At 37.8% G+C, this 71,043-nt stretch overlaps 2 protein-coding genes across 4 annotated transcripts in view; both read left to right on the forward strand.

The window, feature by feature from the left end:
• snx27b (sorting nexin 27b) overlaps window positions 1–10,243 on the forward strand; it is a 20,058-nt gene extending 9,815 nt beyond the window's left edge. Inside the window, exons 3-13 of one of the 2 annotated variants that reach the window (XM_022674224.2) lie at window positions 1,001–1,193; window positions 2,788–2,852; window positions 4,304–4,408; window positions 4,649–4,727; window positions 5,300–5,463; window positions 5,974–6,063; window positions 6,414–6,563; window positions 6,702–6,830; window positions 6,929–6,988; window positions 7,644–7,706; window positions 8,095–10,243. In XM_022674224.2, the coding sequence (XP_022529945.1) occupies window positions 1,001–1,193; window positions 2,788–2,852; window positions 4,304–4,408; window positions 4,649–4,727; window positions 5,300–5,463; window positions 5,974–6,063; window positions 6,414–6,563; window positions 6,702–6,830; window positions 6,929–6,988; window positions 7,644–7,706; window positions 8,095–8,139 (1,143 nt within the window). In that variant the 3' untranslated portion in view covers window positions 8,140–10,243. The remainder of the gene's footprint in view (window positions 1–1,000; window positions 1,194–2,787; window positions 2,853–4,303; window positions 4,409–4,648; window positions 4,728–5,299; window positions 5,464–5,973; window positions 6,064–6,413; window positions 6,564–6,701; window positions 6,831–6,928; window positions 6,989–7,643; window positions 7,707–8,094) is intronic. The other variant, XM_049480137.1, reaches the window with a different exon arrangement.
• An 8,258-nt stretch (window positions 10,244–18,501) lies between these two features.
• Window positions 18,502–52,176, forward strand: adar (adenosine deaminase RNA specific). Of its 2 annotated transcripts, none has more exons than XM_049480132.1 (15): window positions 18,502–18,641; window positions 30,807–32,979; window positions 33,259–33,454; window positions 34,273–34,421; window positions 35,911–36,046; window positions 37,355–37,593; window positions 38,116–38,269; window positions 39,756–39,927; window positions 43,230–43,323; window positions 43,507–43,626; window positions 45,094–45,224; window positions 46,556–46,738; window positions 47,789–47,901; window positions 48,016–48,143; window positions 49,441–52,176. In XM_049480132.1, the coding sequence occupies exons 2-15, from the start codon at window positions 30,956–30,958 to the stop codon at window positions 49,706–49,708; spliced, it is 4,107 nt and encodes a 1,368-aa protein (XP_049336089.1). In that variant the 5' UTR covers window positions 18,502–18,641; window positions 30,807–30,955; the 3' UTR covers window positions 49,709–52,176. The 2 variants fall into 2 exon arrangements, with proteins under 2 accessions (XP_049336089.1, XP_007255997.3); XM_007255935.4 differs by lacking the exon at window positions 18,502–18,641 and adding an exon at window positions 26,506–26,990.
• Window positions 52,177–71,043: the final 18,867 nt, after the last annotated feature.

Genomic DNA, 71,043 nt, shown 5'->3' on the forward strand with positions numbered 1-71,043 from the left:
AAATCATTGTTGAACATTTGTAAGCAAAAATGCCCACATACTTCTAAATGCTCTTTTATATTGGCATAAATGTTTAGCAGTACATCCACTAGATTTTAGTTCAAAACTTCCTATAGGACTTTTTTTTTCCTACAGGGATCAAGCAATTATAGACTATATATATCCCTCTCATGCATAAATTATAATAAACTCAGTCAGGATTTTTTTACTAAGTGTTTTATACATCCTTAGGGATGTAAAACAAGGTTTGAAAAAAATATATATTCTATCTTTATTCGATAAATAAATATTTAATGCTGACCTTAACCTTAACGTTTCTCCCAAATTCAAAAAAAAAAAAAAGTAATTTAAAGTATTTATTTGCAGAAAATGAGAAATGGCGGTAATAACAAATGAAGAGTTCAGAAATCAATATTTGGTTAAAAATCCCGAGTTTTAATCACAGTTTTCATGCATCTTGGCATGTTTTCCCTCCACCAGTCTTACACACTGCTTTTGGATAACTTTATTCCTTTACTCCTGGTGCAAAAATTCAAGCAGTTCAAAATAAAAAAAATGAAAATCTTTACATAACATGTCACCTTAGATGTTATTTGATGTAATTATATATATTTTTTTAATTAAAAGAGAAACAGAAATAGCCAAGGTGTTTGGTGTTTCTCCCTGTCTGTCGGCACAATGACCAACCAATAGAATTTTTTGGTAAAGGATGATGCATATATAGAGAAAAAAACACTTTAAACAGCTGTACACTGTAGTGACCTCTTTGCATGAAAGGGTTAAAAAAAAAATTTTTCGGTAGGAAATCTTCATGCAAAAAGCTGTTGATTCTAAGATTAAGGTTTATTTCTGTCTGGGAAACCCCTAATATTTAATTTAAAAAAAATCTGACAGTATGTATATAATAAATAAATGTAGAAGTTATTATAATTGTCTGTATGTTATCTTTGCATTTTTCTTGTCCTTCTCGCTCAGTTCTGTATATCTGTGTTTGGTTTAGGTGTATAATGTATACATGGCCGGCAGGCAGCTGTGCTCTAAGCGCTATCGGGAGTTCGCCATCCTTCATCAAAACCTGAAGAGAGAGTTCGCCACCTTCACGTTCCCCAAGCTGCCAGGAAAATGGCCCTTCTCTCTGTCTGAGCAGCAGCTGGACGCTCGCCGGAGAGGCCTGGAGGAATATCTGGAAAGAGGTGAGACGCGTACAGAGGATCCTGTACACATACAGTGTGCCTCACCTGGTTTTATTATTGTGCTAGTCGAGCTACCAGAGCACAAAGTACCATGTATTGGTTTATAGACCAGGTTAAAGACTAACTAAATAAAAGTACTTTTATTGCTACTTTCACTGACAACTGGAAACTTACTCAATCACACCTATCAAAGCTTTTGCATAACTATGATTGGAGGGTGAGGGACAATCACAGGAGTTCATCACTTTTTTGATATCTTTGGGTGCATAAAACATATTTTTAAAGCTCTTTCGTCAGAGTTCAGTGTTAAATTAAGTCTAAAGTCAGTGCAGTTTTGTTTTCCCAGAAAATCTTACAGCACTTCATACTTCCCTCTGATGACAACTTTTATGGAGGTGCAGATTTCATTTTCCAGCAGGGATTGCACATTATATGAGTTGGTCTTATATAATATTAAAAAATTTTGAGACACTGATTTTTTGGGGTAGTGTTATTGGCTGTAAGCAATAATAATCAACAACTAAAGAAATAAAATGCTTAAAATGGATCGTTTTGTGTGTAATACATCTATATAATATATAAGTTTCACATTTTGAACTGAATTACTGAAATAAATCAGTATTTTATGAGATGCACTAGTAAATCTAAATGAAAATATTTCAGTAAAAAAAAAAATCAAATAATCGTACTTGTGCTGGGCGGTATGACCAAAAATGTATATCACAGAATTTTATTATTATTATTATTGATTCATAATTTTTTGCATGACTGGACTTTTATATAGGTTTGTGTCTTACTATACTTTTAGGAGTACATATAATATAAAGCACTAAGGCTTTAATTTAATTTAAGGCTTTTATTACTATTAGGTTTATTTTGTCCCATATTGTGTGAATTACACAATATATAAAATAAATCAAACTTTATTATCAGAAAATCAGCTGAAGGATGTAAACAATAGACCGTAAAAAAGATGCACTTAATTTTAACACTTTAACTTTGCTTCCTTTACAAAACGACATATTTTAAATTTAAGTACAATCAGAGGCATTGCAGTATTAAAATCAGCCATAATTCCCTTTTTTCTTCAATTAACAAATACATCCAGTTCAGTGTGTATTAAAATTATCCTTTGAGCTGCAGTATTAATATATTTAAACAGGGCTATAGTTACTTCTCAGCTTGTTTTAGGGAGTTTTATCACTTCCTGGTTAAAGAATTCTCTGTACTCAGGACCGTTTCTGGGCTCGTCTGTGGGATAAAGTGCTGTTCTACGTGTAGCTGAGCTTCCAGTGTGTTAGCTTGTTATGCTAACTGGCTAGCGTTACCTTGCGAGCTGTCTCAGCGTGCTTTTTTGGTGGCGCTGTTCTACAGTGCTCCGTGGCGGTAAGGCGGTATGAAGAAAAAACATGCATACCAGTTCTAAATTCCCCTACGATATACCATATGAACCGGTATACCTCCCAGCACTATCAGGTGCCCAATTATGTTTTAATACAGTATAAAATGGAAAAAGATGATTAAGAAGGATTTTAATGCTTGAGAGAGAAATAATAATCTGCTGTTTTTATTTTTTGTCATTTTTTGTTGGCAGTGTGTTCTGTGCGAGTGATTGGGGAGAGTGACATCATGCAGGAGTTTTTATCTGAATCAGATGAGGTAAGTCACTTTAAATCACAGCAGTATACAGTGCCCTTAATCAAAGTAAGCCTGAAAAGATGGTGGCATGCTGTGCTTCTATTATGTCGGGTGCTGATTGTTTTTGAGGCATAGCCAGCGTGCCGTCCATTTAGCTCCGTATCACGTCAGCCGGTGGTGCTTTATCTGTGGTGGTGTTTTATTCTGGGTGTTAATGTTCTGGAAGCGCCCACATGTAATGGCATGTGGACACTAATAGATTTAAAGTACACTAATCTGATCTGTTCTGCTTAGAATACACTTAATGTAATCGTCTACTATCATATTAATCATCAACTTTTGCTTTTGAATGCTATCAACTCTATCAGAAATGTTTATTTTTTGTTTTATGGTTTTATGTTTTATGGCTAAAGACTAACAAATTTATTTATTTAACCCCTTAACAGGCTGGCATTTTTGTCAATTTCAGCCTAATATTAATCGCCTATATCTTTGCAAGAATTACATATAAATGTTTCATGTTTGATAAGAAATGATACTGAAAATCCTAATTGAAATTGTTATAGAAATGATTTTAAACACTGGAAGTAAACCTGCAACTGTCAAAATATAAGGAATAAAAAAATAAAAATGTAAAGTTCTTGCCTGAACTTCTTTTTTAAATCAATATTTTAGTAAATACATATCAAACAGTATATGTTTTCTAAACCTTTCGTTTCATTAAGGTTGTCGAGCTATTATGTCTATTTTCAAACTTGCAGAATTTGGCTTGATTCCTGTTACAGATCTGATTAAAACTATTAAAACTGGAGTAGGGAGAGAACAGGCAGCTTCCACAAGTGTCCTCTAGGAGTCGCCAAAGCCCTCACATTTTTCAGAATGGGAAAAACGTATTTTACTGCAGAGAAAAGGGATTTTGTATCATCTACATCTGTGCCCCACAATACTTTTATATTATAAACTGTGAGAAACTGTGTGTTTTGTCTGCTAGGATATTCCATTCCATTCCATTCCATTTTGTGGACGCTTTTGTATAAAGCGACTTACAAATAACAATGTACATTTAGCAATAGAGGACATAGAAGTCCAACACACAAACATTTTAGGCAGGCTCTAAAGTAGGCCAAAGGGGAAATAGTGAGAAGAGTGAAATAGTGAGGATGAAGGAGAGTAAGCTCTTTGAAAAGCTCTCTGTTGAGTGTTCAATAAATAAAAAAATAAATTATATATTATAATTATTATTATTATTATTTTTTTTTTTTAATGCACAGTGTTTTTGGTATTAAGCCTACAACAAACTTTCATTTTTTGGCCAAAACATTTCATTTTATGCTCATTTAATGCTCTCCCCACTCATCTCTCCCTCTCTTTCTCTCTCTCTTTCCCTCTCCCTTTCCCCCTCTCTCTCTCCCTCCCTCCATCTCTCTCCCTCCCTCCCTCTCTCTCTCTCTCTCTCTCTCTCTCTCTCTCAGAACTATAATGGAGTCTCTGATGTGGAATTGAGGATAGCCATGCCAGACAAAACCACAGTAACCGTCCGGGTGCGAAAGAACTGCACTACAGACCAGGTCTATCAGGTACTGTAAAAACTACATACACTACTGACATTGAACTGTTTGTGCCAACAAGTGTACATACAGATAGTTGTCCGATATAGGTTGCATTAAAATGATTTGGTGGTCAAATTGGTTTTGGACTGAATGAACCTGTTGAGTGACCATAGATTTGTCTGTAAAATAGAACAGTATTTTTGTCTGTATGTTCTGTAGATTGACCACCTCTATATATATATATATTTTTTTTTTTTTACCTCTCAGGCTGTGGTGATGAAGGTCGGGATGGACAGTATTACTGCAAGTTACTTTGCTCTGTTTGAGGTCATTAACCACTCCTTTGGTAAGTGCATTTCTTTCCTATTCTACACACAGATACACACATATATAATAAATGATTGATAATTTACAATAATAATAATAATAATAATAATAATAATAATTAACTAACTAATATTTGTAGATTACTATGTTGACTGTTTATTATACAATTACAACATTTAATTCAATAATCAATCAAAACCTGTAGTTGTAATTGAAATAACATTCCTAAATGAATCAGTATTGAATTAAATTGGAAATTGGATATTTCCGACACACATCTCCAGCTATATTGTGCATGTGTGCTTACTTACTTACAATTACACTTATATAACGCCTTTCTGCCACTCAAGGCACTCTCTAAGGACGCTTACGATTACATTCCACTACACACTCAACACACACCATTGAGAAGCGACAGCTGAGTACTCTCAATCAGAAACCACTGTCCACCTGGAGGACTGCGTTGTGCACTGAGGAGTTAACCCTCAGATTGAATGAAGCAGATAGTATGATGAGATGCTATGATGAAATTATATATGAAAGTCACTTTTTTTTTTTTTTTTTTGTATTTCTCTTTCATTTCTTCATCAGTGCGAAAACTGGCTCCTAACGAGTTCCCGCACAAGCTGTACGTGCAGAATTACACGTCGGCCGTCCCAGGAACCTGCCTAACACTCCGCAAATGGCTCTTCACCACCGAGGAGGAGATTCTGCTCAACGACAACGAGCTGGCGATCAACTACTGCTTCCACCAGGTTAGTCTATTTGTATGTGTGTTTGTGTGTGTGTGTGGTGATGGGTCTGTGCCTTTGAGGGATTTTAGTTTTTTTTTTTTTATGTCATGTCTGTACATGCTTGCAAACTCTTTATTATACCTATTTTTTTTTAGAGTTAACCACATTAACTGTAGCTGACTACTGTAGCTATAGTACTGCACTGTGGAGCAGCTTTTCGCGAGCTGAAACTTATTCTGAGCGTAATTCCTTTAGCTTTCTAACTTCAGCTGCTGTTGTTTTTGTGGTGGTGAAATGTGCTCTGAAACAGTTTGCTGTTCATGTGGTTCGAGCTGTTAGTTCAGCTGTGTTGCTGTGCTAATAGCTACTCACTGTATGGGCCAAAAGAAGCTCAAAGAGTATCCAGGTTGAGGGGTGAAATGTCTTTACTTTGCTTTCTCCGCAGGATGTGTTAGTTTTATACATTCTACAAATATGTAAAATACATTTCTCTATTTGTATTTCTTTCTCTCTGTCTCTCTTCTGTCTCAGGCTTTGGATGATGTGAAAAGGGGATTTATTAAAGCTGAAGAGAAATCATACCAGCTCCAGAAACTGTCTGAACAAAGGAAAATTTCTATGGTGGGTTTCAGTGTTCAGTCCTATATACACTTACATTTATATGTGAAGTTAAAGTGTTCTTTAAGCTCCACACTTAAGTATTTAACATGTTTTGTACTAAGTATTGTTAGTAGTTTACCGTAAATTGTAGTATAGTAAAATTTTACTACTCCAGTAGATACAGATACAGCATTTTAGTACTTAAGTACATGGATGTGAGGTAAAAATAATTTTCCAGTGGATAAAGATACAGCATTTTAGTATCTAAATACAGTAGTGTAGTAAAAATAATACTTCAGTAGATACAGATACAGCATTTTATTACTTCAGCAGAATTCTCATGAACTCAGTGTGACCTTTCCCCCCTGTAGTATTTGAGTATGGTGAGGTCGTGCGAGGGCTACAATGAGATCATCTTTCCGCACTGCGCCTGTGATTCTCGCCGCAAAGGTCATGTTGTCACGGCGATAAGCATCCACCACTTCAAGCTGCACGCCTGCACAGAAGAGGGCACTCTAGAGGTGAGGAGGAGAGAGAGTGTGTAGTTCTGTACTGGGTCTGTGTGTAGCGGTTGACTAATAAATTTAAGATATTAGTAAAGACTTAAACAGCAGGATTACTGTTCAGTTAATCCCTTTGTTCATGTTCATCACACACAGAATCAGGTGATCGCGTTTGAGTGGGCGGAGATGCAGAGGTGGGACACGGATGAGGAAGGCATGGCTTTCTGTTTTGAGTACACACGAGGCGAGAAGAAACCACGCTGGGTCAAAATCTTCACTCCATACGTGAGTTTTACACGCCAGACTCTAGCTCTCACACACACACACACACACACACACACAGCCCTAACAATTTTATTGTTCTGATCTTCTCTTATCCCCAGTTTAACTACATGCACGAGTGCTTCGAGCGGGTCTTCTGCGAGCTCAAGTGGAGAAAAGAGGTAAAGAGCCACTAAACACTAAACCATATTGTTTCCAATAATAGCTGAAATGTGTTCCTTTTGAAGTAATGAAACATACCAGTCCTGCCTAAAATGTTATAAACATTTCCTAACCTTTAAAAACATTAGCATGGTAATTTCTGCCTCTGCAGGGCCTTTTAGGTTAATCTGTGCTACAGATGAGGAGGATGTTTCCGTGTACTTTGGTACGCAGACACATCACAATATACGGACCAGTCAGTCAATAATACCGCCCCCCCTGCTGACATCCAACCATCTGCGTCTCACCTCTATCAGAGGCAACTTGACCCCCATCACCCTGTGCCCCTTTTTGGTCTTTTTTAAATTGATGAATTAAACTGTCACTCTCAATAAATGCATGACAGATTGTTGAGGAAAAATAAATAATACATAAAGCATACTGTTATTCACTGCATTTAAAAAAACTATTGTATTATCTTGCTTGATTGACTGCATCAGGGGTCAGTGATCTCTTATTAGACTTTTGACCAACCTGTTTCAATGACTTCTAGAATCAGGAAGTCTATTTTTCCCTGTTTTGAACCATATTAAATTACGCTAGCTGATATTACTAATGTGTGTCAGTATGTGTTTGTAATTATGTGTGCATTAATACAGTGCTTTGGGTTTTCAGGTTGAAGAAGAGGCAACAGATAAAGACAATAAGAACTGTAGTAAAGATGGAATGTGTAGTAAGGTAAGGTCTATTCTTCCTTTTTCATACTTTTTGTCATACTGATCTCTCAAAGATTTTGTGGGAAAACAAAACTGCACTGACTTTTGACTTGATAATAAAACACAGTGGATCAACACCAGCAGATGACAGACATGACTCTCCAAACCATCACTGATCATCAGTAAATTTTACATTTCATTTAAAGTAAATCAAGGGAGCAGAGTCTGGAGGAAGAGTGGAGAGACACACAGTCCAAACTGCTCGAGGTCTAGTGATGTGAATATTCCACCAATCAGTGATGGTTTGGAGAGACATGTCTGCTATCTGCTGGTGTTGATCCACTGTGTTTTATTATCAAGTCTAAAGTCAGTCTACTTTATTTTAATAGCTGTCGTCTTCTGTTCTGCAGAATATCTTCCAACTGCTGAGACACAGAAGGGACGGAGGCACCTGAGACACAAACTCATCGCCCAGTGAACACACAACAACACACCTACACACACACACACACACATATATATATATAAATACACACATATATAAACACACACACAGCTGAATGAACTCACAGGAGGACCAGCTCACACAAGTCATGTTTGGGTTGGCACTCAGCAACACAGTCCTCCCAATAACAAAGAACACACACACATATACACATACACACACACACACATTCATATTCATAAAACAACCAAAAAAAAAATCAAAAAGGAAACAAAAACTTAAGCGAACATCTTCTTCAGAACCACGAGACAATAATGGAAACTACAATTAACAGATTTTTTTTTCCAGACTTCATCCATCCATCCATCCATCCTTCAGCTCCTTAGTCAAGACTGGACTCACTTGAATCGTCTTTTCTTTCTGAGGCGAAAAGCTTCCAGAAGCGACAGAAGAGAACAAAAATTAACTGACAAGATTAATGCAAACTTAAGAGAATTGAGACTTAAGCTTTTTTCCTTTAAGGATTTGTGCTGTGAGATTGGATTGGTCGGTGAAACGGATGCTCCAAACGTGACTGGCTCTTCAGATCAGATGTTTTTTTTTTTTTTTTTTTTGGTTTGATTGGCTGTTAAGCTCCGTCCCTGCACTCTGATTGGTCCTGGTGACCAATGCATGCAGCCAGAATTGCAAAGAGAGACGATCACATTGGTCACTTTTGCCTGTTTTGACGTTTTTTGCCTATAATTGCGGAGCAGGACGGAAACTTAAAGCTTGAATGGAGACGAAGACGAGAAACGAGAGGAAGAGGAGGAGATGTGAGCCTGGATAAAGGCAGGACAACTCGTTAGTAGAACTAACTACTTCATTCTGACACTAACATGCATAGAAAACACGTACATAGACCCATGCAGGGGGAAAATGAGACGCTCCCGTGGAATGTATTCGCACAAAGTAACAGGAGAGTGTCCAAAAAGAGGAGGGACATTCATTCATAAATGTAGATATAATAAAATAAAAAAAACTCCACCGTCGACCAGGACAAGCAGAGCGGACGAGTGTTGACCGCTGACAGAAGATTATGTTGAGCAATGGACAGAGATGCCATTTTCCAATAACAAATTTCTACTCGTTTAACACTTGAGGAGGTATTTTGTTTATTTGTTTGTTTGTTTGTTTGTTTTGTTCTCTTTGCTTCTCCTGTTCTATTATTTAAGCTTCCAAGCAAACTTTTTTTTTTTTTTTTCTGGAATCATCTGATTGTCTAAATGCATTTTATTTAAATCAAAGCCATTTTTTGTTGTTTTTCTTTCCCTAAAACTGGACAAATGGCCTATTAGCAGTATTATGAATGTTGTGTGAATCAGAAATAACTATATATAAGTTTGTGTGTGTGTGCTGTATGTATTTTTTTGTTATTTTAAAGAACTAATACACAATCGTTTTCTTTTTATCTAAAATTAAGGTAAGACTCCAGAGGGACAGAAGAGGTTGAACCTGTATTGTTTCGTATTGTGAGCTTTTTTTGTTTGTTTTTTTTATATATATATAATTTGTTCATAAAGGGCAGTTCCACCAACTTTCAATATTTCTATATAAACTAAATGGTTGAGATGTAAAAAAAAAAAAAGCGTCTTATTGTAAATTTGTGTTTATAATAATTTCTTCACAGTTGAGGTGAAATATTAATTTTTTTTCACAGCTCAAGGATTTAAAGCAGAAAGGGAAATTATGAGTTTAATATGCAGTGTAAATAAAGCTAAAATCTGTATCTGCTCACTATAAATACAAGATATATTTAAGACAAATTTATGATTTTATTTTTACATTATATTTTGACCGTTGCAGATTTATTAGACCATTTTTCTATACTTTCTATTAGAATTACAATTATGATTTTCAGTAACGTTCTTTATCAGACATGAAACCATTCAAAATGTAATGCTTTTCAAGTTTTTAGGGGTGTAATTGCAGGCAGAAAATTGACAAAAATTCTGGCTGGTTGAAGGGTTAAAGTATTTGTATTATTTGCAATGATTTCAAATTCTAAAACTGAAAATATAGGTCCAGTTGTGTCAGTTACGTGAGCTTTTAGAGTCTTTTCATTTTTTTCCCCCTCAATATTTCTATTAATACCTGTTTCCATTATTAAAAAATCATTTTTTGTGAATTAGAATTACATATTATATATAATTTAATTGTCTTTTTCTGTTCCCCACAACTGAAAAAGTAGATCTCTTTATTTTTAATAAAGAGTAATGCATTTTTCTGATTCAGCTTCTAGTTTTGCTTCATTCATCACTACTGTGAAGATGCTTGACTCCTTACAGATCAAAACCTTTCACTTCAAACTAATGATTGACTCTTTTTTACATCTTAACCATTTAATCATGCAGAAACTTCAGGGGAAACCAGTGGCGCCCCCTTTCGGGCTCCGTAGTCGCTGTAAATCTGTAAGTCTGTAAAAGTCTCACACTGAATATGTCCACAGCATTCACAGAACATTAGCTCCTGTTTATTTTTTAAAGCATCTGCAAGTCAGTTTGTTTGTTTGTTTGTTTGTTTGTTTGTTTGTTTATCCAGTGCAAGTCAGTTTACACTTCTGTGGATGACACACAAGTCAGATGACATTTTTAAAAATTTCCAGTAAAAACAGTCGCAGCGTTATGGCGTCACATCAATGTCAAAAGTCGGGGAGGGAAAAGAACAGGTGAAAAAAATTAACCAGCGTGTTTTAACATTTTGCATGTGTAAATTAACTTCTCGTGAGCACAAATGTGAAACTTGAGAGCAAAAAAAGAGAATCATGTGCACGCTGAACAGAATATCTCTCTCGAGCTTCATTTTTCTCCTCTTGGGTGTTTTTTTTTTTTTTTCTTTCTTTTTCTCTGGAACTTTTATTTCATTTTTTTGCGCTCGAGTTTTGAAAGGGGTGGTTTTTGACCGTTTGGGGGCGGAGTCAGGGTCGCCTCCCTCAGCGAATGCTATTGGCTGATATCTCCAGGGTTTGCACCGTAGGCACGTTTGGATGTTAGCATAGCCAGTCCGCTAACTTTCCTGCTGTCCTTCTTTCTCTGCCCTCCTCCGGCTCTTGGAGGTAGGCGGTCCATCATAAACCCTGGAGATATCAGCCAATAGTGTTTGCTGAGGGAGCCAACCCTGACCCCGCCTCCAAACTGTCAAACACCCCTTTCAAAACTCAAGCGAAATAACTTATTCAAGCGAAAACTGCAGTCGCAGGTAATTTGCACAGAGAACTGTGAATTTGAGAGGGGAAAAAAACACCCGAGAGGAGAAAAATGAGACTCGAGAGCAATATTCTATTCAGTGCACACACAATTCCTTTTTTTTTTTTTTTTTTTTTTTTTTTGCTCGAAAATTTCACATTTGTGCTCACGAGAAGTTCATTTACACACTCAAAATGTTAAAACCCCCCCGAATTTTGACTTTTAATGTGACTTCAACATCAAGGGAAAAAAGCTTCTATTAAAGCATCTATTAATCAGATACTATGATGTTCAATGATGTTGAGGTCTGAGCACTGGGCTTATTGTTCTGAAAACAGCAGCTTTAGGTTGACTTTGGGTTCTCAGTAAGATCTTCTTCTTGATACCTCCACATTCTTTAGACCCACAGGGTTAAGTTATCTTCTCAGAGGGGACAGTTGACATGCCAATTATGTCCCAAGACTTAATGGACACCACTGATTATAATAGTTACCAACCACTTTTTCCTGTCCAGTGGTCTATCGGCCCCTAACATCATGCCTCGCTCCAAATCTCGACATGATGGTTGCCATTCAGCTTCACTCACAAGATAACTCCCCTGTCCCCTGATGTAACACTCCATCTTATTCCTTATTGGCTGTTTTGACTGGATGTGTAGGTTGTGTAGGCACTGACACTGGCACCATCATAAAGCTTCCTTCCATTAGTAATGCACATTTATTTTAAACACATTCACAGTTGCGTTTAAAGAAGTATTAATGTTTGCAGTGCATGGTTTGCTTATTGTTTTGTTTAAAGTGTGTCGTTTTGTGGTTGATACTCTATTTACGGGTGGTAGCTGACAACTCAAATAGTGCTTTTTCACTGATGTGGAACCGGTGTTGTGCCGAATTCAGCACCACCGCCAGGAACGGCACCCCGAAAATGGATATACCCAAGATACTGTTCTAAGCTACGCTGGCTCCTAAGAAAAAAATGAAAAATAGCCTAGTTTCCATCACCTGCAGCCTCCTCCGAGAGGGGGTGCTTTTCCTGGCGGGGGTGCTGAATTCGGCACACCACCAGCGCACCGTTCTGGTTCACGAACCGAATTTTCAACCGTTCGCTGCGTTTCCTCCAACAAAATTAGGTTCTAGAATCAGGAAATGTTTGTTTGCAGTGGGAATCGAAGAATACTTGGTTCTTCAGTGCAAACCATGACCACTTCTGTTCACCACCGCTGTTCAGCGCCCTCTGTTGGTGATGTATGATGTGAAATTTTGACGGTTCCACTAAAACTGGTGGAAATGTGGTCTAATTTGCTGAAACTCTGAGTTCTTTTGGTGGAAAAGCGCTAACAGGATATATTGCCTTCACCCATTACTGCCATTTGTCTACATATATGTATATCTTTTTTTTTTTCTTTTTTTTTTTCTGTCTCAAGTTTTGTTTGGCGCAGGCGCATAAGAACTGACTGTCAAAGCTCAGTGAGGTTTTGTTTTGCACTTAATAGTATTATGTGTGTTTTTATGTGAAACGAAGTGAGAGTGCTCCCTCTGTTCCCCATCTGCAGCTTCTTTTCCTCCTTTTTTTTTTTTTCAGGCTCATAGCCTGATCTATCTGTATTGAATGCAAGCTCTACTTTCTTTCTGCCTTCAGGCACCTTAAAGAAACACTCCAGCATTTTCAAACTAACTCCTATCAGTCACGTCTGCAGCATATTGTTAATAACCACGGTCAGTAATTTCAAAATATTTCCCTGTGTGTTTTCCCCTATAAAATGTCATTTGTGATTTGTAAATCTCACACTACTTTAGTTTGCTTTTACTTTGATTTACATCTGGTCATTGGTTTACACTCATTGACAAAAACAAAAAAAATAGCGCAGAGAAGATGAGGAGAATGAGGAGAAGATGTTGGGAATTTTATCTGTGTGAATATTATGGTGATATACGCAAGTGATTACAATATTGTGAAAGAAGACATTTATTAGAGAAAACTATCCAATCAAACTGAGGCTCTAGGTCTCTGCTAATCTTTATTGCAGTAATTCAGTTCTAAAACTCATAGATGTATTACTTACACACACTCAAACCATCACTGATTGGTGGAAACTTCACACTAGACCTCGAGCAGCTTGAACTGTGTGTCTCTCCACTCTTCCTCCAGACTCTGATCCCTTAATTTACTTTAAATGAAATGTATAATTTACTGATGATCAGTGATGGTTTGGAGAGTCATGTCTGTCATCTGCTGGTGTTGATCCACTGTGTTTTATTATCAAGTCTAAAGTCAGTGCAGTTTTGTTTTCCCACAAAATCTTACAGCACTTCCTTTCCTCTGCTGCTGACAACTTTTATGGAGATGCAGATTTCATTTTCCAGCAGGACTTGGCACACTGCCCACACTAACAAAAGTACCAATTGTTCTTTTATATAATATTCAAATTCTCTGAGACACTGATTTTAAACCATCAACAGTAAAAGAAATAAACACTTAAAATAGATCACTCTGTGTGTTTAATACATCTATATAACATATAAGTTTTACATTTTGAACTCAATTACTGAAATAAAGTAACTTCTTAGTAATACTCTATTTTTTAAAAAAAAATGCACTAGTACACTTAAATGAATACAGCCATTGTCAAATTCCCCCTCTGCTTCTTACAGTCCAATAATTCACTCCGCCTCAAAATCTGTCAACTGGGGAAAAATGCTTTCACATGCATTGTTGAGGCATATATTTGCGCTATATATGTTTTTTTGTTTTTTTTTTGTCTGAGTGTAATTCATGCCCTAACTTTTTGGTTAAAGCATCTAATTGTCATTTTAAAGGCCTTTATTTATTTGAGGCATTTTTAGTGCTGTCCTTTCAGTTCCAGAATGATTCAAATGTAACTGCTTCTAAATCTTCTAAAGGCTCTTGTGTCCATTTAGACAATCATGAGGGCTATAAAAAACTTTTCTTTATCTGGCACTCTTCCTCCTCTTCTTTTCTTTTCCGTCTCTCTCTCTCTCTCTCTCTCTCTCATTTGCGCTGTTTGCCCTGGCCGTGAACGCTTCTCTCCGACTGAAATCGGCTCTATAATTTATTTGACTGAGATATCAGGCAGGATCTTTCAGTGTACAGTATTTTCAGTAGCAGACCTTTTATGCTAATCTTTTTCCAGTACAGAGAATAGAGCCTTAGCAGAGGTGCTCTAACTGACGGAATGAGAGAGAGAGCTTCAGCAGAAGACAGCAGGAAGTTTCACAGTAATGTTTGAAGAAGTGAAAATGGATATACCTTCAAAATGTTTGGTAATGTTTGGTCACATAGCATTATAATAAATTGTAACATATTCTTTTAAATAAATCGATTTAATGAGGAAACTTGTGTGTTCATTGTTTTTGCGACTTGAATCTTTCTTTAATATTTTTTTTTGTTTGTTTGTTCTTAGGAAATAATGGTTGTCATTCCTTAATTTAATATTTATTTTTTATTTATTTAGATTCAGATTACACCTGGACAATTCATGCATCTTAAATATCAGGTTTATATCTAATACAGTGAGGCCAAGCAGCATTAAACAGTGCAACAAGTCCAATTGTGAAATTTCACTACTCACTAATAAATATTCCACAGCCAACTGTCAGTGATATTATAACACAGTGGAAGAGAAGAGTGGGTGAGAAGCATAGTGCACAGAGCTCACCAACTTTCAGTACGTCACTACACACCTCTAAACTTCATGTAGCTATAGTGAACGATAATGAAAGAGATTAAATGCTTCTCTGGTGAGCTTTTGTTTATGTTCCTCCCCTGTGTCTTTCTGTCGCGCTTTGTGTGACTAGTTTCCACCCGTTCTCGTTTTTGGGCTCAATTGGGTTCATAAACCCTCTGGGCTTGAGAGCTACTAATCTTAATTGCAGACCCCTGGTGTAGAGAGACTCATGGAATGGAGAGTTTACAAGGCCTATCAGATCACCAAACGCAGTAATGCAGGCGAGTGGATATTTTTAGCAATATATTATGTGAGAAGGTTCTGAATCCTATACTGCAGTCAAATTAGGACTTTTCATTCACTAAGTCATTTATTCATTTTTAATCCCTCTAAATCTATTCTGAGTTGTAGGGAAGCCAGACAGGAAGGCAGGATACATCCGTGGACGTGCCACCAATCAATCCGGCACAGGGCAGACAGACAGACAGACACACTCACGCCTAGGTGCAATTTCAAACACTTCCAATTCACCTGAACTGAACTGAACACAGTCTTTGCACTGTTGGAGGAAACCGGAGCACCCAGAGGAAACCCACACGGACGTGGGGAGCACACGCCCGGCTGGGAATTGAACTCAGGCCTTCTTGCTGTGAGGTAACAGCACTACCCACCATGCTTTCTCAGATGCCTACTAGTCAAATACATAAATGGAACCATCTGATAAATTATGTGCTTTTTCATTTTATCACACAAATATATTTTAATCATCCGAAAACTTTGCTCCATACCTGCTTCTTCTTCCTAATGTGTGCAGCATGTGCTTTTGCATTGTCTTGTTAAAATCCCGTAATGCTCTGCCACTATGATTGGCCCGCAAACAATATGCTGGTTCGAATCCCAGCCATGCAGCTTGCCATCAGCTGCCCAAAAGAGAGCACAATTGGCCTTGCTCTCTCTCTCTGGGTGGGTGCAGTAGATGGCGCTAATTCCCCTCATCACTCCTAGGGTGATGTTGATCAGCACAAGGCTGCACCTGTGAGCTGATGTATCAGAACCAAGTCGCTGCGCTTTCCTCCGAGTGTTAGCGCTGCTCGCAAAGTTCAAAAGAGTCAGAGACTGAATTCACATGTATTGGAGGAGGCATGTGCTAGCCTTTACCCTCCTTGTGTAATGGGCATTACTAGTGTCTTAGCAGCTGAATTAGTGAGCTTACCTAATTGCAGATTACCTATAATCACATAAGCCCCTTACCATTATGTTGTTTGCAAAGTGTTAATAGCCTAAAATGCAGGAATGACTGTATATTAATTATACATTAATAACTTACATTAAGTTGACCAGACAAAACATGACCTATCTTGGGTTTATACTGACCGCCGTGAAATAAAATGCAGACAGTTAATGCAATACACCGTGCACTTTTTATTTGCATACTGCTTTACATACCATTTCCCCTGATTGGACAGACTGTGTTTGTGTCTGGGAGTGAAAGAGAGAAGGAGTAGTGATATCGTGCACTACAGCCGGGAGACGAGGAGTCGGGGGGGGAGGCGTCAACTCAGAAAAAGAGAACAATGTTCTATCAAGCAGCCTTATAAATAGTGAAGGGGATTAGTTACACCAGTATTGCTTTCTTTAGGTCACTGTGTCACTGACATTAACCCCCATGATTGTATCAGGCTGTTAACAATTAAAGGACAAATAGGACCTGAAACTGGAGAGGAGCTCTGCTCTGCTCTGTCCAGCTCTGTGCTCATTTTTATATATACTGTATGTTCACTCTCGTGCAAAATGATAAGCACTCTTATCCAAATGTGTCACATTACACATTTTATTCACTTGACTTTAATTGTTAAGCAGTAAGTACAGACTGTGTAGCTGTGAAAAGACTAAAATAAAACAGTATCTTTGTAAAGGTTTAATGCAATTACTCCATTCCATATTTAATAACATGAAATATATAGTGAACAAACCTATATATACAAATATAAATATATATATATATGTATATAGAAAAAGAAATGATCAGTGCAGCCTGTGCAAAGACTTGGACGAAGGCTCGGATCTTGATTAGCAAATCAGGCCTGAGACATGTTACCTACTGTAATTAAGACCCGTCAGCCGAATCAAATTTCCAAGCTTTACAAATTATCTGACGCTTCGAACCGTGTGCTAAGCGCAGCATTTAGTTCAAACTTGGATCTCATAATTTTCAAGTCATAAGTTAGAAAGTAGCCTATATATTTCCACCTGTATTTTCAACTCTCACATCCAGCAAAGTGTCTAAAGATCTGAAAACTAAAGTAATCCGCAAGTAAAGTCCACAAAGTAAAGCCAGATGTCATGAAGATTTTTCAGCTTCACATTCCTCCTAATCTAGGCTGTTTTTATGAAACAGCAGCTCAGGGGAACTGTGGAAGTCGGGATGAAGATTCTGAAAGATCAATAATACTGCTTGTGTGCTTCTGCCAACACTTCAAAAAACTTAGCAAGTAAAATTATTTAACTGGACAATAATTGTTTTTTTCTATGATAAGGGTCTGCTAGTGTTAGATTATTTATTATTTTTGGAACAACAACCTTAATCGGTCTCATTTTAAAAAATCTCACTACATTGTTTCAATATAGGTACTTGACAATGTTTTTTGCTTGCTGACTTAAAATCTCAAAATAATGACTTAGAATAGCAAGATAATGATTTAAAATCTCAAAATGATGAGTTAGTATCTTGGAATAACAACTTAAGGTCTCAAAATAATGACTTATCTCAAAGTAACAAGATAGCATCTCAAAATAACAGCTTAATATCTCATAAAATAAAATAAAATGAAATAAGAATATGTGCAGTATTTCTTTTGATTTGGGTAATTGGGTTACAGATTTCTGTAGTGATGATTGTAATTATGTGATGATTGTATGATAAACGCGAAAAATGTGATGATTGTGATGAATGTGATGATTTTGATGAATGTAATGGCACGATGAATGTGATGGTATGATAAATGTGATAGTGATGAATGTGATGATAGGGATGAATGTGATTGTGATTATTGTAATGATTGTGATAACTGAGATGAATGTGATGATTGTTATAATTGCGATGAATATAATGGTATGATGAATGTAATGGTATGATGAATGGGATGATTGTGATGAATGTGCCGAATGTGATGATTGTGATTATTGTAATTGATTGTTATGAATGTGATTGTATGATAAATGTGATGGCATGATAAATGTGATGGTATGATAAATGTGATGGTTATGATGAATGTTATAGTATGATTAATGTGATGAATAGGGACTCTGAGGAGGATCTCTGAACACGGCGCTGCGGGGCGGGGTGAGGTGGTGAGGGGGGTGAGAGATGCGGCGGGGTCGGGGTAAGCGGAGGTGGTTGGGGGGGGCGCAGGAGTTCAGGTCGCCATTCGGGACCGGACCCAAGAGCCGCGCACGTCATCTAAAAAGGCGGCGGAGAGCGTGTCGCTCATATATGACGCGCCGCGCCGCGCAGCAGTAGCGTGTTTCTGGCGGAGAGTCGGACGGGCGATCGGTCGGTCGTTCGGTCGGGATTCAGCGGCTGTTCGGGCGGTTTCGGAGCCGGTAAGTGGAGCGGGTGGGCTGTGCGCGGAGCTCGGCAGTAGCCGGCGGTGTATTGTTGTGTGTGGAGGCGGGAGATCGGCAGGGGGAGGCGGGTAGCGGGGGAGAGAGAGCCAGGAAGCACAAAGACGCTGCGGCGCTAACAAATAAACAACCAGCCGCCGCAGCAGAGACACACCGGCCCGCAACCAGCGAGCCTGTAACCGGTGAGCCCGCGGTGCTTAACCCGGAGACTCTCCGGGAGAAATCTCCTCCAGCTGCCCGCGCTCTCTTTTAAACCAGGTTATAACTCGAGCGGACGGATAGATAGAGAACCTAAAGCTACATGAATGAATGGAGGAATAGAGGGATTGGTGGATGGAAGGATGGATGTAGTAGTGGCTAACGCTGCTGCTGCTGTTTTAGCATAACTAGATCATAACTAGGTATTCAGATGAATGCTCGTGTCATTGTGTCCCATACTCATTCACCCCAACTAATATAAATAATATAATAAGCTAAAATCACACCAGTGAAAATGAGCTGCAAGTTATAACTTTAAGGGGTTAACAGTTTGGACTTTACAATACAGTAATATATGCTACGAAATGTTTGCTATAGTAGTAATAATAATAATATCAGATATATGGTCATATTAGCTAGCTATCAATAGTATGTTACAATTGACTAGCACTTGACATCTCCCTCTCTTTTCTAGTAAAATGTGCACATTTTTACTAGTAAATAATAGCAGTATTTAATTCCTATAAATACATAATACATATATGTCTAAATGTCATATGTTTACTAGTTAGGGATACACCGATAGATGTGGGAATTCTGAGCCAATGCTGATATTCAATATGCTGATATACACTGTTTATATCTTACATAGACTGAAATATTACACCAGTAATGGTAGCTGTAGCAGTAATATGCTAATTATGATACAGTAATATATGCTAATTAAATGCTAAATAATATTAATAATAATATTGGATCTATGGTCATATTAGCTATCTATCTGGGCCAATGCTAATATCCAATATGCTGATATACACTGTTTATAACTTAGAGACTGAACACGCTGGTATAACTTTAGAAACTACTGTAACATATATATTTTTATTTGTTTTTAAACAGACAGACATCGACTGATGCTGATGGAAAAAAAAATACATATACAATACATAGTAAACAGTGATTTTCAAAAGTTGGAGAAAGAAGTCTGGAGTTTTAATGTTGTTGCTGTTAGTCAAAGGCTGAATTTTATATGTCAGAAATATATTAGAGCTGTATAACTGAATGTAAATATGACCATCATGCATTTGAACTCTGTATTCATTTTATGAATGTGTAGATTCACTTTTTACTAGTTAGAATAAACTAGTTGGAAATAACTAGAATTATTTTTGTTATATGTAATAGTACTAGTGAGAATAAATTTATAAATCTGTTATTACTAATATACCTTTTATAGCTGAAATGGTACTGTCTGCTTGTAAGAACTGCAAGATCTCTAGGTAGAACTAGCTGTAGCTCAGTGTGTTTAGGAAAGGCTTGGAAACACATGGACACATTATTTTAGCCAGCACTGGCTAACCTCATTGTTTTTTTAGGTAACTCCTCTATAATTGCTTTTATTTGGTCAGTATACTCACAACACTGTCCATTTTTAACCACATATGAAGCTAAATGTACAGTAAAATGAAGTGCACGTGTTATTTACCTTCCACTTGCTCCACGTTTTTATTCCACCTTAAATGGTGCAGCCCTTTACTGTGTAATGACAACATAGCCACAGCTGTAAACTGCAGCAGCGTGTTGGATTTAAGGTGGAACGGGTCATTCAAACTAGACACCAATTTTAGGTGTTTTTTTAGGGATGTGTTGAAACAAAATTGCAAAGACACAACTTAAGGTGGACTTAAATTGTTTTATTGTTCATAAATAAGACTGGTTCTAGCTTAAACCCAAGCTTCAGGAGATGCATAATAAACCATAGTTCCTTCAGGAGATGTTTTAGTGAGCTGTGGTTCCTTAAGAAGATGTTTCGGTGAACTCTGACGCCTTCAGGAGATGTTTTAGTGAGCTGTGTTTCCTTCAGGAGATGTTTTAGTAGCTGTGGTCCCTTCAGGAGATGTTTTAGGAGCTGTGGTCCCTTCAGGAGATGTTTTAGGAGCTGTGGTCCCTTCAGGAGATGTTTTAGTAGCTGTGGTCCCTTCAGGAGATGTTTTAGTGAACTCTGGTTCCTACAGGAGATGTTTATTGAGCTGTGGTTCCTACAGAAGATTGTTTTGGTAAACTCTGGTTCCTTCAGGAGACGTTTTAGTGAGCTGTGGTTCCTTCAGGAGATGTTTTAGTAAGCTGTGGTTCCTTAAGAAGATGTTTCAGTGAACTTTGACTCCTTCAGGAGATGTTTTAATAAGCTGTGGTTCCTTCAGAAGATGTTTTAATAAGCTGTGGTTCCTTCAGGAGATGTTTTACTGAGCTGTGGTTCCTTCAGGAGATGTTTTACTGAGCTGTGGTTCCTTCAGGAGAGGTTTTAATGAGCTGTGGTTCCTTCAGAAGATGTTTTACTGAGCTGTGGTTCATTCAGGAGATGTTTTACTGAGCTGTGGTTCCTTCTGAAGATGTTTTACTGAGCTGTGGTTCCTTCAGGAAATGTTTTAGGAGCTGTGGTTCCTTCAGGAGATGTTTTAGGAGCTGTGGTTCCTTCAGAAGATGTTTTACTGAGCTGTGGTTCCTTAAGAAGTTGTTTCAGTGAACTTTGACTCCTTCAGGAGATGTTTTAGTGAGCTGTGGTTCCTTCAGGAGATGTTTTAATAAGCTGTGGTTCCTTCAGGAGATGTTTTAATAAGCTGTGGTTCCTTCAGGAGATGTTTTAATAAGCTGTGGTTCCTTCAGAAGATGTTTTACTGAGCTGTGGTTCCTTCAGGAGATGTTTTAATAAGCGGTGGTTCCTTCAGGAGATGTTTTAATAAGCTGTGGTTCCTTCAGGAGATGTTTTAATAAGCTGTGGTTCCTTCAGGAGATGTTTTACTGAGCTGTGGTTCCTTCAGGAGATGTTTTAATAAGCGGTGGTTCCTTCAGGAGAAGTTTTGGTGAGCTGTGGTTCATTCAGAAGATGTTTTACTGAGCTGTGGTTCCTTCAGGAGATGTTTTACTGAGCTGTGGTTCCTTCAGGAGATGTTTTAATAAGCTGTGGTTCCTTCAGGAGATGTTTTAGTGAGCTGTGGTTCATTCAGAAGATGTTTTAGTAGCTGTGGTTCCTTCAGTAGATGATTTAGTGAGCTCTGGTTCCTTCAGATGATATTTTAGCAACAGTCAGCGATTACAAGCATGTAATGTTGCACTCACAAGCCAACACGTTTATTACAATATAACACTACAACGAAAGCTCATGCATCGATTTAACAAAATATATATTTTATACCATAATTTCTTTCTCTTTTTTTTTGCGTCTGATAAATATCTAGGAATCAATATTGGCCATTTTGAGTTCTCAAGTGACAGTGATGTTTCACAACCCCACCCCCAGAGTTGGTTGAAGAGATGCTCAAGTACTATATTTCTTTATTTTATTTTTTTAAATGCCAATATTTACTTCTACTGTAGAATATGTGTAAGTAATATGATGCGAGTATAGAGTCTCTATAAATGGCCTTTCACGTGTTGAGGAATTGATGCTGGAACTACTAAGTTTCTCTGCAGACCTAAAATTCTGTAATTTAAAGGAATAGTTTGACAAGTCTGAGCTGATTGACTTTCTGTGAGGAATCTTTTTTTTATATATATATAAATATACTTTTTTGTGCAGTTTATCTGTTCAATATTTCAGCCCAAAATGTAATTAATACATCACTGAAAAAGCAGATTTTTTCAGTGATGTCTTTTTCTCAGAATTTCTGCAGAGTTAAATGTTAATGCACTAAATTGTATTAAATCCTTCCATTAAAGGTTGTAAGAAAAATATACAAAATATAGATCTCATATCTCAATGTTATGTGTTTGCAAAATATTGGTGATTTTTAAAGGCACAGTAAAGGTTTTAAACATTGGATCCCACTGTTTCTGATTGGACACACAGTCAACTTTTCTTATATCGTATATAATTAACAATTTGATTAAAATGTGCAATATACCATGCTGCTTATACATTGAGGAAAAAATTAAGTATTTGGACACCCTATGACTTTGCAAGTTCTCCCACTTAGAAATCATGGAAGGTTCTGAAATTTCCGGATTAAATTTTTTGATTACATCTCTTACAGTGGAAATCACGTATTTTTTTATTTTATTTATTATAGATATAATTTATTTGTGTGTTACTGCTGCAATCAACCAATCAGCAAACATTCTGCCCTCAAATACCTGTTGATCCGTCTCTAAGAAGTCCACCTCCAGTCTACTTAATATTCTACATTAGAAGCACCTGTTTGAGGTCGTTAGCTGCATAAAGACACCTGTCTACCCCACGCAGTCAGTAAGACATCAACTACTAACATGGATAAGACCAAAGAGCTGTTCATGAAGATATACTATTTACTATATGCTATACAATTTTATTAAAATGTGCTATGGGCAATAAATCATCTTGCCTATATATTGCGATATATTGAATTGTAACCCCAGTATCGGGATACAGATCATAGTGCCAAGTTCTTGTCAATACATAGCCTTGAATTATGTGTAAAACTTAAAACATGGTGGTGGTAGGATCACTTGTGGTTTTGGAGGGTAAATAAGTAAAAAATATATTTGTTCAATAAGTAGGGCTGCAACGATTAGTCGATATAATCGAGAATGTTGATTATTTAAATTTGTTGACTACAAATTTCATTGTCGACTAATCTTTAATTTGTAACAGTACCACATTACACAAAGTGCTGGGGACAGAAGCGCAATGGGTGATGGGTAAATGTCTCACTCGCACAGTTTATACTCAACTTAGTCTGTGTCTCCAAAAGTGCCCAAACACAACAGATTACATATTTAATCACTAAATAATATTTATTTCCATGTTTAAACAACATCCAGACATTTAAATGTCTTTTAAATCTCATGTTTATCTGTTTTTCTGTCGTTTTAGAGATGGAGGACGTGGCAGAAATAATTGTTGACTAATCGACTAATCGAAAAAAAATAATCATCAGATTAGTCGACCACCAAAATAATCAAAACGAACCAAAATAAGGCCTAACTAACTGCTGATGGCACTGAGGAAGCTATGGGTCACTGTTTGTTTTAACTATTCTTAATAACCTGTGCTGTGTGCTGTGTTGCACAGCTGTGGGCAGAACGAATGCAGCAAAATCCAGGCCGTCATAGCTCCTGTGTCTTCATGTATTATGCATCTCTGAGGCAGTTTGGTTTCAGCCAGGCGGCTAGTGACACTCCCAGGAAATATGACACGAAACCGATGGCACAAGGAAACGTCCACTGGATGAAATGAGCGGCGTTCTGGAGTCTGTGATGGTTATTACTGTTCATCAGGAGCCATAATAATGGATCTTATACTTGTATATATAGTGTATTGACTAGCCCCCCCATTTAGCTTTCACTTTTTGGTGATGTCTTGTGACCTCTTTGGGCCAGATTTAGCCAAATAGCTGCCTTTCGTCTGCAGCCTCTGGGTAGGTGGATGTTCTTATCATAAATATGAACAATACTGCTCACACAGGCTGAACTGAATCTGAAATCACAAGACTCTGTTAAAGGGTGATAAAAGCTATTAATACAAAAACCTGTGCTGTGTAGTGTACTGTTTAACTCAGTTTGTGTCATGTTAACAATTTGGGTTATCATATAGCCATGTAAACCCAAACTGTAATAGGTAGCAGTTCTGAGAAATCTAATATAACTGCATTGAACTGCTTTTAAGTGTTTAATAATAATTCAGTGACCATTTAAGGTGTAAATAGCAAGGTGTTTTTTTTTATTTAATATATATATAGAGAGAATGTGGCAAAAAAAAAAACCTGACAACATTATTAAAAAACATTTGAAACCTTGTTCAGACATATGTTTCAACCAAACATTTGATTTTAGAGCATCCTTACTTACTTTATATAAAGAAATGTCTCTAGTAGGGGTGGGCGATGTGGCCCTAAAGTAATAATATCACGATTTTTCATGGAATTTTCACAATAACGTTATTCTTGGCGATATGAAACACACTGAATTTAATACAATATATTTCAAAAATACACTACTGCAACAAAATGAAATTTAAATGTTATTATTGCATACGATTATTATATTATATGGCACACCCCTGACAGAGCTATTTAAACAAAATACAAGAATTTTATTTGATTTGTAACAGAAGTTAATGATCCAGAATGATCAGTCATGATACTAATAATGCACTCCATACATCTCCATATATCTAGGATTAAAGGAAAATAAATGATAATGGACAGATATAATCTGTCTCTAGTAGATATATAATGGGAAAATGAGAACAGTGTGAATTATTTTTTTGCTAAAAACAGTAAAAAAAATAATAATAATAAATTGGTACCAGGGTATAATATCGTTCACCATATTCAAAAATGTTGGCCAGATAGAACCAATAGAAATGCATTGATTTACAACGGGATCAATTGAGAATGCTTTGCCTTGTACAAGTTTAAGTTTGTCATATATATATAATCATATCCACCATGAATAAAAAGTCTTTGTTATAGGCTAAAACCCTTTTGCAGTATATTGTAAAAACAGAATTTCCTACAATATGTTTGTAACCATTCCTTTAGTAACTCGAGTTGGGTAATCTGACACTTGCATCATTTAATACATTTTTGCTAAGTATAACGCAAAGTATGCTTTTCTGAGCACATCATGGGTATAATGAGTTTTATGGTTTTATTTAATTACACTAAGTGCCATTAGCCATGGTTTTTTTTTTGTCAGCATGGCAAAATATTGCAGTTAATATTGTGTTTGTTATATTTATACCATATTGCTTTGCAAATCTTGCTCCATTTCTTGCACTCTTGTTTTTTGTTTTCAAATTTCAGTCTAAGAAAAAAGGATATATATGTGGATAAAACAGGTTTTAATTTAATTTTGAAAATTAATGAAAGGTATATCATTATAGACTAAGGTCTTGGCAGTTCAGTAATGTACAGGTGTAACCTATTTATTTTGTATTTTTCTTCATAATAGTTATTAGTATTTTATTTCTCATATTCTTTTTTATTTATTAAGTCTAATATATATTTAGTTTTTTTTATTGGGTGTTTTCCATGCAGTTTCCCTGCTATAACAAACACACTTTAAATGTGGGTTTAGGCATCAAAAATATAAAAATATGATATGATTTCTGAACTAAATTATCTGAGATTATCTGGTTATTGGAATTGTCTATTCCACCTTAAATGGAACAGCAGTTGAATTCTGCATTTCTGATAAGAAGCTAGTTTTAGAATTCTAGCCGGGTTTTTGGATGAAATGTATCAGCTCAGATGTTATTGTGATGCTTATTATTATTATTATTAATATTATTATTATTTTTTTTTAATTCTAATGTAAGAATACAACTAATACAGCAACAAGCTTTTATGCCAGTTATTAATTTATTATTTATTTGCTCCCCAGCTAAAATGCAGCTGAAATGTACAGTTTAAAATACTGAAATACTTAAAAAACTGAATTTGCTTAAAATATTTCTGTTCATAAAAAAAAAAAAACTCTTTTTACATATATAAAAAAATAAACTTTTATTTTATGAGTGCTAGATGAGTATTGGACTCATCTAGACAGGGACTCTTTCCATTGAACACGGTGTTAAATCTGTGCGTGTTTTTGGCGGCCCCTGCCGGCTGCGGTGAGTTATTACAGTGTTGATTTTCTGGTTTAGTTGGAAAGGCTCTGAAGAGAATGAAAAGCGAAACTTAAGAGCTGCTCTGCCTGCTTTCACCCTTCATCAGTTTTACACTATAGACTCAGCTTAGTCGCGTTTAGAGACACTTTCCAAACGTCATTAGGTTTCCTCAGCCTGAGAGAGAGTGTGTGTATATATAAGGCTGGGCTGTAGTCGTGCTTTAGTTTGTGAAAAGTGGGAATTTAAAGGTTTACTCAGATTTATCAGGTTTATAGTTCTTCGTTTTTGTTTTATTTGGGAGTTAGCCTATTTAATGTTTCCTCTTTTGCTTTGTTTAGCTTTTGGGGAGAGTGTTTAAGCTTGTATTTTGCTAGTTTTAAGTTGTTTTAGTCGTTTTTGCTCTTGTGTTCATAGTTAAACTAGCTAGTTAGCTATTTAGCTAACTGTTAAATTAACTAGGCACACCTGACGGCGTTAGTTAGCTAAGCTAAGCTAGCTAACTTACCAAGGATCTGTTTTACCTTCACAAGACGTCTTATTCGGTATGTATGGTCGATACAGGGCTTTAAAAGTGGGTATTTGACATTTTAAAATATTTAAATATAGTTAAAAATTTGTATGTTAAGTATACTAAGCGAACCTACCTGATTTTCACTGGAATTGTCCGTTCCACCTTAAATGGTGTGGCATTTGCAATCTCGCGCCATGTGTTTATATAATGCAGCTGCTGCAACATTTAAGGTGGAACGGACAATTTCAAAAAATCGTTTTTAAACGATATATTGGCCCAGAAATGATTGAGATACACATTATTATTATTGTCACTATTCTAATGATAAAATAACGAGTGTTTGTATTTTTTAGAAACTATTAACTACTTTTTTTATTAAGAATAATTTGACTTTTTTATTTATTAAGTTAATATATAACATTAATCTTTTGATTCATTGTTCTTTTTAACAGGTTTGACTAAAACTTAACCTATGTAATAGTTCCAGTTATTTATATTTGCTCTAGTTTTAGTCAAATACATTTTAATTCAATTAAAAATGTTTTTACTATTTTAGATTTGTGTTCTTATTAAAAAAAATTAAAACAAATAGCTTTTAAGTTTTGTTGCACTTAAATTATGCTAACAATAATTTCAAAAACTTGGCTTTGTGTCTCACTACCTCAGCTCAGTTGCTGAGCTCAGTAAAACCATTTTAAACACTTCTACTGCAGTACAGATTTATTCTAACATTACTGGCTTTCAGTAGCCTAGAATTGTTTCATTACTGAACAGCAGTATTTTTGAAACTCCTCCAGTAGAGTAACAGTGGTTTAGCTGGTGTCTGAATCACTGGTTAACTGGTTAGCTGTCGATGTACTGTTCAAAAATGTCTGTTCTAACTAACAAACCTTAAATGTGGGTTAAGCCAACAAAAATATAAAAATGTATGATCTGATGATGGAACTAAAATTTTCTGAGGTATTAGTTGTTGGAATTGTCTGTTCCACCTTAAATCAAGCAGCAGTTGCATTCTTCATTTCTGATAAGAAGCCAATTTTAAGAAGACTTTTAAGTTGTTTTTAGGTGATATATTGTCCCAGAAATGATTGTTGTGCACAGTATTTTTTTACTAGTATAATGCTAAAACAATAACGAGCATTATAAAGAGTGCTATGAAGAGCAAGATGCTTTTAATTACAAGGAATATTTTGAGCTTTGGTATTGAAATTCTAATGTTAATCTGTAAACCTTTTTTGCAAATATTCTGAAATGCAGTTAGATAGTTTACCATTATATTAGCTGCTTATAACCAACAAACTACAGATGTGGGTTCAGCTAGCTAATATGAAAAATAAACGATAAGATATAAATGATCTAAGATTGGCTTATTTCCATTTGTTGGATTTGCCTGTTCCACCTTAAATGGCACAATGATAATGACAATATGCTTTTCTAATAAGAAACCATGAAAACCTTTTGTTTTTGGATGAAATATTGTCCCAAAAATTGTGTTTGTTAATATTATTGTCATTTTAAGCCACAGTAATACAAAAACGAGCAAAGTAATGCATTTAGGTTTATGTTGATAACCTTTTATTTGTTGTACAAACAAAGGTCTGTGAACCCCACTAATTTTATATGTGTATATATACTTTTATATAGTCTGTGTGGCTCAACATCAGGTCATGTAAATGGCAGTGGTCAGGTCGGCACACTGTTCTTACAGCCGTAACTCCGCTGTGCTTTGTGTGTGATGAGCTGCAGGCAGTGAAAAGCAAAGTGACAGAAATAGCCTTCTTATGTCACTTTAGTATTCGCCACTGAAGCACCTGTAGGCTAAGGATGAAAGCTGATTCACTCTCAGGTTTAATCCAGAGGTGTTAAGATTTTTTTAAAATTGTCTTTGAGGTTTAGTTGTTGTTTTAGCAGTCAAGTGTTCCTCTGTGTTCGGGTCCACGTGAGTCACGATTGGCCAGCCACGTCTCAGAGCACAGCGTTTCTGTAGCTTCCTGTGAAGTCACCAGGAGTGAAATTAGGTGTATTTGTAAGGATAATCGATGAGGTCACAGCTACATTTAGGCAATTTCACCATACATCACACTGTAATAAATCCTAATAAATCCTATGTTTGTTATTATTCTCTTTGTCTATTACAACATATACTACTGTGATCACATTATGGCTTTATCAATAAGTTCCAATATATATTTAATTTGCAATAAACCGTGTAATTGATCAATTATAGCCTTGTATAGGTTTGCAGTAAAACATTACGTTTACAAACCTTGTTACTTGAAGAAAACCCTCATTTGTATTTACAGTATTGCCATTTGTATAGACCATTTTTTTTCAGATGGATCAGTCTTTTTATCAATAGTTCACACAATGTCAAAGTTTCATTTTTACATTTTACAAACTAAAATGATTAGAAATCAACACAAATAGCTGCAGGTTTAATGAGCTGCACATTGTAATGTTTTGCATGGCTCGTTTTTTGTTGTGTTATATTTTTTATTATATTTTACATTATATAAGTGTGGTTTTTGTGGTGATTGGCCAAAAAACCATTGTCTTTGCTTCTAATACAGAAGGCCAATTCACATGATGTTGATTTTGATATACATGTTTATAGTTTACAGGGAGACTATGTGCCCTGAGATGACCTTTAGAAATATATAATATATAAATATATCATTTATATGCCGTGTATTTTAGCTTTCAGGCAACTTTATGCAATAAAACTTTCTTTTCTTGGTTTATTTTGATATTTAACTGATTCTTACATAAACTGGTCACAGCCTTAAACTTTCTTTTTGAAATTAGCATGTTAAATAAAACAATAGATCTATTGAAAGTAATAAATTAACTGAATTTAAATCAATGGGTTTTAAAGCAGCGTAGCCAGAGTCACTTGATTCTTTTTTTTTTTTTTTTTTTTTTTAAATATCTGCCAAATCTAGCCTGATGTTGTTTGATTCTAAAAAATAAATAAATAAATAATAATAATAAAAAGGGCTCATTTGGTGTAAATAGGCCCTAATTCCCCCGTCTATTTCTTTCAGTGACCTGTAGAACCTCATGTAAAACTTGCTGTATTGGGTCAATGTTGAACTACTTTAGAATTTCCAATTTGACAGACATATATTTGCAATTATGATAAAAATAAAAAAAAAATGTATTGCCGTTGACCAACCATTACTTTTTTATAGTAAATTTTCAGTAGCCAAACAATTTTCTTGATCCATTCATCATCTTACCCGCTTCTTCTTGGTCAGGGGTGCGATTGGTTCAGAGCTTACCCAATATCATTGGGCACCAGGCAATAGGATTAGTGTTTAAGCTCGGTAGGGTCACTGATTTACTGTTAAAAAAATAAATAAATAAACATTACCGTTATGTGCTTTCTGTTATTTCTGGCCTAAAGCGTTGTGAAAGTCTCCCAGCAAATCAGTGTTCTATTGTGACTTGTATTCAGTGTTCTCATGGCCGCACCTACAGCGTGTGGTTTCAGTGGGACGGAATGTCCTTGAGTGTGCCCTCGTTCCTCCCGTTCCCGGTTTCTTTCTGATAGACTGTCTCGCTTTTCCCTGCCCGTGAGGATGTGCATATAACCTGCTAAGCCAGGAATAAATCGCCTGTGTCACAACAGACATGAATAATTAATCAAGAAGCCTTTTACAGAGTTATTCAGTTACAGTAGTCTAGTCTGAGGCCTAGAAATGTGCACCAGGTTGTAGTCGTGTACGTGTGCAATGAGACTGTATATTATTTTATATGTATTATTTATGATCTCTCTTATTTCTCTTCTCCCGCTTGCCATACTCTCTCACTTATATATCATATGTACTTGTTCTTATTTTGACAGGTGAACCCGAGCTTCAGATTTGAGCCTCCACCATTGGTCATTGATTTACTGTATCAGTCCTTTTTTTTTTTTTTTTATACTTTGTCGCTACAAGCCAGTGGGCAGTGAAGCTGTGCCCTGATCCAATCCTTGCCCTCCACCCCTGCGATATGAGCAGAGGTAGAGGAGGGCCTTTCAAAGAGCACCAGCAATTCTCCCTCCCACCCCATCAAGGAAAGTCTAGATTTGGATCCTTTCCCCAATCATTCCAGACTCACCCCAGAGCCCCCCGTGTCCCAAGTCCAAACTCCGGCATTGCAAGATTTCCTCCTCCGCCCCTTTACACATACCCAACCTCTCCTGGAGTCTCTCCCCGTGGCCCTACATTTCCTCCAGCTTCTTCCACGCCCCCTTCATATGGAACTTCCCAAACAGATTTTCAGACCTCCGCAGCAAATGGAGTAGGTCGTAAAGACGAAGCAGCAGACTTTCGCCAGCAGCAGGCTCTCTTTCTAAGAGGCCAGAGCAGCCAGGCACCCAAGTTTCAGGCAGAGCCCCCTTACTTTAGTGGAAATCGCCAGCAGCAAACAACATATACCCCTAGCTACGTGCAAAGAGGGGGTTATAGGCAGAACAGGCCAAATTGGCAAAGGGGGCCACCATCTGGGAGCCCTCTTGGTGGCAGGAAACCACCTGGATGTGACTACTTGCCATCATCTGGGCCGTATCATCAGTATAAGAGAGGCCACTGGGACCGTCCATCAGACCGTGACGTCTCCTCGCTGTCTACGGGCTTTCGAGATCTGTCACTAGAGGCGGGGCGCTTTGCCTCCTCCAGTAGTAGTTTTGGAAGTAGGAGTTCCAGCTCACTGCCCCCAGTTAGATGTTCCCTTCATTTGACTACTGATATTCAGAAGCAGGTCCTCAGTTCATTGGCCTCACTTGGGCCAGGAGAGACTATCCAGGCCAAGGTCTTGGCCAAAAAGCTTCGCTTGCCTAAAAAGATTGTGAACCAAGCCTTGTATGCATTATCCAGCTTGCACCAAGCCGTAAAGCAAGGGGACACTCCTCCTCTTTGGAGGCTTCGTAGGGAAGGTGAAGGTGTACCCGCCAAAGAAACCAGACCGAACAGACCAAACACAGGATACAGGGTCGGCTCTGCAACCTCTCACAAGGTTCCTGAGAGTACATCTGTAAATGAAGAGCAAGACGTTGTTGAGGAAGTAAAACCATATGAGCAAGACTCACACAGTGAGTCTTCAGCTGCAATAGAAGCGAGTGGTGATTCCAGTGAAGAATCTGAAGACTTTCAACAAGAAAATTCTTTCGAAACATTCGCCTCTGACCGGGATCAAGGGACATTTCCAGCCGCTACACAAGCAGGAAGTTTTGGCATTACAATGGAGGCAAAAGATAACAAAGAACGGATCATGCAGTACCTCTATTTGGCAGGTAAGGCCAGTGCATTGTTGATCGCCAAAAACCTTGGGTTTCGAAATGCCAAGCAAGTCAATCCTATGCTCTATGCCATGGAGAAACAGGGGGACCTCAGCAGGATGTCTGGTGTTACGCCTCCCTCTTGGGAGCTGTCTGCCCACAGGCGCGAGAAGATGGACCGGCAACGGAAAGCCGCCAGTGCAGTAAAACAAGAGTTTGAGTCTCTGGTTGAATCGGAAAAGCTTATGTTGGAGGCTGTAGGAGCTTCTGGCTTATCGGGAAGGCCGTCTGAAGCCCTCGAGCTCATGGATTCGGAATCAACAGAGAGAACCCCTATGAGCAAAGAAGCCGTTCTGGGAAATGGCACCTTTGGGCAGCAGTCGCATGTTGACATCATACCTGGCCTTGAGGCGATTTCCCCAGAATCCAGTGACCCCTCATCACACAGTTTTACATCCCTCCCACGCACTGGCCAGAGCGCATCGTACAAACCTGCAGACGATAGGAATGGTGGAGGGCAGTCACAGTGGGCGTCCGATGAAATCCCAGAGTACCTGAACACGATCCGGTCGGAGGTGGCCGTGTCGTTGGCCGCACCTCTATCTCTAGCTCAGAGTTCTGAGGCGAGCAAACTGCAGAAGCTGAGGGAGGCCCGCAGCAAGAATGCCGTCAGTGGCCTGATGGAGTACGCCCAGTACCTTGGCCACAATTGTGAATTCCTCCTGCTGGACCAGTCAGGACCCTCGCATGACCCCAGGTAAGCCAAATATGTGTTTGTGGGTGAAATGTACACTGATCACTTGTGCTAATGGTAAGAGTTAATCTGATACAGCAGAGCTGCTGGAGTTTTTAAACACTGTTCTTTCGCAGTCCTTCACTATATTAGACATCCGTACCTTGTAGATAAAGTAAAGTCAGAGACAGAAGATCTGAATCTGTTGCTGCACAGTTTGTGTTAGTGCTACCCACAGCTAATGACTAGGACAAAACTTGATCTGTACTAATCTGCACATGTGGTAATCCTGTATTTCTCTAGATTCCGGATGCAGGTGATGCTCGACGGCCGCAGGTTCCCGATAGCAGAAGCTTCAAACAAGAAAGTGGCAAAGAAAGATGCTGCTGCTTTGACCCTTCGCATTCTCTCCAGAGAGCTTGAGGGAACGAGTGGTGAGGAAGAGGAGGAGAATCAGCCTGCCACAGCAGAGACGAGTGATTTTGCTGACGATAACTTTGTGAGTTTAATTTTGCACCAAAAAACAATGTTTTTGTTGAATTAAATTTACTGGATAAAATGTCACTTTGTCCCTACATTAGCAAAACAAGTTGCTAATCACCACTGTTTTTTTCTAAAAGCAGTGGTTTTCCTAAGTTGGGAGGGGGAAAAATATTCTTATTAATGGTATATGTGTCCTAAAATGACTGGAAAGAGTGCTCTAGTGAGTGCAGTACATTTTCCCTACAATATCTGCGCAGTCGAAGCAAGTTAGCATATCATTGAAAAGTTACTTTGTTTCAGTAATTCAGCTGAAAATGTGAAACTCATGTATTATATAGATGTATTAAACACAGGGTAATCTATTTTAAGTGTTTTATTTCTTTTATTGTTGATGATTATGGCTTAAAGCCAATAAAAACCCCAAATCAGTGTCAGAAAATTATTATAAAGTATTATAAAAAGAAGACAAATTGGTACTTTTGGCAGTGTGTGCAGTGTGCCAACTCCTGCTGGAAAATGAAAGATTGCTGTAAGATTTTGTGGGGTACCAACACCAACAGATATTGAGATATGTCTCTCTAAACCATCACTGATTGGTGGAAACTTCACACTAGACCTCCAGCAGTTTGGACTGTGTGTCTTTCCCCTTTTCCTCCAGACTCTGCTCCCTTAATTTACAAATGAAATGTAAAATTTACTGATGATCAGTGAGAGCCAAAGGGGAATTGTCTACATTGTATTTGACTGTAATATTGTTGCACTATTTAAAGTTGACTTTTTTTGTCTCTCTTCCATTTTTTTTTTATCTTTGCCACTTGTCCTGTGCCATTACAGGAGTGTTTGGATGAGCCACCAAAAGCCCTGTCTCGCTCGCTTCCAGGAGGAAAGAATCCAGTATCGGTTTTAATGGAGCACAGTCAGCGCACTGGCAACGCCATCGAGTTTCTCAATACGGGACAGGAGGGACCGCCGCATGACCCGCGGTAACGTGCCTGTCCACAGTATTGTATTTCTACACTAGCTACACTAGGTTCATACAAGTGCTACTGTACACCAGTCATACTGTAACACAATCCACCCAAACCCATTGCTGACCATAACCTTAACCACTCAGGTGGAACTCTACTCTGGCTCATCCTCCCGTCTCTCCTTTCTCCGGCGTGTTCTAAACTTGTTATCCAACATGTTTTTTGGTAGAGCTATTCTGGTCCCCTCCCTGTCCCTCCCGATCCATCTCCTTTCTTTTGTTTGTTCTGTCCTGTCACCCTCTCCCTGCCTCATATCCTAATGCCCGTCTTGCCGGGCACTCGCTCCCTTCAGGATGATGATCTAGAGTGAGGTGAATCCTCACCGCGGCTAACGGGTGCCGTGTGTGTGTGCGCACAAGTTACAAAAAATTATGCTTAATGATGTGGAAAAGCATTTTTCTAAGTTTCTGCAAAGTTCAGTATTACAGAACTTTGACACAATTTTATAATACTATACTATAATGAATTAATTGTAAGTAATTTTAATTGTAGTTTTAGTTGAGTTTTGCCTTTATTGTCCATGTCAAAACTGATGTTTTAAAAGTCGTTTGGTCATGAAAATTTGCATTGAAGGTATGAAAAATCCTAAAAAAAAATCATGGATAGTTATTGGTTAAAAGGAATATGAACCGTGATACATTAAAATAAAAAAAACAGACCATGGCCTTTTTATAGTTGTACAGTAAATCGCTTTTCTTACCCTTATCACTATATTGGCTTTTATTAGTACTTATGTCCCACAACACAAACTTTACTGTACATTCTAAGCAAAAAGACATTCTGTATAGAACTGAAAATGAATTATTTGACTCGTAACTGGTATTTTTTCTGCTATGTAGAACCGTCATTATCTACCGAGTGTTTAGAACCGATTCAAAAAACCACTAGTGTTAATATCTTAAAATAAACATATTTGAACATTATTATTATTATTATTTCAACATTATTGCAATATAGGACTAGTAATGATAAAACTAAAGTTCATGCGTTTAAACTACAAGCACTAACAATTATACCAAAATAAGTCTTTTATTTTGTATTTATATTGCTATTATCTATTTAAATATAACCGGGAATGATGCAATATGGCACACCATTTAGAACCATTGCCTTTTCTCTGAAAAAAACTTGCTCAGATTGTTTCTCTGGATTTGGAAAACAAAATTCACAAACTTTAGACCTTCAAACACTTTGAATGTGTTTTATGTGAGTCTGCTTTTGATTGGTCCATGTTGAAGAGGAAGTATTTTACATCATTCAGTAATCATGAAAATTTTAATGAAATCATATGGTGCCATCTGCAGTTCTGGAGCACTGTAGGGTGAAATGAATTCTTTGAAATGTTAATGTACTCAATGTAAAATAAAATTTTTTTGCTCAATATTATAACTCTCTCTCGTGTTGTGGAGTAGTTTTGACTTTTCTCTCTGTCTCCTGGCGTTAGGTTCATGTTCCGAGTAAAGATCGGGGACAACTTGTTCCCAGAAGCCTCGGCACCGAGCAAGAAGGCAGCGAGGCAACTGGCAGCGGAGGAAGCTGTGAAGGCGCTGATGGCCGATGGACAGCTGCATCTCAACAAGGTAGAGAAGAAAAGTGGAATGGAAGGACGAGAGAGGGCAGTGAAGGAAGTGTGACTCAAGGAAGTGGAAATCATGCTCTGATTTAAAGGGAAAAGTGATTGAGAAGAGGCTTAGTTGGCTTAGTTAGTAAAGCACAAAGTTAGGAACCTGGACTGTGATGTGTCTTAAAATGCATTATTCAGTGTGCAGTAAAGTGGTGTTTACTTAATGTTTGCTTTTACTGGTGTAAACATTACCTGAATTTACTCTAAATTTCCTGTAGAAGTTCCTGTGGTATTACCATAGATCTTAGTTATGTGAATAATGTTGCTCTTAAACAAGCTCTGAATGTTAATCTTTCGTTTATTATATTTATTACAGTGAGCTTAGATTTCCAGTATTTTGTCCAATATAAGAGTGAGTTTTCAGTAAAGTTTCTCCAGCACTAAGGCTAGGTGCAGCAGCATTAGCATTAGCCGCTAACCGCAGTGCTAGCGGTATGTAAATGTTGCCCAATAGCGCTATACTGTAAATGCACAGACTACAGTCAAGTATACTCTCCTCTGAACACCGAAAGAGCTAGTGTGGCAGTTAGCGGCTAATGCTAATGCTAGTGGATTTACTGCTCCTTAATGCCTGATTGGTAGAATTCATACATAATTTTCTAAGTATCTAGATTTCACAATGATTATATTTTCTGCTGCTAATATGATGTTAAACAAAAACTTTATTTTCTTTAATGTGCCAGAAATTTACTGAGGTGGTTTAATTGCATATACTATATCGTCGCTGTCCAATGAAAAACAATCTCCATTTTTGTCCATTTTTAGTTTATTACGTAATTTGAACAGCCAAACTGTCCCTTACTCTGTGCCACAATTTCCTGATGAACGGACCAATAGAAACTCTTCAAAATGACCTAAAATAAACTCTCTTTACGTTGACTTCTATTGAAAGTTTACATGTTTTTTTTTCTCTCTCCTGAAAAGTTGCTGTTTTGGAGATGATTTTTTTTTTCATTGGACAGCGACAATATGCAATATATATTAATGTTTTTGTCTCCATTCTATGCTTATTAGAGCATAGCATATTTTTTTTATAGAGGTTCTTATATTTTAATATACAACTACAACATCAGAGACTGTAGATCGCCATTAAAATCCACTTCTCAGAACATTTGTTGTTACTATGAGCAGAATGATGGTCCTCGGGGGCTTTAATTCATGATGTTTCATTCAGCTAATTGAAGTAATCCTGCAGCTAGACCAGACCAGACAGTACCTTTCTCACCTCTTCCAGTTCCTGACAACGAAATTCTATCTCTGGCAGCCCCAGCACACCTTCTGCCCTCTGGGTGATGGAGAGTCTCCCCCGGCATTGCCCCCGTGCCCCTCGCTGCCCCCGCTGACGGCGGCAGAGCTGCAGGCAGCCCATGAGGCTGGAGTCGGCGACCTCATTAACCACCTGAACAACAACGCTGTGTCTGGCCTGCTGGAGTATGCACGCTCACGAGGCTTCGCCGCGGAGATCCGTCTGGTGGGCCAGACTGGACCCCCACATGAACCCCGGTATGTGTGCGCACATGCCTCCCAGGGAAATGGTCACAATAATAATTATAGTAGTATAATAGTTGTTTAATTTAAATGAATTTATGCATAATATCCACCACGTAAATGTCTTAAAAAATGCCACAGTTAAATATATATATAGTTTTTAACAGTTTCCATATTTGATATTTTAAAAAAAAGCAGTCGTGTGCTTAGTTCAGTATTTGTTAAATAAGAAAACTGATTTGCATATGACAGGTTTCGTACGGTCAGGAAAAATTTCCAGGCCTGGGTAAGTTTTGGAAAAATAAAAACTTATCAGATAAACAACAGAAACCTGTTAAGGGGGATCTCTGGAGATGCTTAAATAAACACAGTGATCTAAAACCACATCTTTTTATATGAATATTATTTGTATTTATTTTGGAATCAGTGCTTTACTGAGAAAAGTAAAGAAAAGTCAAATTTTTACTGGTGCCCAAAACCTCTTTGTTGCATCCTTTTGATCGTCCTTATCTCTTTTGCTCTTCTCCCTTTTCTCAGGTTTACTTACCAGGCTAAGCTGGGAGGACGCTGGTTCCCTGCTGTTTGCGCCAGCAACAAGAAGCAGGGGAAGCAGGAGGCTGCGGACGCAGCGCTCAGAGTCCTGATTGGAGAGGCTGAAAAAGCAGCACGCACTGGAGAGCTCACACCTGAGGTTTCTTATTCTTTTATCTTGCTTAATCACAGACGGGTTTGATTTTTCACTGAAGTGTGGCTGTAATATTATAAAATATACTGAATGTTTTACACCTGTAGTTGTGAAAGTTTCTCGTGTTCAGATCAGTTGATGAGTTTGAGTTTATTTGGAGCTTTGGTTTGGTTTGGTTTCACACAGGCATAAATCTAAATGCATCAAAATGCGCACCAATAAACCACACGAGCACATTAGAGTCTCCTCTGATTGGTTAGAGCTTTCTGGCGCAGGAAGCTAGAAAGTAACTATAGTGAGAAGATTCTGTGTTCCAGTTCGTATATCTGTATATCTATCTGTGCAGTGTGAATCTGCTTTAACACAGAATGCTAAAAATGTGCTGCTGAGCTTTTAAACACAGTGTTTTCAATGGGACATGCAGCACAGATAAACACAAAGTAAAAGAAGTCAAACGGCTGCGGTGAACAGTGAACGCAGCACAGACCCTGTGTGTAAACAGCACACTTAATTCTATGACTTATTCCTAATATACTCATGACACAGTGTTGATCGAGAAATGGTAAATGGCCACACAACATCAGAAATGGAATATTCCATTCATCTGGTCGTGTATTGTAGTGGTAATCTTCAACTGGCCTATTCTGATGGGTGATAAAAAGGGTTGTGCTACAATTAATAGAATTGAACTTCTAATTACATTGACGTACATTGAATATATTTTGGAGGCCTAACGGTAATTTGAATCAATTAAAGGCTTTTATTAGAAAAAATGTAAGTTTTCTAATAATTGTATTCTAATAATATATGTAGTTCCCTAAATACAGTACACTATCAATTTGTGGCTCCTGAAAATGGCAAATCTAAATATTTACTATCATTTTGTTTGTATTGTGTGTGTGTTTTAAATGCTTGTATTCTCTGGGATATTACTGATAAATGAGAATTTATACTTGAGTATTGTTAAAGCTCCACTAGGTAGGATTGAGATTTTGTGCTCGTGAGCTCCCCTACACAGATATATTCAGTCTCTTTCCAGTTTCTGCCAGAGTGTCTGTATGTTAGTCTGTAAAGAATGAATCAGTAGTCCTTGTAGAACTGTTAGAACTAAAGGTCGGAAAGCAGGTCGCAGTTCTCGCGAGCGTTGGTCGCGGCCGCCTCGGAAAACTTACAGAGTCTGGTTTGAGCTCAGAGGAGCTCCGGCACAGACACGAGAGAGACGCTATTCCTCCTATTACACCTCAATGCAGCGCTGCAGTGAGTTTCAAGCTGTAATTTTCCTTCTTAAAAAAGATCAAAAATCAAGGAAATCCTACCTAGTGCTGCTTTAATGTTTAGTCTTGAGATTAATTCCTAAAGTGAAATGGAATTGATATTTGGAATAAGAAATTGCTTTAGTTATTTTTTTATTTTTATTTAATTCTTTTTATTTATGCAATCTCGGTTTTATAGAATATAAGGAAATGATGAAACGTTTGTGTGTGCTTCACAGTTACCGGTGTCAGGCAGTACCCTGCACGATCAGCTCGCCATGCTGAGTCATCAACGTTTCAACGCACTGACCGCCCGTATCCAGCACAGCCTTCTGGGTAGGAAAATCCTTGCCACAATCATCATGAGGAGAGGAGATGACAGCCTGGGCACAGTCGTGAGCCTGGGGACAGGTACGCACTAGAGCTGCTCAGTGCAAGGGTGCAGTTATTTCAGTACATCAGTGCAGAGACCACAGACTATTCTCATAAAGCTCATTAACAAAAAAAAGTTAGTTGTTTTTGCTGAACTAGTTCCTTGAACAGCTATTATTAAAAAATAAGAAACAGAAGAGCGTCCCCATTAAAACAGTTCATAAACATCCTCAATTTAAACTTTTATGATTAGGGATGCATAGAATGTTTGGCAACCCATATTATTTAATGGAACATGGCAAAAAATAGGTTGTTGGATTTGACTTAACATTTACTATTCAAAAATCATTTATTCAGTTTTTTAGCAGTGAAAAAAGTGGCAAAATTGGGTGAAAACTTGCAAAAAAAAAATTCCATACTTTTTAGTGTTTTTCTTGTCTTTTTAAAACACATTTCTTTTAATAGTAGTTATTGTATGTTTCCATTCATTAGTTTTCTAACAAATTCTTATTTTGATAAGTCATGAAAATGAAAATTCATTGTATTACTGAGTTCAGAAAACTTTTATTCACTTCCCCCACCCCTTTTCTGACAACAGAAATGTTGCAAGAACTTATATTATCAACTCAAAATGACACAATTTATAGTAAAAAGGTTTTTCACTCAGCATTTTGACAGTACTACATTAAAATATAGCCATCATATAGATGAATTTTGTTTGAGGCAAAAAAAAAAAATCCTCATTCGAAATTTTAAGAATTGAAATTAAAAAAGTGTGTTACAAATTTAAAAGAGAAAAAAAAATAGCAAACATATATTTTTCTAAATAAACTTGATTTCTTTATTATTTTTTGCAGTTATTTAAAATTTCAGTTTTTGTGGATTTTGCTGCTGAAGCTTAAATTCACTCCATATTATACAGCCTCTGTGTTTCAGATGGTAAATAGACAGTGTGTTAAGAAATAGTGAATTCAGTAAACTGCTACTAAGTGTTATAAATCATGCTAAATGCTTTATTTAACTTAATTTAAATGGGTTTTTTTGGTGTCCTGTCAGCATTTTATCCAGCAGTGCTCTGATACCAGGGTTGCCAGATTGCCAGAGGTTTCCAGCCAAAACGTGTTTGAAACATGTGGTTCTGCTGCCCAGAGGAAGCACTGTTACAGTATCGCAATATATCACCTATCAAATCGTAACCCCTGTATTGTGATATGTATCGTGTCGCCAGGGTTCTTGCCAATACACAGCCCTGCTGATTAGTTGAGGGGGACGGTTCACATCCCTCCGAACAACTGGGGGCCATTAATATTTCATCCCTTTATATCAGTGCAGGCCAATCTTTTAAACGGGTTACGAGGCTTCTTGAGTATTTAATGCTTTGCAATCCTGCTGTGTATGTATCCATGTAATCGCAACCCTAACACGAACTCTTAGACTTCACACGGAAAGCTTACTGACAGCCAGGGCACAGCATGCCTCTGGGCTGAGACACACACTCACACACACACACACTCTTACTGAAACACACACAAACACACCAGCATCGCAGACGGAAGGACACTCAGGCAGAGCACAGTCATCTGCCTCTTTTAACAGACACTGAGTCAATGTGTCCAGCTGTCAACCCTTTTTAATTGCTTAGTCAGTGAAAGTCTCTGGGAACTACAGTATTTGTGCATGCTCACACTTTGAGTGTTCGCACCGATGAGTCTGCAGCAGCTCGTGCCAGTGGGGTTTTCACTGTTTCACTGGTTTACTGTTAAACACTACGTGCCAGCACTACTACAGTCATTGTAGGATTGTATTCCAGTAGTAATGTGTGTTTATTTGATTGATTATGGCTGAGGTGAGAAAGTAGGGTATCCGTTTTCCTTCAGGGACTCTTAACAGCTGCGTAAAATTCCTGTCTTTAAAAATTAATGCAGCTATTTCCACATTTATTGGCTTCTCAGGGTGTGCTTTTAGGCAGATACTGGATTAACTGACTAAAAGATTAACTTGTTTAAATAAGGAACCTGCATTGTTCCTCAATTAGCACCCTCTTGTGTTTCTGTAATTGAACAGCAGTTCTTGTACAGCTCACTGACTGGTCTGAAACAACTTAAAATGCATTTTTTTAGATTAAGTTTGATGTATGAAAGATAATATAAAATTTAATATTTTTTTTATGTTATACCACACCATGATTTTTCTCTTCCCAGACCCACCTCCCCTTACTAGAAGCTGATTTGTATTTCAAGCCAAATTATACATATTTTATAAGTAATAACATCGAATAAGCAAATATGTGACTTTTGTAATCAGTTTATCACGTTGTTATTTTGCATCAGGATAAAACCTGCTAATTTTACTTTTACAGAGAATCTTTTACATGAAAAAAGTCAACTCTTCTCTGATTGGATTTGGACTGGATTTGCGTTACAAAGCTCCTAAAACCCACATATTAAAGCCTAGTTTTTAACTGTTATTGCATTATTAATGTTGTTGATTAATGTATATTAACATTTCATAATCTTATTCCTGAGATCTGAGATGTTGTGTCCTCTTAGGAGGATGTGCTGTAGAATAAGCTGACGAGATGATAGCTGTTAGCTTTTAACAGATACAAAAGGCAACCATACAAATTTGCAAAGTTTGGAGGTGATGAGCTGCTCTCCAGTATCAACAACACCACATTATCTTGATGTTGCAGTCTTATTTTACCGTTTTGCCTGTTTTCTGTTTTAGGGTTCTGGGGAGTAAATGTACCAAGTCAAGACTGTTATGTAACTGTTTTTGGGGTTTGGAATCGGCCCATTTAATTTCTAAATATTAGATTTTACTGTATTTTGTTTTGAAGAAAGAACAAATAACAGTGTTTTAGGTGCATGGTTTTTCACTTTTCACTTTTTTCACTTTTCCATATACTGGATTCTCTCTATTCAAATATACCAATAGGAAGACCACTTGAAAATCTAACTCGACTCAACTTTATTTTTAGAGCACTTTAAAAACAACAACAACAGCTGAAGCAAAGTGCTGTACAAAGCAAATTATTGGATAAAACAAATACAGGAAAAAATAAGACAAATTAAAATGTAAGTATCAATAAAAATTGTTAAGATAAATCTATAAGACAAGTAAAGTAAAAGTAAAACAGTAAAATAAAATAATAAAAATAAAAATAAAGTTTAGGAGCCGCAAATCTAAGGTTTAAGTGTCTTTCTGCAATGGGAAAGGTAATTAGCAGAAAGGTGGTGAGATGTTAACAGTTCCCAACATCATTCACACACACATTGTGGGAATGAAACCGTGTAAAACGGTGTAAAATTAAAGTGTTTGGCGTTTTCCTCTAATTGTAGGAAACCGCTGTGTGAAAGGAGAGGAGCTGAGCCTCAAAGGGGACACGGTTAACGACTGCCACGCCGAAATCATCTCCAGAAGAGGCTTCATCCGGTATCGTTTTACCCCTGCACTCTCTCCCAACACATTTTCTCCTTCTCACTCTCTGAAAACCAGGAGTCCAATTTCATTCTCATAAATATATTAAAGAGTGAAGTAAATTTATATTCTCTGCAGCTTCAGCTGTTCAGTCTTCATATTCTGTCTGCCTTCATCTTCGGCTGTCCCCCCCTTCAGGTTTCTGTACAGTGAGTTGATAAAACACTGGGACGGCCCCGCAGAGGACAGCATATTCGAGGTTGCTGAGGACAACAAGCTTAAGATTAAATCCGATACCACCTTCCATCTGTACATCAGGTATGACCTGCAACAGCCCTCTAACTGTGCGATATGTTTTTTTTTTTTTATTATGTACGATGGTTTTATTTTGTTTTGGAAAGGAAATATGAAAGTTCATTCCCACCACAAAAGGAATAATCCTCCAGTGCTTTCTTTGTTAACCTGGCTACACTATATGAACAATTATATGACTATTATATGAGCTACATAAGGGCATTGGGACACACCTCTTAATCATTGAATTAACCCATTCTTTCGACAATCAATCAGTCAAGCTTTAATTAAACTTTTAGTACATTTTATAATGGCCCCCATTTACAATGTTTTCAAATTAATACAGAATTTTATTATATACAGCATAAAAATATATAAATATATAAAAGACCACCGAGTGGTCTAAAGAGATGTGTCTATGATTGGGAGATTGTTTGTTCGAATCCCAGTCATGCAGCTTGCCATCAGCTGCCGGAGCCCTGAGAGAGCACAATTGGCGTTTCTCTCTCTGGGTGGGTACAGTAGATGGCGCTCTTTTCCCTCATTACTACTAGAATAATGTGGATCAGCACAAAAAAATTTGAAAAGAAAAGAAATATATAGTAAGAATAAATATATAGGAAACAGTAGGAATCATTAAATCATAGGTAAGAAAATTTAAGGTAATAAACAACAGATGATTAAATAAAACTAACTTAACACACAAAAAGTAAAATAAAAATTAGCAAACACTAAAAACAACAAAAACATAACTAAAACAGCTAAAACATAACAAAAAAAAGTTAACTACATTTTTTTTTAAAGGAAGATCAAAAACAAACAACAAAAAAAGCATAAACGCATAAAAGAAAAATGATAAATCAGCTAAAAATATTTGTAAAGGGCTAAATTCTAGTGTGAAAAGTCTCCAAACACTTTAAGACCCTTAAAGTCTCAATGTATGGTCCAATATTTTGACGTGAACTCATCATGAAGTCGTTTTTGCTGACCTCTGTATTGCCCATTGTGTGTTAGCCCGTTAACGTATAAACTTAATAATAAATTGAAAATAAACTGTAGTTTTATTTTAATTTAAGTTCAACACTGAATAACCTATCCTTTATTTAAACCGTGCAATTGCATTATTATGCTAGCATATTATTATTATTATTATTATTATTATTATATCAGTGGCATAAAATGCTTTTAAAATAAATTGATTACATTTAATTTCTGATACAATAAGTATTGGCCTAACAAAAATAGTTATCATGACTGGTTTAAGCACTGCTGATTTACTTTAATGACTAAACCTGCTGTTATCGTTGCTAATAGGGGGCCAACTCTATATTAATGCCTATAGGTTTAGAATGAGATAGATACTATATCCTATATATTCTTGTACATATATATTGCATTTCCATTTTAAAGCTAAAAAGGTGAACATTGTGATGTGTTTAAGGAAGTTAAGTAAACTTCTCTTGTCTTTCTCTCTCGCTCTCTCTCCTGTAGTACTGCTCCGTGTGGGGACGGCGCACTCTTTGATAAATCGTGCAGCGAGTCAGCAGAGGTCACGGGCGCGAGTCACATGCCGCTTTTTGAGAATGCTAAACAGGGCAAGCTTCGGACCAAAGTGGAGAATGGTGAGAGAGCGCCTCTCAATTTTTTTGCTCTTTTTTTTTTTTCCCATACACTCTTTTAAGGGTAACTAAGGCCCAATCCCATTTTACACTTCCCCTTCTTTTCGAGTGTAACCCTTCCCCTTGGAACAGAGTTACCATTCCACCTTAAATACTGCAGCTTCTGCCGTCTGTTGCGCCTTTTAAGATGGAATGAGAAACAACTAGCTAACAAACTAGCTAGCTAACTAAAAAACTTTATGCTTGTCATAAATAATTCGACCTAAACCCCCTGATTTTAGAATCTACCCTCAGCTTAAATTGAAAAAATGCTAAATAAAATAAAAATAAAAAATAGGAGGGGCACTGGGTGATGTATGGGTTTAGAGGTTCGGCAGGACGGAGAGCTGATTGGCTGAGCTGCAGCTGCAGCAGCAACAGTGTGCCTCTAATAGTGGTGAGATGTAAATGGTTAGACCGTCACCAGGGGACAGTACTATCGTTTGACTAATTTGCATATTGTGAGTGTCTATTCTCCAAAGTACGTTGAACCTAAAAGGGCGCTGCAGAGGTGAAAATTACCACAAAAAAGTTTGTAGAGGTTTAAACAAATTTTAAACAGGATTAATATGTTTCACAACTTCAAAGTAACACGTTTCACATATAAATGAGAAAAATAAATGATTTAGGGTGTAGTGTCTCTTTAATACAGACTCTATTAAGCAGCTCCTTGTAATTGTTTGACAGTAAGTGGCACCACATCAGCTTAATCAGGTTACGCATTCGCTGCATAATCAATAGCAGCGAGATGAGAGTAATGTTTAGAGCTTGTGTGTTTGTCTCTCAGTCAGTTTTAAAGAGTAAAATTGATTTGCAGCATGGCCATAAATCTTTGCTGGGGTCTTTAGCGAAAGCTGGCCGGTTAATTCCATCACAGTGCACACCCATTCAGGCCGGCTGTGGAGTATTGACTGCTGTTCTAAATGAGAAAAATGACTATACTTTCTTTACATTGAATAATTTACGGGAAAGATCAAGTTCTACAGGGCTTGTGTTGTGAGCAGTATCTTCTAGGCTCTTCTTGTTATAAATCTTGTATTTAAAAGGTTATGTTGGGTAAAACTGTCTATTGCTTATATTGGGAAATCCATAGTGGTGTTAATTGTCTGTACTGACGTGTGCAGTCCTTGTTATTGCTGCTGTAACTGTAATTTCCTTTGGGATTCATTTCCTCCTTTGCACATCTGTTTGTCTCTGTCTCTGAAATAAATCTCTCTGTATTACTCTCTCATGCCTGCCTCATTACTCAAACTCTGATTGATGCACGTTCTGCTTCCTCTCCTCCTCACCTGCAGGTGAGGGCACTATTCCGGTGGAGTCTAGTGCCATTGTGCCCACCTGGGACGGCATCCAGCATGGTGAGCGTCTGAGGACCATGAGCTGCAGCGACAAGATCCTGCGCTGGAACGTGTTGGGCCTGCAGGGGGCACTGCTCAGCCACTTCCTTCACCCCGTCTACCTGAGCTCCATCACCTTGGGTAAAGCATTTACTGGCTGAGCTCTGTTCTAATATGGTGCTCAGAGAATGTGTAAAACAATCGATTTTAATATTATTGCGAAATGTGTTGTCCCAGAAAGGGGTGTGCCATATTGTACACAGTTATATCGCCAGCATTTTTGAATATGGTGAACAATATTATACTCTTGAAATATTGTGCCGTATTACCCACCCCTTATTACCACATTAGGGTACTCATTTTTAGCTGTTTTTAGCAAAAGAAACATTCACACTGTTCTCATTTCCCATTATATATCTACTAGAGACTAGAGATTATATCTGTGTATTATAATTTATTTTACTTCAATCCTGAATATATGGAGGTAATTGGAGTGCATTATTAGTATCATGACATTCTGGATCATTGACATTTTTTTTTTTGTGTTGTCATATCGCCAAGAATACCGTTATTGTGAAAATACCATAAAACATGGTGATATAATTTTAGGCCCATATCGCCCACCCCTAATCTCAGAAATAATTGTGATTGGAATAAAATGCTCCTAGAATTATATTATAATAGTATAATAATTAAATAGAAAACAACTTAACTGCACTAACAGAGCAATTACACCATGATTTGCTTTTAACTGAACTAAAGCTGAGAAGTGTATTGCACCTTAATCAGCAGATCCATAACACATCCTTTTAGGATGCTTCAGCAAAAAATTACGGACAGTTAATCCTGGCTTTTGATTGGCATAGAAAAGGCTTATTGATGAATGATATCCTCTGCACTTTGCTTACGCCCACTGGTTCTCCTAACTGCACTAGCGGAATTCTGACCTCTGGTGTTCAAATAATGAAACTGCATGGGATTTCATTGTAACCAAACCTGTAATAGTCTGTTCCCACAATGCACATAGTCAAATTTTTCCATCATATTACACTCCAACCCTAAGTAAACCATTAGGAATAAATGTATTAGTAAGAAAATAGTATTGATTATTTAACTAAATGAAACAGGGTTTTATATCATATTTTTATTTTATATATATATATATATATATATATACATACATAATTTCAGGTTACCTGTACAGTCATGGTCACCTGACGCGAGCGGTTTGCTGCCGATTGACCAGAGATGGAGGAGAGTTCGCCAAAAGCCTGCCTCCAAACTTCACGCTCACACATCCCGAGGTAAACACACACACACACACACACACACAGCCACTTAGGCATAATAGATGGGTATTAGAATAGATTTTTCTGCAAAAAAGGGAAATTAATTTTTGTCCTGTTTTGTTTCTGCAGGTGGGTCGTGTGAGTGTGTACGACTCCACACGGCACACAGGAAAGACCAAAGAGTCGAGTGTGAACTGGAGCCTCCCCGACAAGCTAAGTGTTGAAGTGCTGGATGGGACCAAAGGGAAGGTGGACAGGTAAAAGATCAGCTGATTGCACACTTCTGGACTGTGTGTTAAGCCAGTAAAACATCAGATTTTTTGAGAAACAATTTTTAGCAATTTTTCTGATATTTAATGATGTTTTTTTTCAGATATTTTCTGATGTTTAATATAGGTTAACATACTATGTTTTTTGCACTATGAGGTGCACTAAAAGTTATTTACTTTTCCCAAAAATCGACAGTGTGCCTTATGTATAAATTTAACCTGTGAGCATGTGTGCACATGTGCGAGAGAGAGAGAGAGAGAGAGAGAGTCAGCAAAATGAGAGTGCTCGAGAGAGAGAGAGAGAGAGTAGGAGTGCCTAACCCTGCGTTTACTCTGGAAAGCGACAGCCGGACATTAATTTCCTATGGCAGGACGCGATTTAAGCACTGTACCGTGACTATTTGCAAAGAGCACACGTACCGTTACACCCCTAGTGGAAAGTGAATGAATTTTGCTGCTGTTGAAGGTTACTTTAGTTTCCCTTTTGATTTGAAACAGATGTCTTTTGATCATGAATCAGATTCGATGTTTTGCAGTACTAGATGGTGTGTTTCCATGAACTTGGGTGTGATTAGATATTAGGAAAACTCAAAGCTTTACATGACTCGGGCAATAATCAGATCTTTGCTGTGCAGATCTTGTCTGTGCAACCAGCCAATAAACTCACAGAAAATAAGATAAGTTAAATAACATGTAAAACTCAAACATTTAAAAAATTTAAAAATTACTAAATTACTGGTACTACAATCTGTTGTCACGTGTAGGCAGAGAACGAAAATGCTACGGAAATACTCCTTAGTGTGTATTAGGTCTGCAACTAATGATTATTTTGGTAGTCAACTAATCTGATTTATTTATTTATTTTCCCCCCAATTAGTCGATTAGTCAACAATGATTTTCTGCCATGTCCTCCATCTTTAAAAACAACAGAAACAGCTGAACATTAGATTTAAAAGACATTTTAATGACTGGACGTTGTTTAAATGTGGAAAATACTAATATTTTATTAATAGTAAATATATAATCTGTTATGTTTGGGCGCTTTTGGGCACTTGAGTATAGACTGTGCGAGTGAGCCATTTACACATCTCCCATTGTGCTTCTGTCCCCAGAATGCAGGACTGTTACAAATTAAGTCAACAAATATTGATTTTTATTGAATAATTGTTGCAGATTACGATAATTAATATCAGATCAGATATTTCCTAATTGAACGTTTAGAACTCCTAAAATCTCATGTTTTTTGTTAGTGTTTTTGACCCACACATTTCTTTCTCCTCTCCAGTGCAAAGCTCGAAGTTTCCCGCGTCTCCAAGTCCAATCTCTACCGTCTGTTCCGCGAGGTGTGCCGGCGCTCGGGTCGAGCGGACCTGCTGGCCCTGCCCTCGTACGCCCATGCCAAGATGGGGGCCGCCTCCTTCCAGCAGGCTAAGGCACTGTTCTTCCAGGCGCTGGGGCAGCAAGGCTACGGAGCCTGGATCGGAAAACCGCTGGAGGAGAAGAGCTTTGAGGCTGGAGAGAACGAAAGTGGCTTCGGCACCCTGGACAGCTAGTACTCGGCTCCTCGGGGTTACCACAGGGACGCAGAGAAACGAATGAACGAGGGAGAGAGGAAGAGAGGGGGATGAGGGGAAAGCGTGGCCAGCAGCTAGAGTCTTCCTGACACTGGGGTGAGGAGGGGGCGGGGGGAGGTTAGGGGATGAGCGATGAGAGAGGACAGCTGAGTTAACTTGGGACACACACACACACACACACAGACAGAGAGAAAGAGAAAGCACGAGGGACGGACAGAGAAGGGAAGGGCAAACAGGGTGAGCCTCAGGGGTGTTGAGCATCAGCACGTCATGCAAAGCAGAAAGAAAGTTGCTATGGAAACTGAGCCGTAAAGTCCCGGCCAGGGTGATTCGTGAACTTTTTAGGAAGGCAGCTCGCAGACTGGAGTTTTGGAGGGTTCATCACACACGTGTCATCTGACCCAATCAACACCAGACCCTCTGAAAGTGTGATATTTTATGTTTCGCTTTCTATCAAAGCTTTTCCACTGAGTAGTACATTATGGTGCAGCTGCGTATCCATGATCACCTCTGAAACAACCTGAAACCGACTTTAGTACCCAAGCAACTCCGATAGACTAGACCCAAACACTCAAATGACTTGAGTATCCCAAACAAATCAAGACTTAAATACCCAAAAAATACCTGACTTAGCAGACCCGAGTACCTAAAACAAGTCAAGACGTGAATACCCAAACAACTCAGACGACCCAAATACCCAAATGACTCAGCTGATCCAGATACCCCTACGACTCAAGGTGCGAATACCCAAACGACTCACCAGACCCGAATACCCAAACGACTCAGTCAACCCAAATATCTAAATTGTCTCAAGATGTGAATACCCAAACGACTCACCAGACCCGTAAACCCAAACGACTCACCAGACCCGAATACCCAAACGACTCACCAGACCCGAATACCCAAACGACTCACCAGACCCGAATACCCAAACGACTCACCAGACCCGAATACCCAAACGACTCACCAGACCCGAATACCCAAACGACTCACCAGACCCGAATACCCAAACGACTCACCAGACCCGAATACCCAAACGACTCAGTGGGTATTCAGATTTGTTGATGTGCCACATCACACTGCCCAGTGGAAAAGCTTCATACAATTCTAAGCTTCTCTATATTAGACCTATAGCTTTCTTTTACTCTTTTTTCAAATGCCTTTCTTTCTTTTATTCTCTTTTTTTATCTTTCTTCTCTCCTATATCTTCCTTTTTTCATGTTTTTATCTTCTCACGCTTTCTTCCCCCCCCCCCCCATTCCTTGTTTTTTTGTTAAATCTTTCTCTTTACACTCCTTTTTTTCTAAATTGTTATTTTCTTTGATTTTCTTTCCCTCTCCCCCCGCCACCCCCTCTCTCTCTCTCTCTCTCTCTCTCTCTCTCTCTCAGAATGCCTGTTTTGGACAAACACAGGTGAAAACAACAATTTCTGTCGCACTAGGCACATCTTCTTCTCCTTTTTTTCCTCATCCTCCTTCATCTTCTTCTTCTTCTCATCCTCCTCTTTCTTCTTCTTCTCCTCATCCTCCTCCTCCTCCTTCTTCTTCTCTTTCTTCTTCTCCCTCTTCTTCTTCTCCTCATCCTCCTCCTTCTCCTTCTCCTTCTCTCGTTCTGGCCCTGTTGTCCTCCGCCTTTAAGACAAATCACACAGAGAGCAGCAGCATTTTAAAACTTCAGGAAAACCTGATCAGTTTTGCAGAAAGTTCAATTTGATCTTTGCCTGTATATATACACACACACACACACACACACACACACACCACACACAGAGAAAGCACGCTTGTTAGCAAGATTTAAAGAAATGTATACATAATGTACATACAGATACATACACGCACAGATGTATATATAAAATTCTCTGCACAGTGTGGGTTTATATATATGTGTGTGTGTTTATGTATATGTATATATTGTATGTATATATTTTATAGGGGTTCATAACTTTTAGAGTGGATTTTATTTTCTATCGCTTATTTTAAGCACCTTTTTCGTGCTGGTGTTTGTTTTTTGTTTAGTTTTTTTTTTTTTTTAGGAAGGATCCCGCTGCAGGGTACAACATGCACACACCACTTCTCTCTGTATTTTTTTTGTTTCTTTTTTTTGTGGGAGGATGCATGTTAAATATATCTTTGGAGACTTGACCTTTTTTTTCTATGCGAGTATGTATGTGTGTGTTTTCTGTGTTTTTTCTGTATTTTTATTTGTATTTTTTTCTGTAACAGAGTCTGAATGAAAGCCTGCTGTTGCTACTGCATCAATTCTGCAACATTCTCTCTCTCCCTCTCTTTTTAAATCAAACACGTCTCATGTAGGGAAAATGAGAAGCTGACATTAAAGCTTTCTCCTTCGATCACTTAATTTTAGCCTTTGGTTTGCTTGTCTGCTGGAATCTGTTTCATACCGCTGAATCCAAACTCAACAATTCCTTAATAAATTGGTTGTGCTCAGATTGTGTCTGTTGTGTTTTAAATCAGATGACTCAGAGTTTCTTTGATTTTACTAAATTGAAAACCTCTGGAATATAATCAAGAGGAAGATGGATGATCACAAGCCATCAAACCACCAAACTGAACTGCTTGAATTAATTTTTGCACCAGGAGTAAAGCAGCATAAAGTTACCCAAAAGCAGTGTGTAAGACTGGTGGAGGAGGAGAACATGATGCCAAGATGCATGAAAACTGTGATTAAAAACCATCAGGGTTATTCCACCAAATATTGATTTTTGTTTTCTTTGCATTATTTGAGGTCTGAAATTTCTGCATCTTTTTTGTTATTTCAGCCATTTCAATCATTTTTTAAATTAATTTTCAGGTTATATTTGTCTAATATTAAGGTTAGTTTGATAATCTGAAAAGTATAAGTATGATAAGAAAAACAAAACCTAAAATCTTTAAAATCCTTTTTTACGTTTACATGCATGTACAAAGATTCCTTAAAGAAAGATGGAAAGCATGGAAATGCAAAGAATTATGTATTTGCAAAAATAGACGTACAACATATGAATAAACTTCATATTAAATTGACAGCATAACTACTAGAATACTAGTGCATCTCAAAAAAATAGAATATTGCTCAAAAGTTAATTTTTTATTTCAGTAATTCAGTTGACAATGTGAAAATCATATATTGTAAATATATATTACACACAGAGTGTGCTACTCATATATTATGCTGGTCTAAAGTCTAAAGTCAGTGCAGTTTTGTTTTCCCACAAAATCTTACAGCACTTCATATCTTACAGCTTCCCTCTGCTACTGACAACTTTTATAGAGATGCGGATTTCATTTTCCAGCAGGATTTGGCACACTGCCCACAGTGCTGCCAAAGGTACCAATTAGTCTAATTTCCTGAGACACTGAATTTTGGGTTTTCATTGGCTTTGAGCCACAATCATCAACAATAAAAGAAATAGATCACTCTGTGTGTTTAATACATTTATATAACACTATATATATATATATATATATATATATAATATTTGCTCTATTATTTACAGATTTAAAGCATCATTGGGTGAAAGTTAACAGTCTGCACTGTGAACAGATTAGCTGGGTACATTTGTGGTGTTTATGCCACTGCAGGTTTAATAAGGTTAATCCATCCTGTCTCAGCGTGCTGCTATCTGTGAGCGGGAGTATCAGGGCTGCGTCATGGCCTACATTTCAGTGCCCTCACTCTGCTCACGCTGAGACTCTCGCACGCTCTTCTATCACTAGATGGCAGCCGTACTTTAAAGCAGCCGGGAGCCTGGAGCCTGCCGGCCAGAACCCATCCCTATCCGGCTGCCTGGAGCTGAGAGCCCAACCAGGCTTTGAGGCGGTGGCCTCGGCGCTCAGTGGGAAAGATTCTGGCTCATAATTACAGAACACACAGTTCAGACTGTAGGGTCTTTACCCTTTACACATTTAACATCAATATAATGTGGCTTTTGCACTCATTTCTACTCTACTTATTAATTACAGATCAGTAACAGAAATCAACCCAAATTCTGCAGGTTTGAAAATAGATGAAAAATCAAAAAGCAAACGCTGGAAGAAGATTCTGTGGTCTGATACGACCAAAGTTTAACTTTTTAACTTTTTAGCCTACAGATAAGTATGTTTCTCTTTATTCTTAAGCCCTATCCGGACGGGGACAGTTTCTCAGGGGGTCCCGTTACTGCTCTCTCCCGGCAAAAATCGCTTGTTTTAGTCCCGTTATTGCCTTTCCCTGCAAAATGTTTTTGTTTTAGTCCCTATACTGCTCTTTTCCAGAAAAACCTTTTGTTTTAGTCCCTTTACTGCCCTCTCCCGGCAAAAATCGCTTGTTTTAGTCCCATTACTGCCCATTCCCTGCAAAAATGTTTTGTTTTAGTCCCATTACTGCTCTTTCCCGGCAAAAAGCTTTTGTTTTAGTCCCGTTACTGCCCTCTCCCGACAAAAATCACTTGTGTAGTCCCATTACTGTGCTCTGCCTTCTACCGGCAAAAAACGCTAGTTTTAGTCCCATTACTGCCCTCTCCCAGCAAAAATCACTTGTTTTAGTCCCGTTACTGCCTTCTCCCGACAAAAATCGCTAGTTTTAGTCCCGTTACTGCACTTTTCTGGAAAAAAGCTTTTGTTTTAGTCCCGTTACTGCACTCTCCCGGCAAAAAAAAGTTTCTTAGGGTGTCCTGGGGTAATTTACTCTGTGATTTTATTCCTGTCCGGAACGATCATGTACGTGTTTTTCTCAGACGTCCTCTGAGAGAAAATTACAGGCTGAATCATCTACTGTTTTTCTCTGAACTCGCTAAACGTGCTCATCCGGTAATTTTAGTCCAGTCCAGATGCACATCTCTGAGTTTCGTCTTCTTGCATTTAATAAAATACTGTAGCTATTTGTTCACTGCCGCGCACTGTAATTACTCTACACTTTGGGCGCGCTCCGTTTCCACGGAGATCCACGTTAAAAACACAACAGCGAGGATATGGAAATGGAGGAGCTACTGAACACTGCGATGTCACGTGACGAGAAAGCTAAAAAAATAAATAAAAAACTCACTGGTCCTCCTGTTTTTTTCAACTGCAGCCCAGATGCAGGAGTTTTATCACTTTAAAGTCGAAGAGTGAAATAATTTTCACAGACGTCCCCCTGAGAGACTAATCCCGTCCGGATAGGGCTTAAAAATGATTTTTAGATCATTTTCTAAAGCACATCTCAACACGTTTCCTGCAGTATTTAGTCTAATATCATTGGTGGTTAAGCTTTAAAGCCAAAAACAGCTTATCAATTAATTAAAAAAGATTATTTTAACCAAAGTGTGTCTGTCTATGTGTATCTAAAATGTCTTATTTGAATTAAAAGTCCATGTTTAGATATAGTGGCAGAGAATAGCTCTGTCATAGGACTACTTTTTGTATTTTTATTTAGTTAACTTTGTCTGAAAATCTGAAAAATGTAAGTATGACAAAAAGCAAAAATACTTTCATATTAAATACTGCACTATAAATAAACAATATAACATATCTTGGGTTTTAAATGGTTCGCAATTCAATAAAAGTCAAAGTAAATGCCATAAACACTGTTTTTATTTGCATTTTCCATATTGCATATAGTTTTTCTGATTTTGTGATTATTTTAGCATTATTTTACACTGCCAGTATTTTGCGAGACCCAACACATCACACGTTCACGTCTTCAGCCAGAAGTCTCTCTGTTTTGTACTCGAGAGGCTGCAAGAGACCAAGGTGACATTTCCAAGAACACCCCACTGCTGTACGGACGTCCAGAACAGGGTCGGCCCAAGATGGACAAAGCCAGGCAGGACGCCGAGACGCATTATCACTTCCTTTCTCTCTGAGCCTTTATGAGACGGAGGGGGAGTGAGGGGTGCAAACAAGTCGATCAATGCCCAGAGATGAGGATGAATGGGCCCTTTTGTGTATTCCCTCACTCCCCTCGCCCATTCCTCCTGGAGTGTGTCCAGAGCAGAGTGCCTGAAAGGACGGACAGACAGACAGACAGACGGACAGACAGGTGTGAGGGAATCAGTACTGCTCTAAGTACAGGTGTGAACATCGTCTGATGCATCTTTCAGAAACGTAATAATTGATTACTCCATGGTCAATATCAATATAGCAGTTTAAATTTCATACAAACACATTTTACACTTTGTGTAACAATTTAAGATTTATTCTGAATGAACACTTTATTATCTAGCTAAAAAAAATTAAAGAATATCATTAAAAAGTAACTTTATTTCATTTATTGTTGATGATTATGAAGCTTACAGCCAATAAAAACCTAAAAATCAGTGTCTCAGAAAATTAGAATAGTATTTAAGACCACTTGGTTGTTTTAGTTCCGTTACTGCCCTCTCCCGGCAAAAATCGCTTGTTTTAGTCTCGTACTGTCTTTTCCCTGCAAAAATCGCTTGTTTTTGTCCCTTACTGTCTTTTCCCCGCAAAAATCTCTTGTTTTAGTTCTGTTACTTCCCTCTCACGGGAAAAATCTTTTGTTTTAGTCCCGCTACTGCCCTCTCCCGGTAAAAACAGCTTGTTTTAGTCCTGTTACTGCCCTCTCCCGGTAAAAATCGCTTGTTTTAGTTCTGTAAATTCCCCTCTCCCGGTAAAAATCGCTTGTTTTAGTCCCACTACCATCCTCTGCCAGGAAAAAAACGCTTGTTTTTACCCCGTTACTGCCTTCTCCCGGCAAAAATCGCTTGTTTTAGTCCTGTTACTGCCCTCTCCCGGTAAAAATCGCTTGTTTTAGTTCTGTTACTGCCCTCTCCCGGCAAAAATCGCTTGTTTTAGTTCTGTTACTGCCCTCTCCCGGCAAAAATCGCTTGTTTTAGATCTGTTACTGCCCTCTCCCGGCAAAAATCGCTTGTTTTAGTCCTGTTACTGCCCTCTCCCGGTAAAAATCGCTTGTTTTAGTTCTGTTACTGCCCTCTCCCGGCAAAAATCGCTTGTTTTAGTCCTGTTACTGCCCTCTCCCGGTAAAAATCGCTTGTTTTAGTTCTGTTACTGCCCTCTCCCAGCAAAAATCGCTTGTTTTAGTTCTGTAAATTCCCCTCTCCCGGTAAAAATCGCTTGTTTTAGTCCCACTACCATCCTCTGCCAGGAAAAAAACGCTTGTTTTTACCCCGTTACTGCCTTCTCCCGGCAAAAATCGCTTGTTTTAGTCCTGTTACTGCCCTCTCCTGGTAAAAATCGCTTGTTTTAGTCCTGTTACTGCCCTCTCCTGGCAAAAAACGCTTGTTTTGTGACCCTTCCCAGGAGTGACCGGTCTATCTAAATTACTCCAAAAGGGTATGGACAACTCATCCAGGAGGTCACAAAAGAACCCAGAACAACATTTAAAGAACTGCAGGTCTCACTCGCCTCAGTAAAGGTTAGTGTTTATGATTTTATAATAAGAAAGAGGCTGGGTGAAAGTTTCTGTGATTTTTGTGCCGTGTAAATTCGTATTAATATAAATATTTATAATAATTACTAATATAATAATTACTATATATACTAAGTATTTTGATAATGACCCTCAAAACATCTTTAGACATCTTTAGAAGTGGTCAGAAACACTGCAAATACGAGCTGAAGCATCCCAACGAGTCTCTAATGGTAACTAATCACTACCTAGACGACTGGGCGGCGCCACCAGACACATAAACCATGTGAAGGAATGCCTGGTGAACTGCGTGATCCCAACAGACTCCCAGGAGCACGACAGAGCACGCATTTGTCACGACTGCAGGTCATGCTAACAGGTCATGTGATCTAAATGCTTGAAACCGGCCTTATATTTACACTGGAGGGTACTTGAGTCTGACAACACATGCAGTGTGAAACATGTGCACAACCCTTTCCTACGTTCACTATCGCTCCTAAACGCTCAGCGGAGACCCATTCCAGAGCCGTGTTAACAGCAGGTGCGGCTGGAAGTACTCCTCGCTGCTGTCCACTTGTGATCGGATCACTAGAGGCAGATGGTGACAGCAGGTGTTAACAAGGCTACACGTATAATTCTAATTCTTACGGCAGCTAAACTTTACCATGCTTTTTTACGATGCGAGACATTGTCATAAAGCAGATTTTTATAGCGTGCATTTCTTTTAAGCAAGCCACACCTTTGTTTTATCTGTTTAAAATCAGTTACTGAGTTTTTAACACTCTTTGGAGTGTTTTTCAGCTGGTTTGGCACCAAAAATGCATCATAAAAAACCTTTGTTCTGTTTGGGAGCAAAAAAGTAAATACAAAAAGAAGGTCCTAAGTTCTAAAGTAGTGCATATTTCAGTGCAATTCAGTTCAAATAGGTTTGTTCCTAGCTGTAGTAATTATTTGCGCAATATATTGGGCTAAATAGCAATACAAGTAACAATTGGATCGTTTGGAACCAGACTGAGAACCCCCACCTTGTTTCACAGGTCTTGACTGTATTCATACCTGACAAAACAAATTGCACCAAGAGCGATAACTAGTCATAGTCATAGTCCATCTTAATCCTTTTTTTAATTTTCTTCAGCAGCTGTAATTTCAGAGAAAGGTGGCTCTACTAAGTATTGATATACTTAGGGCTGAATACTTTTGCACATCAAACTTTTTTTAGATTTTTTATTTGATTATTTCTTTTTAAAATCATGTGTCGGTGTATCACCTAAAATCTCTATATCTATAATACATCTATAATATTTGTTGTCTCATTTGTTTCACTGCCTTCTTTTTATATCTACTTTTAGGACATTTGTGAATATCTGATATCTGATAGTGATTTTTTTTCTTTTTATCATATTTATATGCAGAAATATTGAAAATTACAAAGGCTTCGCAAACGTTCAAGCACCACTGTTTGCAACATTAATTGAAAAAGAAATGCAGAATTGGAACTGAAGAGAGCTTGCACGTCACAAAGTGATGTTTAGCGTGCTCTGTGCTATGTGTGACACATGTGAAGTCAGACTCCACCTCTTTTTGAACAGCGCGCTCGGTGGAAAAAGCGCAGCGACTCGGTTCTGATACAGCAGCTCACAGACGCAGCCTTGTGCTGATCATCATCACCCTTTTGGAGTGATGAGGTGAAAAGAGAGCGCCATCTACTGTACAACTGTGCTCTCTCTGGGTTCAGGTAGCTGAGGGCAAGCTGCATGACCGGGATTTGAACCATCGACCTCTCGATCATAGTGGCAGCGCCTTAAATCGCTGGACCACTTGGAGCCAAATCTTTTAAGAAGAACGACTGTGAGTAGCGACTCGCTTATGAGGAAATTAAATACTATTAAACAACCCTGCCTATGGACAAAAGACAAACATGCAAGTGCTTTCTGGAACACAACACTAAAAAAACAGCAGTGCACAAACACACACACACACACACACACAGTATACACTTGCCTTCCGTTTAGCTCAGTTAACTGCTGCTGGTCTCTGCAGGCGTCGCCACACTGGAAAAATTCAAACAAAGACTGACAAATGCTGTAATATGAAGTGAAGTGCAAGTGTATAAAAGAGAGAGAGAGAGACAAGACACACACACACACACGCACGCACACACACGCACACACACACGCACACACACACACGCACACACACACATGCACACACACACATGCATGCATATTCTGACCTCTATGGGCTTTCCCCTCAAAACCTCCACCTACACACCAACTGTCACAGCACAAGTGTTATGCTGTATTTATAATTGGCTGCGCAGCCAATATCTTACGTAACCAGATTAAAAGGTGCTTCTATTCAGAGCGGCGTGTAAATTTAGGTAGTGGCTTTTTTTTTTCACTAATTTCTAATGCAAACGCTCTTAAGTGTGGATTTCAAACGGACGGTTGGAAGACTGCCTGCCCTTATGCTCTTAAGACAGGGGTGTCCAAACTACGGCCCGCGGGCCATTTGCGGCCCGTTTCCTTTTTTGGAGCGGCCCGCGAGGTATTTTAGAAATTAAGCAGGTTTTTATAAGAGGGTGCGCATTTCTAGCGCAGAAAAACGGGGCAAAAGAGTCTAAAAGAGGAGAGAGTAAACATTTCTAGCGCAGAAAAACGTGCCGAAGAGTCTAAAAGCAGAGAGAGTGCGCATTTCTAGCGCAGAAAAACGGCCCAAAGAGTCTAAAAGCAGAGAGAGTGCGCATTTCTAGCGCAGAAAAACGGGCCAAAGAGTCTAAAAGCGAATAGGTCGCGCATTTCTAGCGCAGAAAAACAGGGCAAAAGAGTCTAAAAGTGGAGAAAGTGCGCATTTCTAGCGCAGAAAAACGGGGCAAAAGAGTCTAAAAGCTGAGAGAGAGTGCATTTCTAGCGCGAAAAAACGGGACAAAGAGCCTAAAAGCGGAGAGAGTGCGCATTTCTAGCGCAGAAAAACGGGGCAAAAGAGTCTAAAAGCGGAGAGAGTGCGCATTTCTAGCACAAAAAACGGGACAAAGAGCCTAAAAGTGGAGAGAGTGCGCATTTCTAGCGCAGAAAACGGGGCAAAAGAGTCTAAAAGCGGAGAGAGTGCGCATTTCTAGCACAAAAAACGGGACAAAGAAGCTAAAAGTGGAGAGAGTGCGCATTTCTAGCGCAGAAAACGGGGCAAAAGAGTCTAAAAGCGGAGAGGGTGCGCATTTCTAGCGCAGAAAAACGGGGCAAAAGAGTCTAAAAGCGGAGAGAGTGCGCATTTCTAGCACAAAAAACGGGACAAAGAAGCTAAAAGTGGAGAGTGCGCATTTCTAGCGCAGAAAACGGGGCAAAAGAGTCTAAAAGCGGAGAGGGTGCGCATTTCTAGTGCAGAAAAAAGGGACAAAGAGTCTAAAAGTTGGCGTAATTAAGGAGCTTAATATTAAGAGACATCATGAAATTAAACATCAATTTGAAAAATCTTAGTTTACACAACACTGTCAAATATAGATAAAGATAGTAAGTCAAGTAAAATGGTGTGTAAATGAAATAATCAGGAAAAATGTATTATTTAAAGAGGTATATTTCATTATTTGTTTTATTACAGAGTCTGTGGCCCGAGACTTAAAATATATTTCTCCTTCTGGCCCCCAACAAAAAGTTTGGACACCCCTGTCTTAGGAGATCCAATCTCCAGTCTTCAATGCTGCAAGTCTGAGTGAATTCATATTTATATATATCCTCCTGAGACCCGGATTTTTGATCGATGTGCATTTTTTATTTCTTCTAGTAATATTTGGGAGTACTTGGACCTAAAATATATAAAAACTGGAGCTGGGCGATATGGCCCAAAAAACAAATCTTCGATTTTTAAAAAAAAAATCAGATTTTCGATTTTCGATGCAAATTAGCGATGTCTTTTTTTCTGTAAATGGAAACAGAAAACAACAGTCTAAAGCACTGCCACTATGATCAAGAGATTTTTGGTTTGAATCCTGGTCATGCAGCTTGCCATCAGCTGCCGGAGCCCAGAGAGAGAGAGAGCACAGTTGGCCTTGCTTTCTCTCTCTCTTTGGGTGGGTACAGTAGAGTAGATGGCGCTCTTTCCCCTATTCATCACTCCTAGGGTGATGTGGATCAGCACAAGGCTGCATCTGTGAGCTGATGTATCAGAACCCAGTCGCTGCGCTTTTCTTCCGAGTGTAAGCGCTGTGCTGTGATGCTACTCAGCAATGCTACAGCATCAGCAGCAGCTCAAAAAGAGGTGGAGTCTGACTTCACTTTTTTTGTCAGAGGAGGCGTGTGCTAGTCTTCACCCTCCTGGTGTTGAAACAAAAAAAAAGACATGAAAAGCTTGATTGCTGCTGCAGATCATTGTAGAAAATGCTGTTTAAAATGCATCCTGGATTTCCACCTTGCATAAAATTTGTATAATGACTTGCTATCACTTCCTTAACATTCAGCTTACCTCATATTACTGCTGATTAAAATTCTGACTATGTGTAATGTGATAATTACACTTCCATTAGGCTTAATGGAACACTATAGGGTGTGTTTTGCCTTATTTATCTTTCAGCGTTCAATAAACTGCTACACATCAGCATGACTCATCATCTCCTCAACTTAAACGACACGCCACGACGGTTTACCCACAATCCTATAGTGCATTAATTAGCTCCGGAAGCTCTGGCTTAGCCAAGTTTACAAATTGACCGTCCTATCTTCTTTACAGCACTGCTGTTTTAATAGATAAGGTCATGCAATAAATAAAAAGGTCACGCAAGTCATTACTGTAAGTAAGCATATCTAGCGGATTCTCGTCAACAACATCCAGAGAAGTTGACCTTTTCTCTCTATAGAGGTCACCCATGAGCTCATTCAGTCCCTCATCAAGACTTTACTACTGCGACCATTATCAGGTTGGTCTTATATCTTTGCCTATCATCAGGCTTCTGCAAACTGATCCAGAACGAAGCAGGAAAATATAATAAATATAGAAAAATATAATAAAAGACAAAAGCAGAATATCTGGTGTAAAACTAACACATAATTCCAGAAAAAGAACATCATACATCATGAAAGTTAAACATGGTGGTGGTAGTATGTGTGTGTGTGATGGTCTGGCGCTGCTGGACAACTTGCTGTAATAAATGGAACCAGGAATTCTGCTGTTTTTACCAGAAAATCCTGAAGGAGAATCTTTAACCATCTGTTTATGGTCTTAAGCTCAGGTCTACTTGGGTTCTGCAACAGGACAATGACCCAAAGCACACCAGCAAAGCATAAAATCCTCCTCATTGCCAGTTATCATTAAAGCTATTACATTTTATTTATATTATTAAATTTGTGAGGCAAATACTTTTTCACACGAGTCTAGTTCAGTTTGGATAGATTTTTTTTCTTTAATAAATAAAATTATCATTTAAAAAGGGGACAAATATTTTTTTACAGCGCCGTATTTTTTTTATTTATTTTTATTTTAGATGCTGAGCCTCTAGCCTCTTTTGTAATCTGAGAACAGAGTAAGGCTATCGTATTGTTAAGAAAAATATTTTAACGTAAATACATTTATCTTTGGAGAATGCTAATTGTTTTTAGATATTTTTAAGTAAAATAAAAAAAATGTCTTAATAATATTTTTGATGAATGAAAACATACCTTAACTTTTTTGTTCTTAAGTGAAGAGTGAGACGCTTGCAGTCAAAATTGCAGTAAAAAAGGAGTAGCTTTATTAATCAGAGCTAAACCATAAACAAGACTGACCAAATATTAGAGCCAAATCAAAGTTCGAAAGGGAAAAACAACGAACAAATGAGAAAAAAGAGTCAAAACCAGATTGAACACATCTAAGAGAACCAACCAAAAGGGAAAGAAAAAATCAGAGACAAAAGACAAAAAAAAAAAGTCATACATGGAACTAGATAAACCAAAAAAATAACGCTTGGTATGCAGCTGAATAACTGGGGCAATACTTTGCAAAAAAACTGGACAAACAGACTGGTATACATACACGGAAAAACACCAGAAATTAATCAGAACTCAGGTGAGGCTGAGCAACAACAGTAACAATTCAAGGATTCAAGGATTCTAGGAGAATCCTTTTACACCCAAGAGAAATTGTTAAAATAGATAAATATAGATCAAATAAAATTAAATAAAAAAAATAAGAACACAATAAAATAGAATAGAACAAAACAGACATCAAGATAAATACACAAAAAAATAGGGAGAGTAGTCAGGTAGCAGCAAAATGATGTCCATGTGCAGCAGGTGCTGATTGGCTGGCTGAGACATGACATGACTGAGAGGTGCATTCTGGGAGTTGGAGTCTGTAGAGGCATTAAAAGGTGTGACAAATCCAAAAAGAACTTCGGGTCTCCATGTTCCCTACTCTAAAGAAAATTAAAATCGATCAGGAAAGTGAATTCTCCTCAGGCTGATTTAAACCCAACCACAGCCAGAAACCACACAAACAATAAACTCGCCAATATCCGTATTTTAAACTCAGGTCTGAACACAACAATGCTCTAGAGAAGTGGATAACCATCCAGCCCACTGCCCACTCTTTCCTCAGGCTTACACGCTATTTACCCACTTGCACGTCACTTTCTTTCCTCCCATATGCTCTAACCCCTGAGCGACCCTTTCTTCACACATTAGCGTTAAATACTGCTGACATCGGCAGAGAACCACTCGCAGGCCACATCTGATCTTCTTATGCGCTCTAATGTGTGAAAAAAGGGGAGTGTTCCATTTATACTGGCTGAGAGACACAGTGGAAAGTGGCATCTCGCACCAGGCTTCCTGAGTTCACCACTAATGCAGATCATCAATAACGTTGAATAGATAGAAAATGGCTATAAGCCTCAATAGATTGAAAATAATACTCTTATCCGCTAATGTAGCTGAAAGAAAGCGTCTTCAATCACGATTCAACTCTAAAGTTTGACGCAAAGATAAAGAGTTTAAAAGTTACTGGTATCTTAAGCAGAATCTGGATCTGGTTGCACTTCTTCAGCAAATATCCAAACCTTAATGGAAGAGTTATCAGGAGGAAACTTTCTCACAAGAACCTCTAAACAAATCTATCAAAGACAACGTGTGGGTACAAGAAGCAATGCAAGAACTAAAAGCGTTAAAAATGTGTTAAAAGATGTGATAGCTGCCAATAGGGTTGTCCCTAAGAGCTAAATATGCAAGGTACCCAAACTTTTGCCATAAAATGTTAAAACTGTAAAGAATCAGAATCTAAAAATATATATATTTCTAAAAATATTTAACATTTTTGCATCTTTAACTTGAAGAATCTGATGCAGCAGTGCTGCTGGAGTTTTTAAACACCTTAGCATCACTGCAGGACTCAGAATAGACCACCAACCAGAAACCTCTATCTAACATGGGCTACGTTTACATGCAAAGCTTTCCTCCAATATGAATTGATTCATTTCGATTCTAGAAACTGACTTAGGTGTTTATTTGTACAACTTTCCCAAATACAGCTCTGGAACAAAAACAAGAGGCCACTTAAAAATGATGAGTTTCTTTAATTTTACCAAATTGAAAACCTCTGGAATTTAATCAAGAGAAAGATGGATGATCACAAACCATCAAACCACCAAACTGAACTGCTTGAATTTCTGCACCAGGAGTAAAGCAGCATAAAGTTATCCAAAAGCAGTGTGTAAGACTGGTGGAGGAGAACATGATGCCAAGATGCATGAAAAAAAACTGTGATTAAAAACCACCAGGGTTATTCCACCAAATATTGATTTCTGAACTCTGAGCTCTATTCCGAATATTAAAGAATTATTTGGCTGCATGTAAATGTATCTGATGCACCCATACCAGCTCAAAGAAAAAATTTGGAAAGTGTGTAGATGCAAGTAATATACTGACTAAGCTGTGTGTAGATCTGAAGACAGGTGGTGAAAGTGGACTTACAGTAAATATAAAGAAATTGCTGAATTGCTAAATTGTGTTTCAAATGACAAGTGAAGATGTGCATGATATAAGTGTATAATGCATATTCCCATTTTTAATTGATCCGTTAATGGAAGCAATATTGCTCGATTGCTGCCTCAGTGTTCAGTGGTGTGCATTAGTGTGAATGCTGTGAAATGAATTAGCGTGTCTCAGTTCAAAGGTGTTTGACAGAACTAGAGGAAACAACTGATTGGATTAGAGTGTCCAATTAGCTACAGCATGAAATAGCTGAATAGTGAATAGTAGCCCAATCACTTTAATAATAACTAGAAAGGTGTGAAAAGTATTCCCATGCATTACTCTGTACTAGGGTTTAAAATACTTATATAGAAGTTGAAGTATCAACTCAAGCTTTTCTGTTTTTTAAAAGAACCTTGGTGGTTCTTTGTTTTATAGTCTTTTTTTTTAGTCTTAGTGATGTTTTTTGTTTGTTTTTGTAAAGACGTGATTTTGTGACATCACAAAAGATATAAAATTAAATTAGGCTTAGTTTCCAGATTTGGTTAGATGGATTGTCCTCGAAGATTGAGATTGTAAAAAGTACAAAGTCTTTGGACCCTATTTTAGTGAAGTAAACCAATTAGGAGCCAGGTGAGCTCTGACTTTGGCGCGTTTGTATCTTAACAGCGCGCCGCTTTTGTGCGTCTCAGCAGAGGATACTGACCTCTGCGTTCAAACTGCTCATTTAGTGGAACATTGATTTTATTTTATCCTTTATTCTGTATATTGTTGATTTAAAAGTCGGGTTGACCGACTTTAAATATGCATCCGGTAACGTTGCAACAGTAGAATGATGTGATTTTGTAACATCGCCAAAGATATACAACAGCTAAAATTAGGCTTAGTTACCAGCTAGATTTGATAGATTGTCCTCTACTTTAAAAGATTGAGGTTTTAAAAAAATACTTTAAGTCTTCAAGTCTACAAAACTCTTTTTTTCTGAAGTCAGAACTGGACTTTTGTAAGAGTTCATCAGCTGCTCTCAGGAGAGCTCCCACTATCCCTTTTACAGAATTGCAATTAAAACTGGCGCTGACCTCGTCGGACTATAAGGCCGCGCCTCTGAGGGGATGAAACAGATGGAAAGAAAAGAAAGAGAGAGCGAGAGAGGGAGAGAGAAAGAGAGAGGGCATGTTAATAAGGTCTGGAATCGAACCGAGGCATCATGAGGACGAGAATAAAGAGGGATAAACGAGGAGAGGAAGTCCATGAGGTGATGCATGGCATTCACACATCACATCACAACAATAGAAGAAAGAAAAAAAATCCACAGCTTTTTGTGTAGGCCAGCCAGGTGATGTCAGAGACGTCAGAGATTCTTACGTCATTCCAGAAGCTCATATTTCTTATTTATTTACGGTTGTGAGGTAGCTCTGCTTGTGCGTTTTGGGTCATCGTCTTGTTGCATGACCCAACTGCACTTAAAAAACCATTAGAACCCTATGGACGAATTTAACGTCAAGAAAACGCACCTTGTGTTCTCAGCTTAATTACTCAGGAATCCTCTCACACATCAGAATCAACCATATATGGTTAGAAAGGGCGGAACTTACTCTTTCTTAAAAAAGGCAGCGCCTCTGAGGGGATGAAACAGATGGAAAGAAAAGAAAAAGATGGCAAAAAAGAAAGAGAGAGAGAGGGGGCATGTAAATAAGGTCTGGAATTGAACCAAGGCGTCAGGAGGACAAGAATAAAGAGGGATAAAGGATAAAGGAGGAGAGGACGGTGGACGGAAGGGAGGGTAAGTGAGCGAGAGTTACAGGTAAGAGGAGAGGCGTGAGAAGAAGAGGAAGAAGAAGAAGAAGAGAGGGGAGACGGACTCGTTTCTGGCTGGTAATAGCAGGGCCGGCCCTGACCCCTGTACCTCTTCGTTTAGAGAATTTTCCAGAAGCTGCAGGTGCCGGGTGAGTAATGAGGGGTCATAAATGCCTCTGGCTTTCATAGAGGTCAGCGAGAGAACGCTGTAGAGCTACAGTCACATTCACACACATGCTCTCACACACACATCACACACACACATCAGCAGACCGGTTATTTTAAAAGCAGTAGTTCAGTCAAAGATAAAAAAAAAAAATTATATATATATATATATTTATTTTATTATTATTATTTTTTTTTTTTTTTACTTTTTGTGTAGGTCAGCCAGGTGATGTCAGAGACTTCAGAGATTCTTATGTCATTCCAGAAGCTCATATTTCTTATTTATTTACAGTTGTGAGGTAGCTCTGCTTGTGCGTTTTGGGTCATCGTCTTGTTGCGTGACCCAACTGCACTTAAACAACCATAGAAACCCTATAGGCAGATTTTACGTCCAAAACCGCACCTTGTGTTCTCAACTTAATTACTCAAGAATACTCTCACACATCAGAATCAACCATATATGGTTAGAAAGGGCAGAACTTCTTTCTTTCTTAAAATAGTGGATCTACATGAAATCCATTGGTTAATAAACCTAAAAATAAGATCTTCTTCCAAAATGTTTTATTCTTCTATCATAACTCTATTTATTTGCTCCAAATTAAAAAAATACATACATTTTGCGTTTCCCCAACCAATATTATTTACTTCTAGTGCTTCAAACATATTGAAATATATATAATATACATATATAATGACCCAAAAGTGTCCACAGAAAAAGTGTGAAACCCCTTGCGCCAAAGCTAAAGCTAGGTACGGCACTACTTTTAGCAGGGTAAGAGCACAGTTCTGCTCAAAATACTGCAATGCACACAACATTATGGGTGACATACCAGAGTTCAAAAGAGGACAAATTGTTGGTGCACGTCTTGCTGGAGCATCTGTGACCAAGACAGCAAGTCTTTGTGATGCATCAAGAGCCACGGTATCCAGGGTAATGTCAGCATACCACCAAGAAGGACCAACCACATCCAACAGGATTAACTGTGGACGCTGTAAGAGGAAGCTGTCTGAAAGGGATGTTTTTCGGGTGCCAACCCGGATTGTATTTAAAAAACATAAAACCACGGCTGATCAAATCACGCAGAATTCAGAATTCAGTGTGCACCTCAGCTCTCCTGTTTCCACCAGAACTGTCCGTCACCACAATAAATGATTGTGGTCTAAAACCAGGTGTTTCAGTTTCATTCTCCAACTCCTGTTATTAAGAGGAGGATGGATGATCACAAGCCATCAAACCTCAAGCTGAACTGCTTGGATTTTTGCACCAGGAGTAAAGCAGTGTAAAGTTATCCAAAAGCAGTGTGTAAGACTGGTGGAGGAGAACATGATGCCAAGATGCATGAAAAAAACTGTGATTAAACCCGAATAAACTTTGGTTTAAAAGACCAACAGAACACCAACAGCCGAACTTCGCTCAGCGCTGACCTTTCGGGAGCTGCTGGCTGTGATTGCCCTTCATGGCTAACACTTGGGTAACTGTAGAGAGCAGCGGGTCTCGGACGCTCCGAGTCGCTCCGAGACGCTCCGAGTCGCTCCGAGTCGCTGTGTGTTTTATAGCCCTACTAAAAGCCGTGGTTCTGTGTTACGCCGGCGTTCCCCGGCAGCTAGCGGAGATGGTTCGGGTTGCTGTGAAGCAGCCGTGTTGTTTTTGTAGGCCACGCTTCATGAATCTTAATGTGCTGTCAGAGGACTGGAAGGATGGGCAGGGTGGTGTGGGATGCTGAATTAGCAGAGAGTGAGTGGGCAGCGGGGAAGCCCATTAGCAACTGTGGGCAGAGTGTGTGTAATGTAAGCAGTAGAGCGGGCAGCTATGAGTGTGTGTGTGTATGAGTGTGTGTGTGTGTGTGCAGGGTTTATGGATAGAGGATGTCTGTGATGGCTGCTTTGGTATAGATTAGGTAGCGTGTTTTTGTGTGTATCTATGTGTGTGTGTGTGTGTGTGTGTGTGTGTGTGTGTGTGTGTGCGCACTATTAGTGTCATTTCATCAAAGGTTATAGTTGTTTGCAGGCGAGAGGGTTTTTGTTCTGCGTCACTGGCTTTTCAATTTAATGGAATCTGTGGGAAAGCTTTACCTACTGCTACACTCATCCTCTCTCTCTCTCTCTCTCTCTCTCTCTTTCTTTCTCTTTTTTTCTATCTGTCTCTCTCTATATACATTATAAACAGACGTTTTCTGCATTTTCTCTCCAGAGTCCACTTACAGCAACTCTTTTGCAATTCTATGACCCAAAATAGTCTTCAGGAGCAGATCTGTGGTCTGAAACTGACCAGAGATGAAGAGCTGGGGGACGGCTCATCCTCAGACTGTGCAACACCATCAACATCAACTCTAAAACAGTCTTTAACTCAACACCAGAACGGTAAAGAAAGGTTTGGGACAGTATTGAAATTACTCAATCAATCAATTTATCAATCAACTTTTATTTATAAAAAAATAATAACTACATTTAATCATTTTTAAATAATAGTAAATAAAATATAAAATATTGATAAAAAATAAAATTGAATAAAAATAATAAAATAAAACTTGGTTTAATTAAGAAATAGGATCTAAACATTATAAAATTAATGCAAAAAAAGTTCAAATGAAGCTAAAACTAACTTTAACATAGTACAAGAAAATACAAATAAATGAATAAATAAAAAATAATAATAAAAATATAGTTATAACAATAATAATACTAATAAAAGAAACTATTCAAAATAATTTAAAAAGCAATAAAAAAAATAATAATAAAATTTGGTTTAATAAAGTAATAAAGATCAAAAGATGATAAAATTAATGCAAAAAAAAGTTCAAATAAAGCTAAGACTAACTTTAACACAGTACAAGAAAATACAAATAAATTAATTAATTAAAAATAATAATAAAAATATGGTTATAATAATAATAATACAATAAACAATTTGAAATAATTAAAAAAAGCAATAAAAAAATAATAATAAAATTTGGTTTAATAAAGTAATAAAGATCAAAAGATGATAAGATTAATGCAAAAAAAAAGTTCAAATAAAGCTAAAACTAACTTTAACACAGTACAAAAAAATAAAAATAAAAAAGTAAATAAATGAATTAAAAATAATAATAAAAATATAGTTATAATAATAAAAATAAAATAAACTATTCAAAATAATTTCAAAAGCAATAAAAATACTACTAATAATAATAATAATACATTTTGGTTTAATAAAGTAATAAAGATCAAAAGATGATAAGAGTAATGCAAAAAAAGTTCAAATAAAGCTAAAACTAACTTTAACATAGTACAAGAAAATACAAATAAATGAATGAATTAAAAATAATAATTTAAATAATTTAAAAAATATAGTTATAATAATAGTAATAAAAGAAACTATTCAAAATAATTTCAAAAGCAATATATATATATATATATATATATATTTTTTTTTTTAATAAAATAATGTAGAAATAAAAGAGAAATAAGGAACTAACAGAAGAATTAAAACAAGCTAGGAGAAATAAAAGCTAGGAATAAAAAAGATTGAGTAAATGTCTTCTTGATAAATACAGAGATGTTTAATGTGTGATTTCAAAATAAAAGATTCTTTTAAAACAATTTCTGCGGTTCCTATGCCAATGATTTTTTTAAGGGGTATTTGTGATTGCAGTTGTATTTGTGGTTTTATTGTAGTGCTTAATAAAGGTTTCCCAAAGTAATCTGTTGCTCATGTGGTTCTATCAGCTGTTGTTGAATGAGGGATTATTAAAGCAGGGCCCTGCTGCAGAGCTTGTGTCCTTTACTCACTGAAATTCTTCACTTTTCATGGAATGGTTTAATAATATTTTTGTTATTTTGCTCCGTAGAGGGAGGAGTAATCAGAATCCTTCAACAGTGGAAGAACCAGAGCTATGGTCCTGTTTCTGACCGTTCCTGAAGGCAGATTGGGCCTAATTGCCATGCAGAACAGAGCAGCCGCTTTCAGACGGGGGATTCTGCTGGCAGGAGCTGCTGGAGAAGACTGGAGATGCTCAGTGGATGGTGATATAGAGACTCTGGGAACAAATAAGCATCGAGCCTCCAGGACGTCTCGCCTCACTAGCACTTTTTAATCAT

This window comes from Astyanax mexicanus, chromosome 6, assembly GCF_023375975.1.
Source record: "Astyanax mexicanus isolate ESR-SI-001 chromosome 6, AstMex3_surface, whole genome shotgun sequence".
NCBI lineage: Eukaryota > Metazoa > Chordata > Actinopteri > Characiformes > Acestrorhamphidae > Astyanax > Astyanax mexicanus.

Bases quoted from the DNA above. Each gene is read 5' to 3' on its own strand.
- adar (XM_049480132.1), top strand. From the start codon at position 30,956: ATGAGCAGAGGTAGAGGAGGGCCTTTCAAAGAGCACCAGCAATTCTCC. The intron at 37,594-38,115 runs GTATGTGTGCGC...CCCTTTTCTCAG, and splicing joins GGACCCCCACATGAACCCCG to GTTTACTTACCAGGCTAAGC. The intron at 46,739-47,788 runs GTAAAGCATTTA...ACATAATTTCAG, and splicing joins CCTGAGCTCCATCACCTTGG to GTTACCTGTACAGTCATGGT.